Source organism: Anastrepha obliqua, chromosome 3, assembly GCF_027943255.1.
Source record: "Anastrepha obliqua isolate idAnaObli1 chromosome 3, idAnaObli1_1.0, whole genome shotgun sequence".
Classification (NCBI taxonomy): domain Eukaryota; kingdom Metazoa; phylum Arthropoda; class Insecta; order Diptera; family Tephritidae; genus Anastrepha; species Anastrepha obliqua.
In genome coordinates, this window is record NC_072894.1 from 119,490,867 (window position 1) to 119,560,399 (window position 69,533).

The window sequence follows — 69,533 nt, forward strand, 5'->3', positions numbered from 1 at the left end:
ATATACGCGCTACGACGCTCATAATAGCAACCGCGTGTGCTGCATTGCGTCCGTATTTTTATATTCGTAAATATTTTCATTTTTAAATGTTTACCGCAATTATGGCGAAAAATAATGCAGAAAAGTGTCGTGAATATCGACAGAAAAAAACAACAATTGACACGGTATTTCAAAGATATGTTGACAACATCGAAACCAAAGCATTTGTATCATATTTTAGCTATCATAAGCCACTCATATCATTTGTTGAAATTGAAAACATTGAGGATGAATAAAATATGAACTTTATAGCAATATTATAATGAACCTATAATTATCCCGCTCCTAATGCTGCCTTCGTCTCATTATCTCTCAGTTTGTTTTACGGAAGGTTTCACTTCTATCGCGTCTAACCGTTAGACTGGTATTTTTTTTTCTATCATTTGAACTTTCGTGCCTATTGTCGAGTTGTCATGCACAACCCTATTCGGTTACAGCAACCTGACCTTATCCGTAAAATAATTTCATGGTTAGAAGTAATAACAGGCAGTAAGAAGTAATTTAGTTATATATATTTATTTAGAAAAAAATACATATAATTCCAAACCTGATTTTCTAAGACCTTACTGACTTAATGACATATTTACTTAACCGATGGGCTTCCGTATTTTTGCGTTGATTTCTCTTATAAGCACGATTTCCGACTCAGGTAGTTATTTCTTGTGACCTCAGCAACAAACTTTTTTCCTTTATTTTATAATGATAACATTTTGTTTAAGAGAATATGTACAAATTCTTTGACCCATATGAATTTTGTTTTCATATATCGAGCAGTACGCAAAAGTTTTAATCTGTGTATTTATATTCCCCGTATTTTTATAGAATTATGTACTGCTACTCCTGAAAACAGAATAAATATCAAATAGTTAAATTGATTAAATTGTTTGCATTAATATTAACGCCTTTTGAATCTTTTCATGCCCTTTAACCGATACCTTCAAATCGATAATTTATCCCGCCTTACTTTTATCGATACCATATGATCCAACACAGTTGTCACAGTATTGAAACATGCAACCCTGTCCGTCAACCAGTGTTTCAGTCTCGTTCTATTTTTGTTCCCTGCAAAGCAGTTGGAAACTTGAATTGGTATCGTGTATGGTCAATCGCTTCATTATTGTGTTTTGTTGGTCTAGTTTTCTTGTTGCTTCTTCGGTCTTTATATATGCGCTGAAGTGTTGAATAAATTGTGGAAAATATAAAAGCAAATTTAAACTGCTTACAATGAAATAGAACAAGGCGCTAAGAAACGCGACCATTGCAGAGCAATACACTAACAAAAGTTTACGTTATACGAAGTGTTAATTCCAATAATCATGCGTTGTTCATTCGCGAATATGTTGAATGGTTTGTTTATTTGCGCCCACGTTGAGTGCGTTTAACGAAAGTGTATGGTGGCTTAACACTGTGAATACAAAATACATATATATAAAAGAAATCGTTAACAGAATATAAAAATAATACCATAAAATACAAATTGAAGTAACAAAACGCAAGCACAGCCAGTGCAAAGTGTATTTATTGGGCGTGTGTGCTTTTTAAGAAGTGCAAATACATATTGAAATAAAAGTGAGGAGAGGAGTAAAAGTGCATCTGTGCGACGAACGTGAGTGCGTATACGCGCGAGTGAGTCGAGAATGTGCGATAATGACGAATCCTTTTCGCCACAACAAGAATCCAATTTGAATATTAATATGAACGACAGTGCTGAGCCCTGCGATCTAATAACCGCACACAACCAAAGCCAATTGGCGCAGGATGCAATTTCACTGTGCAGTTCAGAAGCATCTTTCGACCAGCAGCTGCACCAGACCACACAATCGCTGGCCATAGCGAGTTCGATGATGGCCGGTTTTGGTTATGACCCCAACAGCGTCGCCAACAATGGAGGCAGCATTGGCGCCGGCGCGGTCGGCAGTGGCAGCAATAGTATTGTGCGTTATAATAATTTAAATATTTTCGGTTCAAACGAGTCTGTGGGTGTAATGGCAACGCCTACGGTCACAACACCATCGCTGGCACCGCAAATTGCTGCCGCTGTGAATACGGTCAAGATCAATGTAGAGGAACTGTTGCGCGAAAATCGTGCGCTACGCGAAAAGCTCAAGGAAGTCACTGCCGATCGCGATCATTTGCTATGCGAAGTGTCAAATTTGCGATTAGAACTGGATATGTCCGAGTTGAAACAGCTGCCGGAACAAAGGTAAGTGCACTTCAGTCAATAATCTACTTTGGTGGGGGGTAGCAGGGTGTGTCATTGTGTGCACTTAGCACAGAATACGTGATGACTCAAACAACAGGCCGGTTTGGCACTTCCTTGCAGCAGGCAATTTGTGGTGACTGCGCAGGTTTTGTTGCCATCGACTACTTATTTGCGTGTGTGTACGTAATTATATATACTTTACGTGTGGACTTGTATGTTTGTACGAATGCTTGTTTGTTGGTCCTTAAAAAAGTCACCCCTACTGCGCGCGTGCCAATTGCATTGGTTGACGGACCGCTCGAAGGCTCAATTTGTGCTCGTATGGGTCTCAAGTGCGTCTGGTTTGAAGTTTTACACAGAACAGGAAACAAAAGTGTAAACCAGTTAAGTGTACTGAACGGAGCGACAAAAGCGACAATGCAAACAAACTTTGGACGTAGAGCATATGCATGAATGTACGGATGTATGCAGCAAAAAAAAATATTTTTCTTTATGCGTGCTGGCTTGTTTGTGGGTGTGATTTTTGGTTGAGCTGGTCGAATTTCTATTAGACTTTATTGCTGGTAGTAAACCAGTTTTGGTATCAATTAGAGCACTTTCAAGTGCTAAAACTGGCTAACAAGCAAATCGTGTGCATTTGTGGCTTCTACTACATATGTTTAACTTAAACTCATTCATAACTTTTATAAAGACGAAACATTCATGAAAAAGCAAAAGCGGATAACATTTTAAACACTTTCACACATACCATATGCTGCTATAATTATAATAGATTAAACTTAAATTTAAATTTTGCTGCAATCACCTAATTAAACATTAGCTAAAAATCTGATTAATTATAAAGTAAATTGATACTAATCGCCATATACATACATACATGAGTGCATTCACTTTGATCTCTGTCGTAAATCTTTTTATCTGTATGCATTGAGTCAGGCATTGACACTTTAATATTATCTAACATTAAATAGTCAGTCAAACATTAGATGCATATCGCTATACGACCGCTTATTATACGGCATTTCGCTATAACGGCTTTTTTTTATTTATGACACTTTTTTCAATTTACGATCTGAAATTTTTCACGATGCGGCCAATACAAATTACGGTGGAATTTTTTTTATTTGTGAATTATGCGTTACTGAACAAAATGCAGTGTGCACGGAGAGTCAACTTTCCTACACTTTTATAAAGCAGGGAATCCCAAAAGACCCAATCCCATGGCGGCCAGTTCAACATTCCCATGACAGCTGGTTCTGCGTTACCGGAATGACTCGGTACTGCCACCCCAGTAAACTAGCCCTGTTTTAAGCTATTTGCGCAAAAATAATGGATTTCTTTTTCCCCAAACTAAAATATTCTGAATCTCCCATGTATTGTTTTTCATTTTTCTACGAGGAGTACTAATTTTATTTATTTATATTACATCTCTAGCATCAAATGAGAGATTTTCTCTTTCCAGAAAATAACCTTTATATAGTATTTTTTAAGGCAAGTTTAGTTTTGTTTTCTTTTTTATAATACCTATTTTGATTTTGTTAGATATGTTATCTTTATTGTTTTTTATAAATGTTTTTATTTTATTTTATTTTGGTTTGCTTAATTTGGCAATAACTTTACCTATTTTAAATACGTTTGTTTTATTTAATGATTAATTAATATTTTTTATAAACATTATTTCATTTTACGAAGCCATAAGAAAATTAAAACTTTACTACAAAAATTTGAATTATCTAAATACTATAAATATATCGTATAATTTATTTAATTACAATATTTTATTTTATTTAAATTTACTGTTTTTTATTTTTTATTTCTTTAAACTTTTTTATTTAAATTAATTTTTTTTTATATATTTATTTATTTTTTTTTTATTTATGTACATCTTTTTAATTTTTCCTTTATGCATTCAGTTCACAACACAATTTGCCTAACTAAACTTCGACAGTTAATTCTACGTTAACATTATTTGTTTTTTGAAACAAAATATGTTCATGCGGCATTAATAAATTCTCACAGATTATATTATATGTATCTTAAGTTTTACAAAATTGAACGATACATGAAATATTAAAAAAATTTATTAATTTATTTAGCCCTCCGTTGGACACCTTTTTTAAAAGCTTCTGTCGGGCACCCGGGTTTGGCCTTCGTACTGTTTGAGGATCTATTTTAAAAGGATATAGCCATAAATAACATAAACACTTAAAAATTAAATTTTAGGAGCAACCTAGAATGTGTTAAATTCACGTCCAAAGTCGAAAAAGTATAGCCGTTGGGCTTAATAAAATATATTTTATTTTATTTTTCTTTTAAAAGCAAAATCGTGTGCATTTGTATACTACAGTGCACGCTCGATAACGCGTACTAATTAAAACCAAGAGAGTTCACAAAAGTGTTTACGTTTGCGAATGCCAAACAGCGATAAAGGCAATACATATTTACGCAATTAAATTCACATTTTATTATTATTATGATATGAAATGTAAATTTTTAACCCTTTTCAAACTTAAAACATTCAACCCCTTTCATAAAGAACCAAGAATTTCAGCTTTTCTTTTAATGTCAAGTACAAAGGTGGTTTCTTAGAACTCATTTTTATGCAGTAAGTCTAAGGAAAAACACCCCATGACAGGCCAAAATCGTGACTGAAAATGAGATCCCCCAAGTTCAGGATTATTTGAGCGCAATGCAAACTACTTGCAAACTTAGTAGTCAATGTCAACAAAAAAGATTTCATGTTTTGAAGTGTTCACGTTATCGAGCGTGCGCTGTATTCAAACTTTCATATGATATACATAAAATAATGGTTGTTGCTAAATTTTTATTTTGTATTAAGTACTAATTTTTTTTTAATTTTTTTTTTTTGTTTTTTGGGAACACGAATTTTTATGTTGTATTATATTTTTCCTTTATTTTATTTTAACTTGATTAAATTGTTTATATAGGGTCCGCCATATAACTTTACGTAATTAAAAATGCTATAAAAAGAAACTACTCAATATTTTTCCAAACTGTTTTTTTTATTTTGAAGTACAATCCTTCCGGTTAATGATGGAACACAACTTCATTCATATGGCTGCCTCGGCTAGGCATGCACCATCCCATACGATCGGTCCAATTTTTCAACACATTTTCGATTGTATGCGGCTGTATTTCAGCTATGACATCGCGTATGTTTATCTTCAGTGCATCAATTGTTGCTGGTTTGTTGGCATAACACTGGTCTTTGACGGCACCCCAAAGATAATAATCCAACGGCGTCAAATCGCAGCTCCGAGGCGGCCAAACGATATCAGAAGCACATACGCTTCATTCGGTGCTTTTCTTCTTCCCATTGCCGTACGTAATTTTCGTACACATTCTGCAACATTACCATGATTTTCAAAGTAATGTCGCAATATTTCCCAGCGTTCTTGGAGCGTATAAACAACCATTTTCGTTCAGCGGAAGAATAAAACTAATTTTCGGTCAAATCAGATGACAGCTAAGTGTTACCATTCTTCAAATAATACCTAGTTCAAATCCGTAACGATAGATGGCGGGCCCTATATAATTTTTTCATATATTTAAATTAAATTTGTTTATGTTCTATTTCCCTTTTATCTTGTTTTATTTAATTTAATTTTTTATTAATATACATTTTGCGTCTGTAATAAAATAGGTTCAATTTTGCTACATATTTTGTAATAAAATGTTTTTATTTAATTATTTTAAGTTCTATGAAAAATAATATCCATTTATTGTATTTAATTAAATTAAATTTTTTAACTTGATTTAAACAGTTTAATTTAATATGATTTTTATGTAGTCATATAATATTTCACTGGATGTTTTTATCGTCGTTGTTTTTGTTACTGTTGTTTTTGTTTAAATTGTTTTTGTTTTTTGATGTTGTATTTGACATTGCTGTAGTGTAGTAATTGAGATAGCATAAACATCCCCCCTTTTACATATGTTTGGAATATGCTGCTGAAGTGACAGTCCTTATATATATGTATATATATAATTGGTGCGTACACCCTTTTTGGGTGTTTGGCCGAGCTCCTCCTCCTATTTGTGGTGTGCGTCTTGATGTTGTTCCACAAATGGAGGTACCTACAGTTTCAAGCCGACTCCGAACGGCAGATATTTTTATGAGGAGCTTTTTCATGACAGAAATGCACTCGGAGGCTTGCCATTGCCTTCCGAGGGGCGACCGCTATTATAAAAATGTTTTTCTTAATCATGGTGTTTCATTTTTGTTTTAATTAATCTCACATTTGCAATCGAGTATTTTTAACATGTATTGTAGTAAATCACATCTGTTAAATGAGATTTTATTGAATTTCGAAAAAATGTAAAGTGAGTTTTCAGTCACTAAAATATTTTTTTATTTGCAACTCTTTATAATTATTAATATAGTAGATATAAAAGTATGATTAAAAATAAGTATAAATTATACTTCCATTAATTTAAATTAATTTCTTATTCTACTTCATATTTTTAAGATTTTAATTTTAATATTTTTTACATACTACTGTGTCCAAAAAATAAGGTGACATTGTATTTATTTTGAAAATTCTTTATTTATTCTTCCAAATCAATTTCATCCCCTTCAAAGTAATCCCCTCCCGACACAATGCACTTATGCCAACGTTTTTTCCAATTTTCGAAACACTGGTTGTAGTCACTTTCCGGGATGGCCTTCAGTTCCGTCTTCGTTGCGGCTTGAATCTCCTCTATCGTGTCAAAACGGTGTCCCCGGAGCGGTCTTTTGAGCCTGCTGAACAGCCAGAAGTCGCACGGTGCCAGATCAGGTGAATACGGTGGTTGCGGAACGATATGGGTTGAGTTTTTGATGAAATGATCACGAATTACGAGTCCAAAAAATTCAATGTTTTCGGTACCAGTCGAGATTTGACGCGCTTGAGGCCCAAAACATCCTTCAAAATGGTATTGACTGAGCCTTTCGATATGCCAACATCATCAGCAAGGTCTCTAATCGTTAATCGACGGTTTTTCAACACCAAATCTTTGATTTGTTGGACGTGAGCTTCGTCAGTTGAGGTTGATGGTCGCCCAGGACGCTCTTCGTCTTCGACACGTTCACGACCGGCTTGGAACTCACTATACCACTTGTAAACATTTTTTTTAGACATAGCCTCATCACCAAAGGCTTTCTGCACCATCCTCAACGTATCCGAAAATTGATTCCGCAAACAAAATTTAATGCAAATTCTTTGCTCAACAAATTTCGACATTGCAAAAAACGAGAAACTCACTTTTAGCAGCTCACAAAACGACGCGTATCTCAAACAGTAAATGAATATTTCACATGAAATTTGACATAGATGTCACTCACAGTACTACCAACCTAAAAAAAAAAAGAATTCTCCTAATCCTTCAAAGCGCGCAGTTTAAAATCAAATGTCACCTTATTTTTTGGACACAGTAGTATGTATATACTCTAAATATTTTCAACCAATTTATTACGAGATTTTTTTATTACTTTTTTTGATAAATAATATGCAATCAACTGTTTAATTAAATTCATCCATCTAAATTCATAAATGCTGTATGCACACACTAACAGACATATGGTATGCGCCTGTTTTATAAACTTTATAGTCGTTATTGGTAGTATTCCACATACTCTCTCAATTTTCATATCTTTGAAAAATTCCGCAAACAAAATTATCAAAAATAACTCCCCTGTAGCAGTATTGGCAAAGCTAATCGCACATGTAAATACCTGCATACATACACACACACACAACATGAAAGTGGCAAAAATAAAAAAATGCCGCAGCGAATGGCAAATAAGTTCATTATTGTAACAAACAGTCAATCGCCGTTGTTTTGTACGCCAGCTATGCGACCATCAAGAGCGCACTAACACCAGCACCACCCTTGAAAAAATCACATATGTGTGTGTGTGCTTGGCCATCGTAAACAGACATGACTCAAGCACTGAGATAAGATAAATTTTCTAGTGCAGTTCTTGGCTTTTTCTACTATTTTTTCTAAGCTTTTCCCCTTCATTATTCTGCTTCAGGTCTTATCAAACGTTTCATTTGCTTTGACTAGTATAAGTAGTTATATACTTTATTTTTGTGTATGCATGTATGTGTGTGTTTGTGTTTTTCACTGCTCAATTTTTTCTGCTTTACTTTTTGTATGACTATGCATGATTGTAATTTGTGTTCGTTTGTGTGCAAACCATGTCGGGGAAGATAACAACACAACTGTTTTGGTAGGTTCTTTATTTTGGACACGATTTTAATCACTCGCCAAGCGCCGCGCTAACACCGACGCCGCCGCACGACTTTTTCACACTCAGCTAGATATAGTTAAGGCCCTGAGATAACTTTGCGCTGTGTGTGTGTGTGTGTGTGGAAGTAGTAGCTCGCGCATTGTTGTTGATATTTTCCAGTTCATTGTGCGCAGCAAATTAGCATGCAAAGCAGTGGTTATAGCAGTAGCTGCAGCGTCGCATTGAGCTTTGCGAGAGATAAGGTTTTAATTTCCTTAAGCGCACATAGTTCGTACCCTTTTGACCTTAGCGCTTAATTTTATAGCCTCCATTGCATTACTGCCAGTTAATAAATAAACAACTGTCGGCGCACGCTGCTTTGTTCCGCACATGCACACGCACTCGTTCAAGTCTCTTGCCTAGTTCCAACGGTGCAGCGGTCACCTCGCTCACATTTCAAATTCTTTTCCACATTTTTTTTGTTTTGTTTTTTCACTTTTGCTTCATGTGGCGAAAGCAGATTTGCCCTGTGGTTGGGCTTTGGCTTGTCTTTAAATAAACAACATTCAACTTTTTTTAGCGTCCTTCTTGTTATCTTCTGCTTGTTTTTGGTATTGTTTGGAAAGTAGAAGACATAATTTTATGCGAATTAGACACTGAAAGCGTAAATCGCAATTCTTCGCCTTCCTCATTCAGCGGCGGCTTGCAGCAACAAAAAACGCAAATTAGCCCGCATGACATTGTGGCGCACAGAAAGAACACCATAAACTGCATTAGGCCCCGCACTCCCTGCCGCTGGTCTCTAACCATGCTTGTATGCCACTTTACAGGCCCCACCGTGCGCTCCACATATTCTTTCGCTTGCACCTGAGGCATTCACCGCGCTGTGATCCACATATGTATGTATGTATGAGTGTTTATATTTAGTTTGCTTAGAAAGGAAAAAAAAAACATTGGATGGGTTAAGAAAATTATGGCATGCCATAGCAGCGTCGTCGGCTGGGGCAGCATTGTTAGCAATCTTATTAATGCGCGCCTGAACTTTTAAAGTGCGCTAAATTTAGCACTGGTTGGGGGGAACAAGAAAATATACATACATACATTTCTTAAACAAGCGCAAGTTTAGTTTTGCTTTTGGTTCGCAAATGCGTTGCGTTTTTATGTTTTAGTGTTTTGTTTTTGTGCTCTTACACGCATTTATCCATACTCTTTATATTTTATTTGTGTTGTTCTTTTGCGTACTGCATTGTTGCTATGATTTCTTTTCTGTTATTCAACCACTCAGCCTTTCTCTCTGTGTGTGCTTTCATTTTCCAACGAAGCTATTGAAAGAATTTTAATTTTTTTATTGCACTTGGGTTACGCACACATACATACGTGCTTAGCGTGTTACAACGGCGTGCAAAATAATAGCCGCGGCAGTGATACCAGCTGTACTGACGGTTGCTGTTGTTGTTAACTATACATACATATATGGGGCATGCTGCTGGAGTGGCTGGCAGCCCTTGGTCAGATGTAACGTAAAACCGTCTATCATCAGAATGCTATTCTTATGGTGACTATCCGTCCTTCTTCCGTCAAACTTCTGTACTTGTGTAAGTTTTCACATTAGATATTTAAAAATGTACGGCGGTAGAACTTAACTGATCAAAATATAAGCAGCTATCGGTAATAATTACCATTTCTATTGAACATATGATTTTTTCAATGCCATTTTCGGTAGTTTGTGCAGTGATTGATCAACGAATAATAAAAGATTGAAGTTGCTAAAATTGATCATTTGATTTATGATAATTGATTTTTGATATTTTTTGTTTATTGCTAATGGAGTTATGTAATGTTACCAGATTAAAAAAAAAAATTGTATCGCCCCTCCTATGGAGCGTAATAGTTGACGACCTGCTTCACTTGCTGATAAACAAGGGAATCCGCCGTCAGGGATACGCAGATGTAATTATAACGCGAAGCAAGTTCGAGAACACTCTTTGCGACATATTGTAAAGAGCTTTAAATCTGACGAAGAGATGATGTTCTGAGGTGGATCTGGATATAAATCCGTCCAAAACAGCTATTATTTCTTTCATCAGGAATGAGAGAGATCAGCATGGACGGGGTTGCTATTGGTTTGATAAGCGGAGTTAAGTATCCCGGCCTTGTCCTGGATCCAGGCTTAGCTGGAAGAAGCATGCTGACCCCACCTTTTCCAAAGCAACAAAGTCTCGCATGATCTACAAACGTGTAGCAGGAAAATCCTTGAGCTGTAGCCCAAGAATCTTGAGATGGATTCAAATCGTGATAATAAGACCAATGATAACATATGGAGAGGTCGCTTGGGCATCGAGAGCCACTCTCTCGATAGTGCGGGCAGCATTAAGAATGCGTGTGAATTACGAAACCGATGCAGACCTGCCCTACAGCTGTCATGGAGGTGATATTTGAGCTGACACCGCTTCATATAATTATTCAGTAATCAGCCAAGCGTACCCTGTTGAATATTACCAGGGAAGGCTGCGGGAGAGGACAAGTGATGTCAACTAAAAACATGGAATTGTTGAGGCTGCAGCTCCCACTTACTTAAAGATGTTATTACTAAAGTCATCAAATTCGAAAAGAGGTTCAAGAGTGTACCCTGTACTGGTACACAGATGGCTTGAAGACCCCAGAAGTCGTAGGTGGTCCCAGAATCAAGCGTTATGTGCCGCTTGGTTTCCAAGCACCTTCCAAGCGGAGATGTATACCATCTGCCTATGTGCAGAGATAAACTTAGAAGAATTTTGCGAAATGAGCGACTCGCTATTCTGAGCGACAGTGAGTCAGCACTCAAGTCTCTATCATCCTTCGAGATTAAGTCCTCACTGGTCCTTGAGTATATCGAAAAACTGAATCTACTAGGAACCCACAATCACATGCGGCTAATTTGAGTCCCAGGACACAGGAGTATAACTAGGAACGAAATAGGTAACGCATTGGCGAGAGAGGCTGCAGCCTCGCCATTAATAGGACCCGAGCCCTTCCTTGCTATGGGGCAATATTCCATCAAGTAGAAGCTTAGGAGCGAAGAGCTTAGGCTAAGAGAGGTTTGCTGGCATCGAACTAAGCGAAACCTTATTGGGAAGGTAAAACCCTCACAGCCCTCCCCAATGATAAACTGAGAATGCTCGCGGATATTCTCGCAGACCACTGCAGACTACGTAGTAATCTGCACATGATCGATGTCCTGCGACCAATCCCAGGAGACTCCAATGCATCTTTTCTTTGAATATAGCGCTATAGCACGGAGAAGGTTGAGACATCCTGGCCAAATGCAGCCAGAAAAAAGGCGCATACGCCCAATCAAACCCAGCTCTATCCTGAGTTTAATAAGGGAACTGGGCAGAGGGCTTAAAAGTCCATGAGATCGAAGTGCAAACCTTGAGGAAAATCTCGCTATATATTCAAAGCATCTACAGACTAATTTTGATCTCCACATCAGAGGCCTAGCAGCTTAAATTTATGCTTAACGAGAGTTTGCAGAATAAACGCACTGGAGTTTACTTCCAATGCCAATGGTGAGTTGTGCCCTTTTTTAAGCTGGATAAAGAAGCGAATAGGTCAAGTGATGCACGAGGACAAGATAAAATAAATCTGGTCATCAAGTAAACTGTCGGCACACTCGCGCATGCGTCACAGTTTACAGTTATAATTTTGAAGTAGTAAATTGTCCAGGCGGTGCCTACTAATGGTAACAGAGGCAGAGGGCCTTTGCGTTGGAAGCTCACTTTGTGTGCTCACAAATAAGAAATGTGTGTAATATTTTATTTGCAAAGTATGCTTTTTTAGTTGGCAAAACTGTACATATGCACTTGTGCTTGTAGGCAATGCCTGTGTGTGGCACTTGCTTGTTATACACATTCGTACATTACACATTTGCACTCAAAAATTATTTTTTACATGCTTTCTGATTGTAAATACATATCGTACATACATATATTCTTGTATGTACATATGTATGAAATCTATAGCATTTATTTATACCTGCATATTCGAAATGCACATGGCATCAAAAGTATTCAGAACTTGAAAAACTTGCCATGTTTCGGTTGTGTTCCAAAGAATTTCTTACTACACTATTTTCAAACGAAATTTACTGCTTTAACTTTTAACAAAGAATTTGTACTTTTTGTGCAAGTAAGTGAAATATCAGCATTTTTGAAATTCCATATTTTATTTACGAATTTTGCGTATATTCCTTCATATTCAGGGGAACGGAATCTAAATAAAATATTTACAACAATGCCCTATCCAATAAACACACATATATACATATGTATATAAAATTAGCGCTTACACCCTCTTTGGGTGTTTGGCCGAGCTCCTCCTTCTATTTGTGGCGTGTGGCTTGATGTTGTTTCACAAATAGAAAGACCTACAGTTTTTCTTCATTTTGGTGTTTCACGGAGATTCGAACCTACGTTCTCCGAATTTGGATTGGTAGGCACACACCATTCCATTCGGCTACGGCGGCCAATGGAAATACAATTAAAAAAAGCTTGACATTTTAATATATTGTTTGTTTGTTGTTGTTGTACTCGTTATTGTTGTTATATTTTTATTATCGTTGCATTTTTTATTGTTGTACTTGTTGTTGTTGTTATTGTACTACTGTACTCGTTCTTGTTGTTCTTGTTCTTATTGTTTGTCTATCTCAGGGATGGCCAACTTGATTAGACCCAAGATCTACTGTTCACTGACGACACCCTGTGGGATCTACCAATTACATACTTCTTGAAAACCTTAATAAAACAGCATAGTTCAGTACACAATTATGTAGTCTTTTAATTTTATTATGAAGAAAAACATAAAAATTACTCTAAAAAACTACTTATTTAGTTGAGCATTCGTGTGAGCATTGGGTCTGAGCATCTTCTACTAGATTAGCAAAATCAGGTTTGTAGTTGGAAATTGCCAACCTTAAAGAGTCCAATGTATGAGCGTCTGTCAAGCGAGAAACAAAACAAAATGCAGTTGTTCAACACATTTCTTCAAATTTGGATATTTTTCGTTGGAAACCACTGCCCAGAAATCTAGACCTGAGGATGATCTTGCTTTTAGAAATATGTCGCAGCGCAGAGTTATAATTTCGTTTTGAAGTATCATGTTTACATTGTTTTATGACATTTACCTAAACCAAATTATATAAAACAATTCTCACTGCACTCAACAAAATTACTTTCACAAGCCAAGCGACGCTACAAATGAATAAACTCGCAATTTATTTCAGTGATGTGTAAACAAAACTGTCGGCGGCACTATCGAACACTATCAGTAGAGCAGAACTATCAATAGTAGGTCGGCTCGATAGTGCTCAACCATCGATAGTGTCGATAGTTTACCACCTTTAATGCGTGCAGCAGTGTTGCGCAGTCTGTTCCACGTATGTACAGGGTTGGCCATATTAAACTGACCCATTGAGTAACCCTATAACTTTTTACTGTAATTTCAGATCAGCTAATGACATACCGCGTTGGTAGCGTCAGTCGAAGGAGATTTATACCATGAAACAGTACACCCCAATAGAACGCGCTGAAATTGTTCAGCTGTACATTCAAAATTCCTTCTCGATTGTAAAAACGCAACGTGCGTGGAGAAAAAAAAATAAAGTGAAAAGTGCGCCGTCAAAGAACCTTGATTGCGCAAAGAACCAAATGCACAAAAGATTTTTGTCTTCCGGCACTGTGGCTAATACCCGACGTCCAAATAAAAAGCGGCCAAGACGATCTAACGAAAATATCGCGGCCGTACGAGCCAGTATCGAGTCATCGCCGCGAACGTCAGGCAATCGTCGTTCTGCTCAGTTGGACATCCCTCGGACCACTCTACGACGTATCATTCGTTTGGATTTGGGGATATTCCCGCACAAAATACAACTAAATCAACAACTGTTGCCGGCCGATAAGCCTCGTCGCTTGGAATATGCCAATTTTGTCGTCCGAATGGCCCAAACTGATGAGGATTTTTGGCATCAAATCATTATGAGTGATGAGACCCATTTCTCCATGAACGGAACCGTAAATAAGCAAAATTGCCGTTTCTACGCCACTGAAAACCCTCAAATTATTGAAGAGGTACCTCTCCACGACCAAAAAGTTACAGTCTGGTGTGGCATTTGCGCTGATATGGTCATTGGGCCGTTCTTCTTTGAAAATGGTCAACACCAACCATTGACCGTCAATCAAGAGCGTTATCGGGCCATGATAACCGATTTTGTGATGCCGATTATTCGTGAAAATGGTATGGAGCACTTCTGGTTTCAGCAAGATGGCGCACCACCACACACAGCACGAGCCACCGTCAACTTATTGAAGACTTTGTTCCCTGGCCGTTTGATATCAAAAAGCGGCGATTTTGACTGGCCGCCACGATCACCGGATTTGACGCCACCGGACTTTTTTCTTTGGGGCTATTTGAAATCTAAGGTTTACGTCAACAAGCCAAAGACACTAGGCGCACTTAAGGCCAATATCCGACGGGAAATAGCCGCCATATCGGCCGAGACGCTGGCCAAAACTATGGAAAACGCCGAAAAACGGGCACATTACGCTATACGAGCTAAGGGCGACCACTTGCGCGATATCATATTCAAAAGGTGATGTAAACGAATCTCCTTGAACTAAATTAAATGTTTTTCACAATGAAGCACAAAAAAATGTTTCTTTTTCCATATTTTTTTAATAATCACATGGGTCAGTTTAATATGGCCAACCCTGTATATTGTATTTATATTTTTTTGACTTGCCACAATCGACTGGACTAATAGTCGCGATCGACCGTTTGGCCACCCCTGGTCTATCTCATCTAAGGTTAGGCCTAGGAAACATGCTGTTTCTACGGGTAGTGCCCAAAGGGGTCTTAGGTGAGTGGGTTCAGAGGGCATGTAAATAGATTAGCCACATCGTACAGGTTACCTTCACATGCCGCCTTACCTATCATCTTTCTAGCCGCTTGTGTGACACTTTGAACTTCTTAGGTGGTGCTGCAACTTCTTTTCTGGCACTTTATTGAGTCTTCCTTCGATTTACATTCATAGTGAAGAAATCAAATTGCGTTTCCAGTAACACCTGATGCATAAATTCATCACTGTTTTCAAATTCAAAAACTCACGTGAACACTCGACGAGCTGTTGCTTCTGATTTGGGAGCATACTCGGCACCCGTATTTCGCTCACTTTAATATGTTTCATTTCAAACCTGCATCTTCCAAAATTTGTAACTTTTTTAAATCTTAACTTCAATCTGCTGGCCTCATCGCTGGTCGTCTCTACTTGACTACCTACTTGGTTTGAATAGACTATTCCACTTATAGATCCTTGTTTTTCATGATCAAGAATCTCAGTAAACAGATGCTTCTACTTGTACTCCATATTGGTGTATAGTATATCTGATTTTTCTTAGTGAAGAATTGTATCATGGTTCCACTGGCTCTTGTCGCTTCTGTGACCAATCCCTGGAGTCTCCAATACACCATCTCCTTTAATTCAGCGCTGTAGGGCGAAGAAGGTTGAAGCTCTCAGCCATTTGCAGCCTGAAGAAAGGCACATACGCTCAGTTCAACTCAGTTATATCTTAAGTTGAATAAGGGAGCTGGGTTTGGATGAGGTGCTGTGATGAGCAGAGGGCACAAAGGGTCATGAGGTCGAAGTGCAAACCTCCACTAAATCTTAATGTTATCATGGTTGATATTTTCTCCTTTATTTATAAGGTGATATCTGAAAGGTCATTGAACTGATTTCAGTGAAATTTATTCTTAGTACTTACAGATTTTTTGGGTGCAAAATATTGATAAGTAAAAAACAAAAGCCTCCTACTATTTCCTCCCTTGCGCGAAATGTTCCACCTATTTGACCTACCTTTGACAAACTTTTCTTTGACTTGCGTGTAAAATTTAAACAATTTTTGATTTTTGTAAAAATCCACCAAGATTTGCCAAACTTTTTTTAAGTCAAATACCAAAAAGTGCTGTCAATGAAATTTTCAAAATTGCCGATTCCGAATGTTATCCAAAACGTAATATTTTAATTGGATTTTAATAAGCTGCTCTAGTTTAATTTATTGCAATCATAAACATTTTTTTCTTCAAATGAAATTTTTTTAAAAATTATGTTATATCTTCTTCAGCATATTAAATAGCAGAAAATTTATTACGATTTTTTTTATGTCTGATGCTTGTTTGTACCAAAAAAAATTTTTAGCAGCCACAATTTTAAAACCCCACATTTTCATACCTTTGCCAACGTGCTTTGCCTTCGCGAATTTAAAAATAATTTAGATGAATCGGTAAAAAATGAAAGAGAGAGTGAATTTAAAAATAAATGTGTGCAAAATTTGAGTTGTTAATTTTATTTGTACTTTGCAATATTTTTCTGCAAACCAATTGCAGAAAACGAATCCTATAAATATACAAAAAAAAAGTGCAAAATTGAGTCACAGAAAATGAATGCCGCAAAAAGCGCAACGATTTTAATCTCACACAGCGATTAATCACATAAAAATGCGCAAAATAAGCAGAAAAATTGAAAATATTGAATTTTTTATTGATTCGCCGTAAAGCTAAAATTATTTCAAGGTAATATTTGTTTGTTTGTATACCTATTTTCGAAATACCGCTCAAAACCAAACATGCAAGCGGGTATCAATCGATTATTATGCTAAAAGCGTAAGGAATGGAAAAATCGTTAATTAAAATTAATATTAAACGCTGAACAAATTGGGAAATCTACTTTTTTATTTTTTTTTTTTTTACATTTAAATGAAAGCGCTCAAAATGTTGTACTTCCGGGCAAAAGGCAAACACTCGCACGCACACGTGCACACACTTCCCCTTACAGAAAAGAAACCAGACCTCGGCATTGCATTGCGGCATTGCCCTAAGTATTGCCCACTTAGGCGATCATAATAATACTGAGTACTTACATGCATACATATGCACATATATGCAGATGTTATAAGAAGCACGTACCTACTTTAGTCCTATAAACAAAAATAACAAAAAAAATTAATTAAAAATAAATTACTGCTACGGAGGTTTGATTTCCGATTGCATTTCATCAAAATTGGATAACTATTATTATAAATTATAATTTATTTATTTTAATTTCAATTTACTTTATTCTCATTAGTGCTGGGTCTGAATATTAGGATGGTTCAAAATGTAATGGAGCAAATTTATTTCAAGTGGGATTTTTCCAAACTCCGAAAATACCTAGTTTTGAATAGATTTTTATACCCTAATGGTAGTGGTATACGTCTTAGCTCCATCACTCTATTGCTTTTCAAATTATAATACAGGGTTGCCAATATTCGATGGACCCATGTGTTTTTTTTTTACAATAAATCAAAGAAAAACACAATTTTTTTGATGTTGACGATAATAATAATTTTATTTGGTTCATGTAGATTTGTTGACATCACTTTTTGAATATGATATCTCTCAAATGGCCGCCTTGAGCCTTTACGGCATATTGTGCCCGTTTTGCAGCATTTTCTATAGTTTTAGCTAACATTTCGGCTGAAATAGCGGCTATTTCCTCACGGATGTTGTTCTTGAGTTCTTCGATGGTCTTTGGCTTATTAATATAAACCTTTGATTTTAAATATCCCCACAAGAAGAAGTCAGGTGACGTTAAATCGGGCGAACGCGGTGGCCAGTCAAAATCGCCATTTTTCGACATCAAACGACGAGGAAACAATTTCTTCAAAAAATCGATTGTGGTGCGAGCTGTGTGTGGTGGAGCGCCGTCTTGTTGAAACCAGAACTGCCTCATACGCTTTCGACGAATAATTGGCATCACAAAAGTGGTTATCATATCGCGATAACGCTCCTGATTGATGGTAACAGCTTGACCATATTCATTTTCGAAGAAAAACGGTCCAATAATCGTTTTCGCACTAACGCCGCACCAAACAGTGACTTTTTCATCGTAAAGAGGTACCTCTTGAATTTGCTTGTTTACCGTCCCATTTAATAAGAAATGAGCCTCATCGGACATGATGATTTTGTTCCAAAATTGCTCGTCATCTTCAGCCATATACGCACGTTGAGTTTTCACAATTGACTTCTTTTGTTGAATGTACATTTCAACAATTTGGGAGCGCTCGCGTGGCGTGTATTGTTCCATGGCAAAAATCTGCTTGGACTGACGCTTCCAACGCGGTATGTCATTAAGCGATCTGACGTCTCTGTCAAAAGATACAGGGTTGCCAGATGGGTCCGTCGAATATTGGCAACCCGGTGCATACTTGTCGAAATTAATAGAATAGAATCCTTATTGAAGATTAGATAGTGAAAAGAACCAGCCCAACAAATATGCATATACAGGGTTTGATTGAAAAGTAATGAGCCTTATTTTTAAGCACTTTTATTCAACCTTTTGGCTTATACAACTAATATTCTTCAAAATAGGACCCTTGAGCGTCAATACACCGCTGGTAGCGGTCCTTCCACTGCAGGAAACATTTTTTAAACTCATCCGCCGGAATCGCGTTCAATTCGCCTGTCACAGTTTTCTGGATCGCCTTGATGAAGTCGAAACGCCTCCCCTTCAGCTTTCTTTTCAGGCGCGGGAACAAGAAGAAGCCCGGAAGGGACAGGTCTGGGCTGTAGGGAGGGTAGGAAAGCACCGGAACCCCCATCTTGGCCAATGCAGAGGTGCAGAGGAAGGCGGTTTGCGCCGGCGCATTGTCTTGATGAAGGGCTCCCGGCCTTCCTTGAACGACTTGTGCCACCGTTTTACCTGGGCACTGGACAGAGATTGGTCCCCGTAAGCCTCCTTGAGTAGCCCAATGGTTTCGGTACTCGTTTTGTTTAGCTTTACGCAAAATTTGATCGAGTAACGTTGCTCCAACCATCGCTGCATTTTCACCACTGCAAAATCCTAACACACTTTTAAAACAGCTTTCACGCGCGGAGCGATGTTGACTGCACCGCTGTTGCCAGCGAACTGGGACCGGTTTCTAGTGGAAGGGGAAGGTCCAACGATCATTTTCCCCCACCAGCCGATTCGGTTGATCGCTTGGCAGACGCTCCGCGCGGGAAGGCTCATTACTTTTCAATCAAACCCTGTACATATTTTCTATCAGCGGCAGATGCCTAAAATAATTTTGAGAACCCACTTGTTTTTATTTTACTTATTTAAATATTGAAGCGTTAGAGCGGTATTTTTTTCGGAATCGCGTAATGTAATTAACGTTACTATAACTCTGTAATTCTGTTACTGTAACTCTAAAAGTTATGGGCATCCCATTATGAGACTTGCAGGGATTGTTGAGCATCACCATCATCGGTTCTTGTTTCTCCCATTGGAGCATAGGGCCTCAATAAAACACCTCCTTGTCGTTCTGTTTTTTGCAATAAGGTTAATTTCGTTCCAAATCTTTTCTGATGCTTTGATTTCTTCTGGGCCGATCTCCTCCACAATATTTTTCGACGGTCAATCTGCTAATAGCGGTCGCCGCTCGGTAGGTAATGGCAAGCCTCCGAGTGTATTTCTGGCGTGAAAAAGCTGCAAGTGCAAATTAAACTTTGATCTTCTTTACTCTTTCCTCAACTTCCATGTGAAAGTAAACATAAAACACATTTTTTGACTTTCGAGAATTTTGTTTTTGTCGCTAAGCCCACCTTAATGTGCACGCATGCATATGTACTTACATTTACCACTCACACGCTTCGCTGTAACTAAGTAAGCTCACACAAAATGCATAGTTATCTGTCAATAATTCCATTTGTGGATCAACTCTGCCTTTGACACATTAAAGTGCAAACTTATTCATTAATAAATAATTATTAAACAAAAGTTAATTGCTTCTCACTTCGAGTATTTTTTAGTTCCTTTTTTGATGTGCGCTTGGCGCAAAAATTATGAATTAAATATGTATTCATATTTATTGTACGTGTGTATGTATATACGAGTGTGCACATACGAGTATAATAGAATTGTGTCCTTGAAGTGTGACTGGCCATACAAAGTTGTACAAGTTGTGGAAGCGAAACCGATGTTGCTCTTCTTCTTCCTCCTCATTTGTGGCTGTGCTCGCGGTTATATTTCTACTTATTGCTTCATTACGGTTGATTTAAATATTTGTTTTGGTATATCTTCACTAATTGCTTCGCTTCCCCCATTCATGCTAATTTACGTAAATGCTTTTTAATAAAGTTGGCGTCATGCGGACTTCCAAAAAAGTTCATTGTGGTTCAGAAATGGTTGAGAATTTCGTAAATTGTGGTAAACTGATAAGTGCTTAACACCACTTTAAAAAACAATAATTATTACAATTGTTAGCCTGTTATGTAATGAACTTTATCTAGTTTTTTTTTCCTTTTCATTGGGGATGCAATAAATATAACTTCTTAAAAAAATAGTATTAAATGTACAAGCATATGCACACAGTAGCGAACATAAGTGGGGCATGATAATTTTTTTTTTAATTTTTTAATTACAATTTTTTTTTTTTTTGATATTTTTTCAACAGCGACGTCTACATATCAGTAGTGAATATTTCCTAGACGGTAACTCTTTTATGTCAATATTGACATTTGTACAATTTTACACGATTGAAACTTATTATGAAAATAATCGATCTTTAAAGACAACATATCGCAAAAGTTGTGTTTTTTTTTGGTGGAAAGAATCGTCCGAATGAGTCGGCAATTCAAAGTTTGGTGAACAAATTTCAAGAAACTGTTTCTGTCGAGTATGGATGGCTGACTGGCAGACCAAAAACTGGAGAATATTGCTGCTGTAGGGTAAAATGTTGGTGAATAACCTTCAGCATCGATATCTCGACGTTATCAATAATTTGGCATTCATAAATCGACTGTTTGGCGGGTTTTATTGTACAGGGTGGCTGATGAAAGCCGCTACCAAAAAAAATTGAATAACTTTTTTTCTTTTTAAGTTATCTGTTCCATTTTTGTTTTAATTTGCAGATTGATCTTTAAAATTTATTAAAATGGATAACTGGGGCACGCAAACAAGAATGGAGTCCGTAGTTTTGGTACAGAGAGAGTACAGGCGGATGTTTGGCGGCGATCCCCCGAGCAGATGGACCATAATGAGACTGGTGAATAATTTTGCTGAGCAAGGAACAGTCGCAAGAAGGCCTTATCATCGAAACCCACCAGTTCGGACGGAGGAAACGATCGCTGCTGTAGCTGCAGCTATACAAAGCAATCCAAGGGTTTCAACAAGAAGCTTATCTGCTCAACTTGGTGTCAGCCGACAGTCTTTGCAAACAATAATGCACAAAGATTTAGACTTATTTCCCTACAAAATTCAAGTGGTTAACAAACTGAATGCAGCAGACTTGCCGATTCGCTTGGAATTTTGCCAGAAGATCCTGCAAATGGTGGAAGTGGACCAAAACATGTTAAACTGCCTTTTCATGTCTGATGAGGCCCATTTCGATTTAAAACGGCAATGTGAACAAACAAAATTGTCGAATATGGAGTACTTCTAACCCACAGATACTCCACGAGACGGAATTGCATCCTCTTCGCGTGACAGTGTGGTGTGCGGTTTCTTCACGCTGTATTGTCGGGCCTTATTTTTTTTGAAGAAAATGGTCACACCGTTACGGTTACTGCAGACCGTTATTTGAAAATGCTGAAAGAATTTTTCTATCCAGAACTACGCCGAAAGAGAATTCCTTTCAACTCTGTGTGGTTTCAACAAGATGGGGCAACGTCTCACATAGCCCAGACTGTTATGACAGAGTTGCGACAAAAATTTCCCAATAAACTGATTTCAAGAAACTCCGAATTTCGTTGGCCCCCCAGGTCGCCTGACCTTACTGCACCTGACTTTTTCTTGTGGGGTTTATGTAAACAAGAAGTTTATAAAACAAAGCCAACAAATTTGGATGAACTAAAACAATCCATTCGGGCAACAATTACGGCTATTCCTGTCGCAACTCTCAAAGCAGCAATGAACAACTTTTTACTAAGATGCCGCACTTGTGTCAACGAGCATGGGGGGCATTTAAATTCAATTATTTTTAAAACTAGTTAAGCTACATTTAATAAAATTTAATGACCTTCAACTTGAAAAAAACAATAAATGAATTCCATACACTAAAAAAAAAGTTATTTGAGTTTCTTAATGTAGCAAAATTCATCAGCCACCCTGTACCTGTAGACCCGCTCATGGTGGGCATTTAAATGATGTCATTTTTTCACATATAATTGTTAAAGGCCGTATAAAATAGTGAAATCTGAAAGAATCTATATTTTTACAACAACAACATCTAGGCGCGTCTTTCAAAAGATCCGTTATTTCCAATGTTTTAAGAGTTACAATTTTATTATTATTATTTTTTTTTAAATACCGTTCATTCTGTAACAAAAACCATATAAAAACTTTCTATAAAATTTAGAAAAATTCAACAAATTTTCATCTGAATTTTAAACTTTTTAATCTGAATTTAAAAAAAAACTCGATAATGCAGTTTTATTTAAAACCTATGGAATTGAATAAGTGCAAGTTTTAAGCGGCTAAAATTCGTTTGGATTTGAAATTTTTTTAATATAAAATAAATTTATTGAAGAAGAAAAGAAGTTAAAAAGAGTTAACCCAAGCTTTTATAAATTGCACTTGTTATATGAAAAACCACGCAGAAGTCGTTAGAAGCAACAAATTATTAAAGTAGCGGTATTTGTTACACTAAAATTCAATGGGCTAAAAAACTACATATTCCGAAATTTTTCAAAACTTCAGATTAAAATTTAGTTGAAAATTTGTAGAATTTTTGAAAATTGTGACGAAAATTTTTTGAATTTTTCCAAATTTTATATAAAGTTGGAAAGTTTAAGTTATGTATATCGTTTTAGTTAAAGAATAAAGACTATTAAAAAAAATTTTTTTTTTTAATTCTAACTCGAAAAATATTGTAAAGATTAAAAAAATCATCATGCACTCAGTTGTGCTCGCTACTGTATGTACATAAGTGTTGTGGTAAGCACCAATCATCTCTACTCGTTGTTGCTATCAATACAATGGGCAAAAATTGGGATATGAACTCCCATCATTGATCCGAAATTGCTAAGAAATTTGTATGGAGCTCGCTGGGGGTTTAGATATTTATATGTAGAAATCGATACAGCTGGCCCCAGCCTCACATCACCATGGGTTCCGAGGAGTGCACAATACCATCACAGCACTCACCGCCATATACACCCAGGTAAACCGCGGGCTTAACCAAAACCGACTCTGCGAGAGGACTGTTCTAGTAGCGCTGAACCTGAAGAAGGCTTTCGACGCAGTCAGCCACTCCACGCTACCAGATGAGATTTTACAGTCGACACTCCCGCCAGGGCTGAAGAGGTGGTCCGCGAACTATCCGAGTGGTCGGCACTCGACAGTAATTTTTTGAGACCAAATTTCTAAACAGAGGAATATAAAGCGAGGTTTACCGCAGGGTGGTGTCCTTTCACCCTTTCTTTTCAACTTCTACAGATCGAAGCTGCTCCAGCAACCAGAGGGAATCTCGCTGGTCTCCTACGCGGGATTCACGCTAAAGCTCTTTGCTTGCGATACGGATGGTCGGACTCTGATAACAGTATTCGGGAGTCGTCTGAAATGCAAAAATAAAATTGATTTATTTTTATTGAAAAATTAGTTCGTGATTAATCGAAGGATTTAAAAATTATATTTAGAAATGTTTATAGTTAAAAATAATATTTAACAAAATCAGGATCTGACAAATATGAAATCTGTCATTTAAAAAAGAGGTGATTTTTTAGCAGGTTAAACAAATTCTTCAATTAAAAAATTGCAGGAATTACTAGACTTTTATGTATTGAAAAAGTATACAAATTTTATGGCTATCAGTTCATTATCGGCGGTTTCGTTTCTCCCATAAAAGGCTGCATTTTCCTTGCCCTCTGCTTTTTTCGTGCTCGATTCTAAAATAAGTGTAATCCGGTGAGAAAATTCCGAGCTCGATAGTAAAAATGACATGCAAGGGAGGTAAAGGGAGCAAATTTTCTCGCTTGAGCAGCTTTCTCAGGGGTGTTGGTTGCCCTGAAAATCAGCTGGTTATTTAAAACGTTTTTAATAAGAAATGCGTGTGCCCGACAAAGATAGATGCATACTCACTTTGTGCTCTTTGCTGAGTAGGCGAAAAACATGGTTGAGTGCAACACTGAATAATTCGTACAGCGTGGAAGGGCAACATTTTTTCGTAGAAACGAAAGCATTATAAGTATTTTAGTATATAACATATAGATATATAATTTTAATTTATAAATTTTCATACTCTACTCTGTAAGATTGTAATATCATAGACTGAATAAATTGAAATTTGAGAATTGAAAAATATTTTTAGGACTGCCAGTCAGTATCCCACGCTGAAGCATATTACATTTAGCTGTTGCGGCCGTCATATTTAAATGTAATAATTATTACAGTGTGAATTCATTTTGAAATGCTTATCGCTTGCCTTAACTCAATGGATTTCCGCTGCATTTCCATTGCATTGACCCAGAGAGTGTATCGAGGCCACCGGGTCCCCTAATCATTAAACAATTAAATTAAATTTCAGTGAACGCGGAATGCCTTCGTGTGGATGAATGCAAGTTTAAACTTAACGATGCACTTATCGCCCTTTCAAAATAATAAAATGCGACGCATTTTAGAGCAAATGTGAAACAGCCTCCACTGCTGCCTGCGCCCACAACAGAGCGCGCAGCATATCAATGAACCAGGCAATACAATACGCCCACAACTAAAACAGCATTTGTTTGATATGAACCTCTCCTTTATTTTTTTTTTATTTGTACAGTCAGCAGAAATTCAGAGCAAAACAAAAACGAAATTGAAATTTTGAAGAAGATTTGATGCACCGTTTGTGGAGAAAAAATTGGAACGCTTTGCTTTTGATTTGAGCTTAGCTACTTACGTTGTAATATTTTTTCTTCTTACGTTTGTTTATTAAATTTTTCTACGTTTGTGTTTGTACATTGAGCTGCCATGCTATTTTGCCCTCAAAGTGAGTCAAAGTGATGTGAAGCTGTTTAAAATGAGGAGAAAAAAAACACCCACATACACACATACGCAATACGCACTGAAGCGCCAACTGCAAGAATAATAATAACAACAACAAGCTACTATTAACAACGTACCATATCTACCAACAAATCTACAGAGTACGTAGGCATATGATATGAAAGGCAACAACGATTCTGCATTGCCTTGGTTGATTTAGACACGAACAGGCCGCGCTTCGCCGCGTCGCGTCGCTCTGCGTCGAGTGCAGTGCATCAACGCACTCAAATACGAAAACAATTTTCATACGAGTACTAAAAATAAAGTCAACCGAAGCGTAAGTGATGGTGTTGGTGGTGGTGGCGGTGGTGGTGCTGTTACTGGCGTTGATGTTTTGTTGTTAATGTAGGCAATGTTGATGGTCCAGCGTGTTGGCGGGGACGAAGCGTTGGAGTCTGAAAAGACCCACTCGTTCGTGATGGGTAGCCTTTATTGCCTGCCTGCCTGCCTTGGTTGCATGGCCTAGTACTATGGATACGCTATAAATTGCGTACTACGAGAAAATTCACACACACGACATTATTTTACACCATCATTCGTCGAGATCGCGTTAGCACAGCGCCTCCCTCGCTGTCGTCGCCTGCCGTTTATGCTGTGCTGCTGTTGCCTTTGTCATTGTCGTCATTTTCGTCGTCATCAGCGCCCCGTTAGCTAGCTAAGAGCGTGTTCCAGCCACTTCACTCTACATACGTGCATACACACTCGACCGGGTATGACGAGATGCGAGCAAAAATTTTGTGGCGAGGCACAGTGTGCAATTCCCGCGGAAGCATGTTTTAAAGATATTGATTAAAAACCATGTGAAAATGTTAAAAAACAGATCTGGAATTTTAAGATAATCATTAGAGTGAAGGCAGAAATAAGGCAAAGAAGCGGGCAGACTCTGTAGAAAAATTAACCAACTGGTGAATATCCAGTCACCAAAATTTTTTGAATTCACAACATGTCACATCATTTGCCATCCTAATTCGAAGCAACAACGGACTGCATTGGATTAGGTTGTGGTCATAGGCATGAGGTATTGGTTGCAGTTTATTTTGCTGGGGCGATGACTTCGACATATAGAAGTTAGATGGCAAGACTGAGAAGACACCGCCCTGCGGAAGACCTCCTCTGCTTTTAGTTTTGATCTTAAATATGACTAACGAATGTCGACCTCTTAAATAGTGGACCACCTTTTCCGTCCCGGCGAGGGAGTCGTCTGTGGAATGTCATCTAATAGTGTGGAGTGGCCGACTGTATCGAAAGCCTTATGCAGGGCCAGCGCTACTAGGACAGTCCTCTCGCCCAGGCGGTTTTGGTTGGGCCCGCGGTTTACCTGGTTGTTTATGGCGTTGAATGCTGTGGCCGTACTGTGCACTCTTCGGAATCCAAGCCTGATATGTGGCTGGGGTCAGATGTTTCGTGTAGAGTGGGAAAGGTGGTGAAAGGACACCCTTTGGTAGGCAGGTTGCGCAGATTTCTAAGCCACTCTCTCGGTTTTCCACTTGTCAGGAATTATGAGAGTGCCCATAGACAATTTGAATACCCTTGTGAGATATCCTTGTTGTTGTTGTTGTTGTTGTTGTTTTGGTGTTGTGGTTACAATAAACATTCCCTAGGGCCCTGACCGGAAGTGTGGATCAAAATCACCTTTTCTCCATTTTCACCAATTTTATCGAGAACATTCCAAGTACTTGATCTCAAAGTATTTGAAACTATCAAAGAGATTAGAATCATAGTCATAAGGGGCTTGACAGAAAATTTGTGTACGCTTATATAACTTTTTTCGTATATCACACACACACAATTTCAATTTTTGTCGACCTCCCTTGTAAACAAACCACTGTCATATCCCTTATTACGTCAGGAAATCAGCTGATTACTTAAAATTCGCTTAGAGCCGATTAACGGTTTGGTGTTGGCCACACTTTGATTGATGCTCGCAATACGTTAATGTAAATGGCTTAAAAAGCTTTAGACATTCTGAAAAAATTTACTGAGTCTTGTGATTTGGAAGGGAATCTTGAGAAGCCAATAGTTTGATTTTAAACTTTATTACTCGGAATCAGCTTATACGCCTGCTTTTAATTTCAGATAATGCTCAAAAGAAACTAAGCTTTAAAGCTTACCTTTGTTTGTGTGATTGGTCCTGTTTGCCATATTTTATTTGTGGCCAGCACTTTCGAAAGTAATAAAGGCAAGGCATATTAAGTTGCGAAAGTTTGTCAGTGCACATGCTGAGTCTGGGATAGTAAGCACTGAAAATGTACATCGATTTTCATTAGACACTGTTTGTTTAACTATTTAGTTATTGAAAAATCATCAACAGTGAAATTGACAAAAAGTATTCCCTAATTACCTGCTCAATTCTTTATTTGTTAATTTTTTTCGACTATTACCCTAATTTGCTCGCAAGATATTTGATGGGATTGGCGACCTGAAATTTTGTATAGGCACTTCTAGAATAAATATAATATGATTACAAATGAAAAAAAGTCAAGTCAAAGCGAAAACGTTGTGGTTGAAAGCGGCTTTACTGGTTGCTGTCACATTTCTTTTTATGGTAGGCGAAGAATTTACTTTGTCCATGGAATCCAAAATCTGTTCTCTCTTCAAAGGACAAAATAATTCTTTCGTGGCATATTCTAGTCCTCCGACTTACTTCTAATAAAGATTTCGAGGTAACAAAACGACCTTTACATTTTTCTTGTACTTTCATAAAGTGCAATTGGCAAACGGCAAGAGATCGAACTGGTTCGCACCTACTCCAAATCCAATCCAAATCCTATCTAATATGAGTGTAGCTTTTAAATACTTCTGGGTATCTCCCTATGTGAAATGCAACACAGTGCGCGCACAGTTAATGTTGGAGGTTGGAGGTGGTGCTTCTTCTGTCACTGTAGCGGATGCCAGCTTATTCAACGATGATGGAATTGCCGTTGCTGCTGTTACTGCGCAGCAGTTTGGTGGTGGCAGTTTGCATTTTCCATCATTTTGCAGCTTTTCAGCTGTTGTTTTCCGCATGTCGGCTCTGCTCCAACTACTCCGTTTGGAGTGCTGCAATGCTTTAGCCGGGATACTTACACACTCTCGGCGTACACAAGTCATAATCGGAATCGTACACTTGCAATGCAATGCAATGCTAGCCATGCCAGCACCACCAATTCCATCTCGCAAATCTTCACCGACCTCTTCCCAACTCATTTTCTGCACGCTCTTCATCATTGCGTTCATCTTAGAGTTCTACATACATATCTACATATCAGCAACATATGCCAGTTGTTGGCGTGCATTTATTTAGAAGTGCTTATGTAGGTAGGTGCATATGTACACGCATTCCATGAGTTCTGCTTCTGTTCCTTTGTTTGTTGTGCTTTGTTTTTGGTTTGCTTTTATATTTGTATCGCTCTTTGTTGTTATGTATTTGCGTCTTAAAGCGACTTGAGCATTAAGTGCACTTTGGCGTTATTTGTAAAAATGCTCTCGTTGCTCCATTTCGACAATTCCTTCATTTGCTATCGCCGTACCGCCATCATCATTATCGCTATCACAAACTAGCTTCATCATCATCATCATCATCCTTATCATCATCTTCAGCACCAGCAGCAGCATCACAACCATCACTCACAATGCTTTTTGTTAAGAAGTGATTGCTTGCCGCTAGCAGCATTTTCGTTGTCGTCAGCCGCCTGTTGGTCGTCGCCTTTTGTCTTTCCCGCCTCCACCTCCACCGCCGTCACTAACTTTTGCTATTATCATCATTATCATCAGCAGTTCCATAGACCCACAGTTTTACAGTGCACACTTGCGGCCACATCTGTATGTAGGTTCAATGACATTTTCTCGTGTATTTTATTCAAAATAAGAAAAAGATTAAATAATAATAATAAAAATATATGCATGTAAGTATCACAAAAAGTGCTGAAATGAAACTGTTACAAAAGCCTTCACAAAGCATTCACCAGCAATGCTAAAAGTAAATGTACACACGAGTATGAATCAGTGTTTGGCCACATGTTCGTCATCTTGCTCGTATTTCACGCTCTCATTTTCTAAGCATTGTCATGCAGATTTTTTTAAATACAATTTCTTGTTACTGTTGTATGGAAAGTCACAAATTAATTGCTTAACCGTGCCTGCCTGCCTGCCTGCTCGCCGTCTGCCCACTGTCCAAAATTGTAATATGCGAAATTCTTAATTGAATTGTTTGTGTGTTAAATGTGTTGTTTTGACATTTTATTGAACAAGCAATTGTGTTTGAGAATTGGACTATGAGAACATGACATGTTAGACCTGCCATATGTGCACTAAGTGTATGCATACATACATATGTGTATATCGTTAAACGCCGAGAGAAGTCTCGAACGTCTGTCAGATGAAATGCTTCCCTAGTATTTACATACATACAAGGTGGCGCAAAATCAATCACGCTCTAGGAAGATTTATAATTTTTGCAAATGGTGTCGTACGTCAATCTATGATATTTGACACTTGTGAAGTAGACAGCTCCAGATTACAGAGAGACATGCAATGGAGCACTTAAAAGTCAAAATAAAGATTTCAATCATTCAAAATTATTATTATTTTTTTTTTTGTAAAACTTGTAACTATGTAATAGTTTTTTTTGTTTTTTGTTAATCTAAAACGGCTGTAGAGTAATAACAAGTTTCTACACTTTCGAGCTTAACTCTTAATCCGTAATTAAAACCCATGCGAAATTTCTCTCCCGAAATCCGAGATAATAAATAATCTTATAATATAAAATATTTTCTGTTTTCTGTATTATCGATAATTATTATTAATGTAAGGAGTAACGTTTATGGGGACAGATACCCGTAAAATTTCGAAACAAAAAAATGTTTGTTCTTTTCATAAAATGTTAATATAATCCTTTAAGAATATGTCAAACAATTTTTAGAACGTAAATTTAAGTATTTCTTTTATTATAGATCGTCAACCGTGACGACTCTATTCTTTGTGTTCGAGCGCTGGGAGAGGAGACTTTAGACGCGTTTTTCTCAAAACTATATTTTTCGAAGTGGCGTACATGGTAACTCGAAAAGTTATTAAACGATCTCCCTGAAATTTTGCACACATCTTTTTTATTATATTACTTTCTATCTGTTTCAAGTTTTCGAAAAAATAATTTTTTCGAAGCAAAAATAGTAGGAAAATTCGCCCCAAAACTCATTGTTTTTTTTTTTAACATTTTATTACGCGAATTTTTTTTCATTTTTTTTAATTCATATAGAAATTATGACATTAATAAAGAAAAAAATTTTGGTTTTTTTGTGTTCAGGTCAGTCACGACGATGTTTCAATGCCCGCCGATTGAGAAGCCCCGCTGCGACCTTCCTTGAAGAATTGAGTGTACACCCGCCATTTTAAATAATTAAAATAAAGAAAAAATTTATATTATTTTAATGTATAAATAAACTGTATGCCAATTTTGAAAAAAAATATATTGACTTCTTCATTTTAAATAATTTTAATGAAAATCGGGGAAAATATGGCCGTTCACAGGTATCTGTCCCCTTAAGTAAAAAGTAAATAAAATGGACCTCGGCAAAGAAAGGAAGTTTGTAGACTTAATTCTAATAAAATTTGTGTGAGATATTAATTCTGCATTAATATTACAGAAAAAGCATGTGTCCATAGGCGAAGAGTATGTATCCTTAAAGAAGCTTGCAAGATAATTAAAAACCGTCCGCAAAAAATATCGGAAGCATGCATTTTTTCAGATAGTCAAAAATCGTCAGACAATGCAAAGAACATGCAAAGAAGAAGAACTGAATACTTAAGCGCACGCGATAGACATCACTCTCATCTGGGTATCTGGACATAGAAATATAGAAGAAAATGAGAAAGCTGATGAACTGGTAAACGGAGCATCCTATAATGAGTCCGAAGCTGTAGAAATAAGCTGTCGCCAAGGGGTCCCCAAAAGTTGGCAGATGAACTAACACAGATACCTGCAAAATAAGTAAACAAACGTGGCCCAATTTCAACAAATCCAGAACTGAAGAGCTTACGAACGCCACGAGCAGACATATTCAGAATTACGTTAACAATAACCGGCCACTGGCCTTTGGAAGACCATGCCAGGAAGATAGGGTGGCCGTACAACTATAGATGTAGAAGCTGCATTCCAGAAGAATCGAAAGAAACAGTTTTTCACTATCTGTGTGAGTGCACAATTCTAGGTGCTATACGGCATATAGCATTCTCGGTGGGCAACTTGAAAGAAATTGCCGAAAAGAAAATTTACGACATAGGCAGATTCATAGTCAAATCAAGATGGTTCGACTAATAAAAAGTGGTGTATCAAAGTGGCGAAATTTTGTGCTACTTGGGTGTGGGCTGTGTCACTCAGACAACACCTCCACCTACCAACCAACCATAGTCGCTTTGTTCTGTTATATCTTATTATAAAATGTAATATCGAATTTAGCATTGCTGCCATAATTTTTTGCAGCCTCAGTAGATGTCGGAATTTCCATATCGTTAATAATTTAACAAACTGATGCGATTCACAAAATATTAATGCATTTATTCAATAGACAATTCAAGGGATCTTAACTCCACGAGTTGTAAATCAAGAAGAAGGAGAGATTAAACATAGAATAGAGATAACAATGCAAAATGTAATGACAATAGTAATGCTAACTGAAATAGTAATAGATGATAAGCATAGCATTTTTAATGACCAAATATAACTTCAACAGAAACCAAAAACAATAAAATATTCCATCAAACCAATTTCTATTAAGAAAAACCTTTGAAACGAAGACAGCTGCTTATCAATTTTGCAGCTAATCTGCCATTTGTGAGTTGGTAGATTAAGTTTTGTGGATTTATTGCTTATCACTCCAAATGTGAAAAGGTTGGATGTGCCTTCTATGTTTTCCTTTGCCTACCAGCAAGAGAAATATCTATTACAGTTAGCTTATAAATTTCAATTGAAATAGAATTTTCAGTGTAAGTATTAAAAAATCAAACAAATTAAACAAAAATTTAATAAAATATTAAAAAAATTAAAAAAGTAAAACATTAATTAAAACTTAACCGTAACTTGAATTGTTTAATTAACTAAAAAACGTAAATTAAAAAAATTGTATTTAAAATAAATTAAAAAAACGCAAAAAAATTAAAAAAAATTTTTAAAGAGTAAAAAAAAATTATAGTTCTAAGTAATTCTCGAATTCTAAACGATATGTTTACCATAAATGTTAGATGGAGTCATCCTTTACCACAACTTTCCCAACGGGAAGCATTGAAGCTCTGTAGAACGCTTTCTAAGCGGGTGCATGGCTCTGGGTAGAAGAAGGTTCTATATTTTAGGAAACAAAAAATGGTAGGTATTGATAAAAATATTTAGGGATTTTTCATCTAACACGATTTTTTAAAGTTGTAGAACAAATCCCAAAATTGACCATGTGTCTCATGTTTTTTCACACTATTTTTTTGTGTTTGTACACGCTTTTCTGAGGAACTTAGCTACCGTGTAAAAAAGAGTTGTATGTAAAGTACATACTTATATATTACTTTGCTATAATTCTGCTATTAGCCAATAATACATAATTTTCAAAATTTATAGTTTTATATCTTGCTGCGTATACAATTTTACAAGTCTTTCTTTCGTCACTTCCTGTTTCTCAGTTCCGCCCTTTTTAATCAAATTTCCTTCCTTCTTTGATTTCTCTTCGCTTTGAGCTGAGATAAAAATTAAAAGCACGCTCTTCCAAATATGTACTTCTGCTTTCGAGTTGGCAATGCCACGCAGAGAAGCAGGTTGATACCCCTCTTTTAACACCCATGCAAGTTTATATTGAGAAATCTTGCCTGCTTTTTTGCAAAAGCATTGAACTTGCAAGCATACAATTTTTGTGACTTAATTATTTTTTTATTATTATTGAATGCTTTTGTGAGTTAAAGTAATAAAAGTTTGGAAATGTGCATTCAACTTTACGAAGATAAAAAGTGCACAGCATAGGCGATTTCCTTGCAACCCCTATAAGAAGTTCGAGTCAGCGAGAGTGGGGAGTGCATAAATCAAGAGAGCGCTAACTGTATTATAGTTGGCATGCTCTCAAATGTTTGCTGCTCAAACGTTATTAATATTTTATCAAAAAAAAAAAAAGAACAGTACAATAAAAACAAACTATAACTAACACCTACATGCATTTTTCTCTACCATTTACCTTACGTACCTTGAAATGTAATTCGACTTTAATGGCTTTAGTTGTTTTGTAATCAAATTTTATTCAACGCAAAATTCTATAATTACCTACAATACTCTTTTTGCGCATATACTCATGTCGGTGATGGAAGTTGTGGCGATGGTGGTGGGGGTTGTTTGACGCTGCTCTTCTACATATAATATATAAAATACGCTCTGCTTTACACCTCAGACCAACCCTGCGCAAAACAACCCTTAGTTGCGATGAGCTGACTGCGCTCAGTTGCTGTGCTGTGCTGTGTTGTTGTTCGTTCGTTCGTTGTCGCATATCCGCTGATGGAAAATTCAAAGGGGGCCATATGAAAACAACAACCACTCTTCCAGCCACCAACAGTAGTGGCTAGCAGGCGAACCCTTGTGTTTGTGTGTTTTGCTTACGAGCCGCGCCACATTCTCACTCAGCATTTCAGTTAGTCCATAATTTTCGGTAGAACATGACGACAACCACGAATGAACGGTGCGAATTATTTTTGATATTTTATTCGATTGAAAATTTATTTTTCTAAATCAACAATTTTTTACATAACTGCGCGAAAAAAAGTGCAGTAGAGTGTTGATAATAATAGTTGTGCGCAAAAGTGTTTTGAGACTTTTTCAAAGTAAAGTGAATGCTGCACATGAATAAAGCAAAGTAAAGTCGAGTAAAAGCGAAGAAGTGTACATTTTGTGCTATTAAACAACTTTTCCAGACTTGCTGTCTGCGCTTTTGATAGGCAGCGCACCGCTGTGTATGTATACGATGATTCGGCAAGAAGGCACCACACACACATACGCGCACATATGTACTCGTACGTAGTTTACAAGCAAGCAAGAGGTGGGCAGAGGTGTGTGCTGAATGAGAAAAAAGTGTAGGGAATCTAGAATATTGCAATTTTTGCCGATCAGAAATAAAATCTGTGTGTTTAAAAAATACCAAAAAACAAAAACAAACAAAAAAACTACAATTCTAAGGATTGCATACTTGCAAGCAACCCCGCCCATGCATAAACCGAACATCCAATTACATACCTACGCACGACATCAAAGTAATGGTCTCGAAAAGTGCGAAAAAAGAACCGACTAACCCACTAAAACACTAAAACGCCGTCCGTTGTAATTCATTATGAATCCAAGTCCAAATCCGCATCCGTTTCAAAAGTTAGCCTTACACACACACATACTATGCATATGTATGCAAGTACTATAGTATGTGCAGTATATGAAGTGGAACTGCGTGCAGTGTAGAGCAGTTCAACCGATTTCAACCGTTTCACCAGCAACAACTGTAATATACTCACTATATCGCCATTCTACAATACAATTGGAGCAACCTTGACTGATTCTTATTCGTATAGATATTCATAGTTATTCGCAAATATACATGCATACATACATACAAACTTATAGTTTATACGATTAATGCAAAAACAAAAAAACATTCGAACTCGCTGCATATACATAATTAAAAGATACATACATGCACATAAATATATATTTTTTATAAAAATATACTTTCGCGAAAAAATCACAAAATCGTTGGAAAATCTACAAATTCGCCGTATAAACTGAATTCATCTGGCGCAGCTGTGGTGTCTGTAGCAGCCGGCATTATGCTTACCTCGAATGACATTTACTGGTAAGTCCCGTTATCCTTTCTGGCATTTACCGATTGATTGATTTCTCTAACTACACAGTTTTCCCTTTCTTGACTTGTCTTTATTTAATTTTCAAATTTTTGGGAGCTTAAAGCTGACACGATTGGAGTGACATTGCGTGGGTGCGCACAAAAAAAATTGATTGTAAAATAAAAATAATGCTTTGACACACGCAACAAAACGGTGACACCGCCTCTGCGTTGTTCTTTTTGTTTTTTTTTTGTTATTTTTTTTTTTTGTTATTTTTTTTTTTCATATATTCTCGGTTTTCTAGCATTCCACATTTCTGTCTACATATCCTACGGGCCTTCGCTCTTTTCTCATTACCCATTGCTCATTTTTTCGCCCCTCTGTATTTTATTCTTTCGCCGAACGTGATGATATAACAAGTCAGTGCCGCCCCAGACTACTCGCACAGCAAAAAAAAAAAAACAAGAAATCGAGAAAAACAACACATTACCACTGCCACCTCTGCGCGACCAGCCACTTCCTCTTCTAGCACTAAAATCGATAAAGCGCAGCCTTCACTAGGATGATGATGAGCTGAGCTGAGCTGAAATGGTTGCTGGTCGGTTAGTTGTTGAGCAGCTTGACAACCACGCTTGGGTTGGTGCGTTCCTTTTCATAACCATCCTGTTGCTAATAACAACGTCATTGCCATCATTCCCAACATTTACTATTTTAAAAAGTCGTATTGTACGCATCAACTGGGGCTGCGGAAACAGGAGCTTTTGTGCCTATGTTTGTTAAAGTCTTATACTTGTAAATACTTGTCTAGATGTATGTGGCAAAGGATTTTGTATAATTATTTGTAGCAAATACGGGAGCAATATGGCTAGTGGGCAGATAAGCTGACTGACGCCAGACGTGAAGACATACTGTGGAATATTAAATTGATAGATTGACGTAGGGGTATACATATAGTAGATGGCGAGGAAGCCTTTCTATTTTTAAATTTTTTCCGCTTTTTTTATAGCCAGCCAGTTGGTGTTGTTCTCTTGGTTAGAATGTTATTTCAGGCTTTCCATCGATTGTCCTGTCTATTATGTCATTGCTGTTTGTTTTTTTTTTGTACCACTATTCTAACCTAACCTAACGGATTTTTCGCAAAACCCATCTACGAAGATGTTTACTAAAACGAGGGGTGAGTTTCAGCGCACTAGACAGGCTAGTTTACTGAGGCGACAGCTCTTGGTCGGAAGAAATCCGAGTAATTCCGGTACGTACTATAGAACCGGCAGCCATGAAAAAACCCACTTACCTAACACACCTCTCACCCTGGTCCAAACCTGTCGAAAAAGCACTTTTTCTGGGCCTATCCGTTAGATGAATTGGACGATGTAGATCGGTGACTACAACTTACTGGCAGAGCTTAGTGAACTGCTACAATCGGGTGCACTAACGAGTTTTTAATTCCAAAATAGTTGGTCGTTGTCAAAATAGCAAATCAATTATGTGCTAAATTTCATAACCCGATTGGGAATTGCGGGTAAATTATAGCGATAAATAAATTGCGGCTCTTAGTAGGCTATAAAATAATTTTTCTTGCTGTAGCCGCATAAACATTTCCCATATATGTACGGGGAAAGATGCTGGAGTAACAGTCCTTGGCCGGATATATGTAAATCCGGTTCGCTCCGGTAACGTAGAACCGACTGTCGTGGCAACGATACAAAGGTACTCGTATCCAAATATCATAAATATTCAGAATGGGCATAGGTTCCCAATATTTGACAAATAAGATGAGAGAATGCGGAGCAATTAGAAGAAGAAACAGACTAGTTGTTAGAAGGAGAAGTTTCTGTTAAAAATTAGCCTCTGTTGAGCAGAAAATTGGAAGGCTTCGCTGATTGCAGATCGCTTAACTTTTCTGAAATGATGGATACATTTTAATAGAATATCTCAACACACAACGTAATTGAGTCACCGTCTGGATATGAATATGGAGCATACTTCATTCAAGAATAATAGAATACGAAGATTGCGCCGATAGAGATACAAAAAAAAAATTCATAATATCAAAAGTTGTATTACTGGCGAGTGGTGAAATTCGCATACGCTGGATGTTTAAACAAAAGTGTAAAATGTGAACAGAATTTATTCTATAAGTATCGTTCTGGTACTTCAGTACTTCAAAGGTATATGTACATTTACAAACTATATTCCTCTTTGCTCTAATAGGCTTTGAATCGCATAATTGACTTTCTTGTCTTAACCTTTGTTTGAGCAGCAAAAAATTGAAGAATTTATCAAGGCTATTCAATGATTTAGCGGCGACTAGTAAAATTTTGACAAAAGACAAAAATTAGCCCAATTCTAGCATGCAAGAGCGCCGTTCGTCTGGCGCAAACGTCCATATGAATTGCAAATGAGTCGGAACATAATTGGAGCCTTTATAGGAATTACTTATATGTATATGTATATTATAAAAAAAACTGTGAATTTATAAAGGGTGTTTTTTTAAGAGGAGCACAACTTTAAATAAAAAACCAAAATATAAAATATTTAATTTAATTTATGCAATTATTTTTATCTGGAAGTTCATTGTATACATTAGGCCGGGTCGATTTCTGGGGAGGCAAAAAAATCGCCCATTGCTCTGTGAAAATCATATTCTAGGGATTAAAATAAGAAACTTTGCCGAAGGAACCATAACTCTAAAACGAATTCTGATGTCCCCCAATTTGAGTCGAACTTTTTAGTTTCTTTTTTATAACTCACTTAAATTAATTTTTTCATTTACATATGTTCTGACTAAATGAATTTCTTAAGAGAAAAAATAGATATTATTATAAATAAATAATAAATATTATTATAAATAAATAAAAATAAAGAAAAAACATAGCCATTTAGTGGATTTTTTCATGTAAAGGCCAAAAATGGTGATATTTTGAAATGATTGTATGGGGAACCCCCCAGGGGAGTTCCAGGGGGTGTGCCACTGGCATGGGTGGATCGGCCGTCCAAAGTTAGTGGGGGTCGGTCATACATTTGGACTCAATTGGAGCACTCTAAATGGGTCAAAGTGGGATTTTTCAAAATTTGCCCCTACCCAAAAGTTCGACCGACCCAAATTGGGGGACATCAGAATTCGTTTTAGAGGTATGGTTCCTTCGGCAAAGTTTCTTATTTTGATCCCTAGAATACGATTTTCACAGAGCAATGAGCGATTTTTAAATCGACCCGCCCTAGTATACATACTATTAATGTAATATGATTTCGAACACATGTCCACCTCTAACTCTCCTGAGGAGCTGGAGTCTAACATATCAGTTCATTTTTTAACGCCCCGGTATTTAAGCTTTTTTTAGTTCCGAAAAACCCAGCAACAATCCTGGTATTTTCTGGATTTGTAATATAATTTCTTATGATGTGAAATGGAGACAGAAAAATCCCATTTCATAGTAAGAAAATTAACGTTGGCTTGAAATGTTTAGCAATTATGTATATGTTTCAACGTTTTTGTTTTCTTTTTAATATAAAAAGCAAAATACACATGGGTATTTATGCCTCTGTTGTAAAAAGTTGCACTGCCTTACTTAATTTTGTATTTTAATACAAATGAATATTAATAATTAAATAATTAATATTACTTTCCGCTTATTCCGCTTAAATTGTAAGAGATAAAAAATATTGAAACGACTTTCATCCATAAAATACATTTTATTACTTTTTCGATTTTTTACTAATAATGAAATAATTTTCGCCTTAAATGAAAAAGTATATTTACGACCTATTTATTTATTATTTATTAAATTGTTAAGGGACTTTTCACACAATATTGAAGAAATTTGTTGTTATTGTAGCAGCATAAACATTCCCAACATATACGGGGAAAGATGCTGCAGTTACAATCCTTGGCCGGATATAAATCCGAGTCGTTCCGGCAACATAGAACCGACTGCGGTGGGAACGGATGCAATTTTATCGAGTTAAGTTGTTGCACAATAATAAATATCTAAATCTCGATATTGATCCGAGATCCCGAAAATACTGGCATCGAGAAAATCAAAAATGATGTTACAATGTTTTCATTACATTTCCTTTTACCTCGTGTTTCATGGTTTTAATGTTTTCACCTGCTGTATGGGCTCCATCCGGTTCCAACCACATTTTTTCTGGATCAATTTTTTCTATGTTTTGAAACAAAAGCTCGTTGACTATAGTTCGATAACGTGTTCCATGCGTTTTACGAATTGATGATCCTTTTTCAAAGTAAATTTTAATATGCAATTTCAAAATGTTGACTCGTGAATCTTTCCATAAAAAATTGATAAACTGTAAAAAATAGAAATTGATGTGACAGCTGACCGCAGCTTTCACAGTTACTTCTATGTGACGTTCTATCACTAAGAAAAAAGAGGTTGTCTGTAAAGTCGGTTTACTGACGATAGTTTAACGTGATAACGTCATAAGAAAATACTGATTGAATGGTTGCATTTTTCAAAAGAAAATTTTAATTTTATTTGTTTGATAGATATTTTGTATGGATATAGAGAATGAGTTAACATTAACATAACATAACATAACATAACATGCTGTTCAAGCAAGGTAACGACGCATTTTTTGGTGCGTGCAGCCGGCTACATAGAATTATTAGACGTTATCACGTCAAAAAATAATAATAACATTAAAACAACAGGTATTATTAACAAACTTGGTTTTATTTTAAATTCTTCAAGTAAATCAAACTAATAATAATCAATAAGAAGGCATATGCAAATACAAATACGTGAATTTATATATGTACATATGCGCATATACATACACATATACGCTCACTTAAGTAGGAGAGAGCAAGATGTCGAACGTTGCCGTTCGTTTGCTTTGTTTGCTTTGTCGTTCGCTCCGCGCTTTCGCTTGCAGTTCATTCAAGGTAACGGCAATGAGCAAGGTAACGACAAATGAGCAAGGTAACGGCAATGAGCAAGGTAACACTAATGAGCAAGGTAACGACACATTTTTTCGTGCGTGCAGCCTGTTAAATCGAATTATAAGACGTTATCACGTCAAAAAAAACCATTACAATAAAAATTTGACATATTTTTCTAAGTCCCGATAATAAAATAAAATTGAATTAAAAAAATTAAAAAAGGCTACTACAGACTCAGTATATTGATATGATTTTGTTGTTGTTATTGTAGCAGTTCACCAAGCCCTGCCGGCACTATGCAGTCACCGGCCGTCGATTTGTATGTATTAGTATTCTGCGATATTTAGTCCATCTCCTCGCACGCACACACACACCCGTACATACATACGTGTGTATGTATGTATGTGAATAAGTTCAACAATGGAAAACGCCTTGAACTATTGGCACGTGTCACATTCAAAGAACAGAAAAGTTCGTCATTATTCAATTCGTCCTTTGCTTTGACTTCACTTTTCTACATTCTTTTTTCTATTAATTCGTAGTTTTTGTTGTTGTTTTATTGTTGCCTCTTTTTATTTGCTCCAAACTGATTTTGTGAAAATACCAAAGTTCATGTGTAATAGTTTTCATCAGCCTTCAAATACAATTGAGTTTTCCCTTCCACCTCTCATTCGTGTGGAATTTATTTGACATTGCCATTGCCCGCAATTGAGTCACATTTTTTCTAGTTCGCAGCACAATCGATTGAGAAAATTGGCTGTGGTTATCATTTGAATCACTAATGAAAATTTCCCCAAAAAGAAGCAACAACAGTCGGTACAAGTCAGTTCCAAAAATACGAACATATAAACGTTACATATACAACATACATCTGCAAGTCTCTTGTGAACATTTTTTGTTTTTTAAACTTTCCTAAAGTATAATAAAAGTTTATACAAAATTCCTTTTCTTAATCATTTCATGCACATGAATAATTGCTCACTTTATCACTCCGCTTTTTTGGGTACATGTATATGTATGTATGTGCCCATAAGTAATCTCACATTTTCCACATTTTCACGCTGCTTCCGTCAACAATTAGTGACTAACAGCAACTGTTAAAACAGATGTTGCGATGAACAGATAAATAACTGTGACGGCAAAAACAAAGTTATTTACTTTTGAGAATTTATACACTTACAAAAGCTTGTGTAAACATATTCATATGCTTATTTATAAATATTCATGCGTACATAATATATATTTATAGGCAAAACAATCTTTTGGACATATCTGAAATGCCAGTAAAGCGATAAGTTACTGGGTTTTAAAAGTTGTTGTTGAACTATCATTGCTTAATCAGATTCTCCACTCTCAGCACAAGCACGCCTCTTGATGAGATACTTTTAAGACCAACGGTATAACATATATAGAGTTCATAAACCACCAAATCAACAATGGGGCTTCGAGGCAATATTAAAATGATAAATTTTAATTTTTTTCTTAAATACGATAATTTCCTAATTTATAACAATAATTCATAATAATATAATACATTTTATGCATTTTTTTATTAAATGAATTTTTGTTTTTTAAATATTTGTTTTTTTTTTATAAAGATTTTTTTACTTAATATTTTCTTTTTATAAATTTAAGTGAATTTGCTTATTTTGTAATAATACCTATCATAATTTTTTTTACGCATTTATTTTAATAAATGAATTTTTTTAAATGTTTTTTATTATCAAAGTTTTTATATAATTTTTTTATTAACAACTTTTTAAAAATAATTATTGTTTTTTTTAATATAAATGAATTTTTGCTTTTTAAAAATTTGGTTTTTTTATAAAGATTTTTTTACTTAATATTTTTTTTTTAATATATAAATTTAAGGAATTTGCTTATTTTGTAATAATACCTATAATGATTTTTTTTACGCATTTATTTTATTAAATGAATTTTTTTAAATGTTTTTTATTATAAAAATTTTTATATAATTTTTTATTAACAACTTTTTAAAAATAATTATTGTTTTTTTTATATAAATGAATTTTTGTTTTTTAAATATTTGTTTTTTTTTATAAAAATTTTTTTACTTAATATATTTTTCTTTTATAAATTTAAGGAATTTGCTAATTTGTAATAATTTACAATAATAATTTTTTTACGCATTTATTTTAATAAATGAATTTTTAAATAATGTTTTTTATTATCAAAATTTTTATATAATTTTTTTATTAACAACTTTTTAAAAATAATTATTGTTTTTTTTTTATATAAATGAATTTTTGCTTTTTAAATAATTTTTTATAAATACATTTTTGCTTTTTAAATATATATTTTTTTAATAAATGGATTTACTTTTTAAATAATTTTTGTTTAATAAATTAAATTTGGTTTTTAAATAAATGAACTTTGTTTTTTATTTTAATAATTTGTTTTTTAATGAATTAGTCTTTTTTTAAGAATTTTTTTTTCTAAAAAAATTAATTTTGTTTTTTTAAATTAATTAATAATTTTTAATAAATAATGTTTTTAATAAATAATTTTTTTTTTATAATTTTTTTTAATAAATTGATTTTTTTTTTATTTTTTTTTTAATGAATTAGCCTTTGTTTAAATATTTTTGTTTTTCTAAAAAAATAAATTTTATTTTTTAAAGTTTTAATATAATTTTTTTAATAAACAAATTTTTTTTAATAATTTTTTTTTTCAAATAATTATTTTTTTAAGAATTTGTTTTTAATTTTCTATATATATTTTATTTAGCCACTATAATAGAAGTTACAATAAGAAAATTAATTAATATTTACTTCACGAAATTTCTTGATTTTTACCTGCAAAAGAGATATTAGATATAGATCAAGTTTGGCTATCAATCAACCGGGAACTCTCGCGATATAATACATACGTTCCTTACGTTCTGAGTGCTTGAAGACCCGAATCAAGTTCTATGCACATTGTGAGCTTATTACTGATCGTTAGAGAGTGGACTTTGAATGTTTTTTTTAATATTTATTTTGATCATGCTGTGATCTCAGCCAAGGTCTAATATTCACAAAAATAATCGGCTGTCTACGTTGTTGTTGCAGCAGTTCACAAAACGCTGCCAAGTGCATCGGTCTTTGTTGTCATCTAGTCATCTAGTGATAAGTTCCACAGGATGGATCAAAAGGGAAGGGGGTATTAGATAATTGGGTTTAAGCGGCATGTGAAAAGGTGGCTAGCGTCGTGCAGCGTACCTTTATATGCCGGACCTATGTTAAGTATGTTAGGGTCAATTCTGCTTAGTTGGGAGTTTAGGATATTTCTAAAATATCCAGATCGTAATTATGTCAGATTAGCGCCGGTCTCACAAGGCAGTAACGGTTGCACTCTAATAACGTCGATAGTCTATGTCCGTACTTACTGAATTATGAGTTTATTCACTTTTTATTATTATTTTTACATGGCACTAATTTTTTTATTTTGTATAGTTCAAATGCTACCATTTAGGTCAAATATGCACTGTTGCACTGCTGTTTTTTTGCTTTTTTCCTCTATCGGAGAAACCCTTGTCTCTATTGACAACAAATTGGAACAGTCGATTTTCGCAAGCCCGTCTTGAGGTGAATGCAGAATCTACCAACGGAGCTGCTAGCGAGTCACTATCGATGTGTCTCACGTATATCTGATGGAACACAATTCTTACATTTTTGGCCAAAGCTGGCCGCTTGTGGGCGATTGCTTTCTTCACACGGTCCGATTGTTGACATCACAAGTTCGAATTAAGAGTTTAGATATGAGGAAGCAGCTCATAGTAGATGATTCCCTAATAATCCACCAAACACACAGCAAAGCCTTTCTGGTCATCAGTCCAGACTTTTTTATTACAGAGAATTTCTAGAGAAGATCTGGTTTTGAAGGTATACACCATGGCTAGCCCATTTTTAGAGGAATCAGCCGGTTCGAAGACGTGCAAATAGTTTCCTATCTGGCAAATGCCAGTTGAAAATATACTCATCTCCGAAGTCCTTATTTTACCAACTGTCCCAATATTTTAAATAATTTGGATTGAAATATTTGCGTAATAGCCTAGTGCTTTCACTATAGACTGCCTATATTCCTCGATACTCACACCTTCTTAAATAAGGAAGCTTAAATTGGCTTAATGTTGTAAAACGAAGTTTAATTAACGCCTACGTAGTTATGGAAATGTAAATTTTAAGACATTTCAATCTGTTTTACGGTAAGGGTCAGTATTTTCAGTGCTAGTTTTTCCGTGAATGTTTCTAATGTAACATTGTTGTAATCTATGTCATATGGAATATATATGGCATATAACATTCCAGTAAATTTTCCTTTATCGTCATTCTAACCTTCTATTTAGCCAATTTTTGCTGTGATACTATTCTCATCTAATGAATCAAAAACCGACTCACATGTTTTGCTTGGAAGTGACTGGATTATTCTGATTTATATTACTCACAGGTGTACTTATTACAATTTACGTCAAAAATGGGCGGCTAGACTCATCTGCCAAACAGCGGGTTAAACAACTATTTAAACGTACATACGTATATATATATTATATCTTAATTCGTATGTACCACTGGTATTTGTTTACAACAGCCGCCTAGAAGTATGCAATTATTTTATTGAGTGGCACAGCAAACACAGCAGTCATCATTTTCCTTTTTGCTGTGCTTTCCGGCGCACGGCTGATCGTTAGCATCCGCTGTTATTTTGAATGTTGCCGTTAACAGAAAAGCTGTTAAAATAACATTATCTACTTAGTCACTGTTATTAATTAAAATTTGTTGCTGTTGACAGTGCTGTAAATTGGATATCTGTTATGTGCTGTGAACGGTGCACTTCTGTTGATGTTGTTGCGCCGCTACTGCACTGCCCAAAACAAAAAGTGGAAAAATGAAAGTTGAGTTCAGTCGCCCCATTCAATAAAACCAAATATGTGTTGAAACATATGTGTGTGTGTGTGTGTATTGTAGTTCGCATGGGCTTTGTACGAAATTCATGTGTGTTCGTATGGGTATTTGTATATATATATGTATGTAATTTAGTATGCGTACCAAATCGTTAACCACTCACCAAAAAGTTGCTAAACATTTTAAGAAATAACGGGCCGTGATTATTTGCTTTGTTTGGCACAAATGCATAGCCGCAGCAAATTATGTTTGATATGAAGAGTGCGGCTAAGCCACAGGAGGGTGAGCGGAGCCACAAAATGTGCCTTCACACATGCGCAATTCTTCTAAGTGCGAAAGCTTCTGTCGACCACAAAAGCACACTGACTTGCTATCTTTTCTGCTATTTTTAAGACGTTTTTATAGGCAATTTTTTCTAGTGCATCTTGAATTCGCAATTTTATTTCACTACGACTCCCTTTTTCGCATTTCGTGTTTTGTTTATGTGATTCAAAAACCAAACAAAAAATAGTGTTGCGAATAACCTGTTTAACGCTCAGGACTGTTATTCGCCTGAATGGACAAGCTCGTTTGACTGATACGTAACAAAAATTGCAAAATTCGTAAAAGAAGTAAAGCAAAGAGTACGAACGCGTAATGATAAAATTACCGCCGACAGCTGATAGTCGACAGACAAATCAGACAAATTACGCTTGTGTTGCGCGTCTCTTTGTCGGGTGACTGGTGTTTGACCTCCTCGTTCGCAGTTTTTTCGTGCCTTTTATTTTTCTTTGTTATTTGTGATTGTTCACTATCTACAATAACAATAAAGCAAAACAACAGCTGCTTTATTGCGATTTTTTATTGTTGCTTTTGTCGTGCTAATTTCGCGTATGCAATCCTCCATCCAGCGCCGTTGCCTCCAACGCCACAATATCACATATTAATTGACCCATTTTCGCTGGACCAACAACACGCCACATATGAAGTTTGCAAAATTTGCACTCTATGAATCCAATAAAAACGAAAGAAACAAAAAAAAAACAAAACAGAAAATTAATATTGCAACAGCAGCAAACAGCAAGCAACAAACACCGGCTTGGCAATTAATAATTTGCTTGCAGCTTTTTGCTTACTTGTCTCTTTTTTTATATAATTTCTATCGATTCGAATGTACTACAAGCGAGCATCGGAAACTGGTATCAGCGGTGAGCAGCAGCAGCCGCTAGCGGTCAGTAAGTTGTGTGAGCAGGCGCTTTCGGATTTTTTAGTTATTTTGCTCAGCTGAGTTCAACTCAACCCAACCAACCACTTCCACTTCTTGCTTGCAATCATCATTTTTTATTTTATTTCTTTTCTTAGCAAGAATTTCTTGACTACGCTTAGCCCGTGCATTTGCATGAGCCCACATATGTACATACGTATATACACACATGCACACATGCACTTTTGTATGTATGTATGTATATAAACGTGTAGAACTCGCGCGTTTGCCATCTGCTTTTGATTTTTACTGCAAACCTACAAACCCATTGGCCTATTGCCTGTCTGTCCGTGTGTCCGTCTGTAACGAGAATTGCATATTTGCCGTGGAAAATTTTTCTATGCATTCCTCTTCTCCAGTTTGGCAAGTATAGCAGCTACTGGGAATTGTTCAGTGCAGCCGAACTAGTTAAAATGGGTTGGGTGTGGGTGGGAGCTCAAACTTGTTAAAGTCATCGAATTTGTTATTCTGTGTGTGTGCGCCATGTTGGTGTGCAACTTTGCTTAATCGATTATATTTTCTAATACGAAGCAAAAATTTGTAGTAAGAATTTTACATGAGAATAAGTCGCTTATAAAATATTTCCACATTTTGGTACAATAGAATTCACAAATGAAATTTTGTGAAAAATAAAAAAAAAAATATTTTCTATGGAACCTTTGTAAAATAGTTCGATATAGTGAAAACACGTCGATTATTTTTAAAGGTGGTTAAAAAAAATTTCGATGAATGACTTCTAAATTATATAACCCTCCAAAAGCATGAAACGAATTGTAATATATAAAAGTAAATTATTCTGATGTAACTTAAAAAATAATTTTTTTGGACGCCAAAAATTAAAATAAATGTTTTTTTTTATGTTTGTTTTTGAAATCAATAAAATAAATAAAATCTTCTTTAAAAAAAGCTTAAAAATATTGGAATGATGCACTATTAAGTGCGAATAACCTGGTACCACACAACTGCAGCCAGAATCCAACCCAGCTCTATCCTGAGCTTAATAAGGGAACTGGGTCCGGTCGAAGTGCAAATCTCGTAGAAAATATAATATAATCTAACCTGGTACAAATACAACACAACAATAAAATGTATGGCATAATTTACAAATGTCATGATGCCAGAATATTTAATCCTAATTGTGAATAACCCTATTTAAATTTTCTTTTTGTTGGAAAAAATAGTGTCTTCATTCTAACACGGCTATTTATCGAACCCCCCTCATAGAATATAAATATGCTAATTGAGACTTGAATAACTTCTCGATTTATCTCTAAAAGTTATAAGCTAGTCATAAAGTCATAGTTGTCGTTGTTGTTCTTGTTGTTGTTGTTGTACAATGGTCAATTACTAAACTTGTTGATTGAGGCGACAGTTATTGTTCCAGCGGCCCTACCCGCCCACTTAGTGCTGTGCTAATGGGCCATCGGCAAACCCCACCAAAACTGGTATTGTTCTCTTTACCAGAAAGAGGAAGCTTGATAGATCCGTTCTGTCTAAGCTAAAAGGAGTCACAATCCAGCTATCCAAAGAAATCAAATATCTTGGAGTAATCCTCGATAGTAAACTTCTTTGGAAGTCACACGTTGAAACAAAGACATCCAAAGCACTGACAACTTTTTGGCGGTGCAGTGGTGTCTTTGGGAAGACGTGGGTCTTTCTTCTAGCAAGATCCTGTGGATCTACACGGCTATGATAAGACCTATTATCACTTATGCATCAGTGGTCTGGATGAGAAGACTCTCTCTCGTGAAAGTCCGGAGAACCTTATCGAGACTACAACGCACTGTGGCCATCTGTTGCACCGGAGCTTTTCCGACTATTTCAGGCCCGGCATTAGATGCTCTGGTTGGACAACAGAGGAGGCATGGACTCCAACGATTCTCTCCATACCCCTTGACTCCATTCCATCAAGAGTCGTACTTGAACAGAGTTGCAGTGTAATATTGCCAGAGGCTCAGTTGTGGTCAAACTCTGAAAATGAACCCGGAAAACACTGTTTTCGCATTGTTACGAATGGCTCCAGGACCGATCACGGTTCCGGCTCTGGGGTCTACGTGGAATCTAGCGGGACAAAACTGCACTTTGCTCTTGGAATGCGCGCATCTGTGAAGATGCGGAAGAAGCGATGAACTTCCTTGTGGGAAACTGATGGAGAGGCAGATCTATATGTGTCTGCAACGACAGCAAAGCTGTGCTCATGGTCTTAGACAGCCCCCAACCACTTCAAGGGTAGTCGAGTCCTGTAAATCCTGGCTGAACTATGTCGGTAGACATAATAGCCTAATGCTAACTTGGGTCCCGGGACACGTGGGTAACGAGGGCTCTGACTCCTTAGCTAGGATGGGCTCTGAGACCAATTTCTTTAGCCGGGAGCCCGTTCTGCCACTCCCTTCTGCAGCCATCAAAGCCACTCTCGTTCTGTCATTAAGCAGAAGGGACTGCAGGCAGCTGGTTGGACTGATGACGGGCCATTTTCTGTGGGCGAAGCACATGGAAAACGTAGGCATCTCAGACAGTGTACTCTGCCCAGTTTGTGGAGAAGAGGATGAGACCGCGGACCACTTTCTGTGCGTCTGCCCCGCTTTCGCTCGAATCAGGCTTGAGGTCTTTGGCACTGATGTCTTGAGAAGCGACTACCTTGGCTTCATGAAACCACAAGGTCTACTCAAATTTTTTCGGAGATCGGGTAGATTTAAAGAAAATTAAAAGGGAATCCGAGTCCCGACAAAAACAAAAAAGACCGTTTTTAGATTGGCGACCACTGTTATAAGCTATCGATCGTAGTAAATAATGAGCGGTGGAAAAAATGTCCAGACTTTCATTCGAAAAATTTCCAATTCACTTCGTCGTATTTCTTATGCTTTTTCGAGCTTTTTTTCAATACTCGACTTCAGAGCATCTATCCAAATATAAAGCGATATTCCTATTATATAAACTATATTTCAAAGAACGAACTTTTTATAAATAACAAAGACTTCCGGTGTAATCTTTTTGAAGTCGATAGACAGCCAGTAGACTAGTCACACATTTCTCACTATGTAATAAGTATGGCTTTGTATAAATGACATTAAATACATTTAATTATTGCATCATTTTCCCTAGTATGTTTTGTACTCTGGTTACAAAATGAGTTTCAAACAAGAAGCTGTGATTGACCGGCAAGCTTAGTAAAATTTTTACCAAAGCTGGAAATATAATATTAAATATTAAATATATTATACTCGTAATATTGGCATAAACAATTTCCATGAAGTAGGAAAACGCTCCCAACAATTAGGTATTCATGAATCGACTGTTTGGTGGGTTTTTCCTGTGGACATTCCCATTTAAAAGAAGTAATTTTTCACATATAATTGTTACAAAATTTATGACATTAATACAATTATGAATTGAAAATAGCAATAAAGCTAAAAAATAAATTAAAGAAAAAAATAATAATAATAAAAAATTGTTAAGATCCGTATTTTGAATAAAAATAGGCACGTCTTTTGAAAGATGTTTTTTTTTTGTGAAATTTGCTCTTCATTTCTCATCTTCATATAAGTATCTACTCTCTTAACAAACAAAGCTATTAACTAATCATCTGCAAAAGTTGAGCTGAATTCAAAGATTAGTTGCTAGAAAGCTATTGTTAAATCACTTCATTTCGCTTATTCTCAAATGTTTATATTTTTTTGTAATATTTGTGTTGTATTTGTTGTGAATAGTCATTATATTTTTTCGCTTATGATTTTGTTCACACAATTAAAGTAATTTTCCTTTTCGAGTGGAGATGAGAGCGAAAGTGAAGGTCGCTTGACTGCAGAATTGCTATCACCACTCGTTAAAAATGTGTTGTAGCATTTTGTTTGTAGTAGTTGTATCCCTGTAGGGAAATCTACTAGTGGCTAATCTGAATTTAGAACCATGTCTAGGCATGGCAAACCTGTTTACGGAGAGCTCGATGTTGGACGAAAGAGTTACTGGGGGAATATTCTGCGAGAAGCTCTCCCCATCAAGCTCAAATTCAGGCTTCCGGACCACTGTAGTGTTTTCCAAGCGGAGATAGCCGCAATTAAGGAAGCAGTGGATTTGTTGCTTACTTCTGTAATTACTGTAAAGCACATAAATATCTACTCCGACAGCCAAGCTGGAATTAGAGCCTTTGGCTCGTTGTTTCTGCGTTCGAAATTAGTCGGGAGGAATGCCTTACCTCTCTCTCGATTGCATCCGAATACTTCGATTAGGCTCATTTGAGTTCTCTCGGTCACAGCGGTATAGAGGGAAACTGCTGGGCTGTTAAGCTGCTAGACGGAAGACCCGTCAAATCAGCGAACGCTGGGCTAGTGCGCAAACGTGCAAAGTCGCGAGAATCTTCTGGCCACAGGTAGATCGGGGGACGATCGAGGGAACATCCAAGGCTAACAAAGCCGCAACTCTCAAATTCGGTAGGTATCCTTACCGGACGTTGTCCGTTAGGTGCCCATGCGGTGAGACTTGGAATTGCTCAAAGTAGTAAGTAGTCTGGAGGATGAGGTGGAATCATCTCAGCACTTTTTCCTCATCTGCCCTGCTCTCGCAGGGCAAAAGGCTCTCACTTTCTTCCTACACCTGATGATATTGCGGATATCACACACCTGGTGAAATTCATCAGTAGCTTGAAGCGGCTAATTCGAACTTAATTAGCCTCTGTTGGTCGTCATCCTCTAGTCCAAAGCCCCTTCTTCCTTTTGCACCTGTTTTGTTATTTCCTTTAAATTTACTATTTTACAGTGTGTCCAAAATTTACATATACACACTTTAATACCTTATCCTTTCTAATTAATATTTTCTTTTATTTTTTTTTTTTTTCTTTCTAGGTACGATCTTGATTGTCGGATGAAACATTTACAACTGGACATTTTTTCACTTACAAAGCAATTTTTTCTTTAAAATGCTTCTTATTGGTTTGGAAACTAGAGCTTTTCAGTAACATGTTTAAACATTTTTATTCAATAATCTTTTATTTTTTCAGTTACATTTGAAGAAAACTTAAAAAACGCAGTAACTCTGCACAACAAAACAATTGCAACTTTGTTTGCTTTCCTATGTAGCGGTAAAATATTTCTGCTGCTTTCCGTTTATGTTAATTTTGATAGAGATTTTGATTATAATTTGTGTGCAATATTTTTTTAAGAGAACCCTTTTTATTTGAGAAATTGTAATTAAGTAAGCAGTAGCCTCAAATAAATTTGACGACGCGTTGCGCAAACGAGTTATTACTGATTATAATAACGGAGCTTCTCAAGAAGGCATTTCTATAAAATATTATAACATTCATAAATCGTCAATTTCACGAATTATTTTCAGCTTTATAAAAAATAAAACCGTCAATAGTACAGTGGGCGGCCAAAGAAACAACTGACCAAAAAACTGGCAGTGCGTTTGTAAGAGAGCTAAAGAAATCCATTTACAATTTCGCAATTGTTAAAAGAGCTGAGGCTGCAAATTCACTCACTAACTGTGACTCAACGCCTGGTGCTTCCGCCCATTTGCGTAATTATCAATTTGCAAAGAAGCCTCCAATAAGTAAATGTAACCAACAAAAATGGTTTCAGTTCGCTAAAAATCATATAAGCCGGGAGGAAAACTGTGCTTTTCAGCGTCAGACAGTCAAACTTAGTGGCAATGTATGATCCGAGAATGGTTTTCCACTACTCGTATGCGGCCGCTTCATCGTATCAATGGTACTCGTATAATGGATAAATATGTTTATAAAGATATTAATGACATGTCGCACATGTCGAATGAGAAATGTCGCCAAAGAGGGCTTTCCAGCGAGACAATGACCCACAGCATATGGCAAAGCTCCTAAAATCGTTGTTCCAGAGAAATAAAACGGGCAGTCTAAACACTTTAGTCCCACAGAAAAAACATGGGAAATTATAAAAAAGAAGATTGATCGCTGAAATATGCAAACGCTGAGCAATTTTTCCATTGAGCCCACGAAAAGCAGAAAACTGGAATCCAGACCATCGTTAACAATTTTAGAGCGTCAATGCCGCGGTGGCGCAAGGCAATTAATATATTTACGAAGAAATACAAGGTGGCACAAAATTAATCACCCCTCCGAAGACTTAGTATAGTTTTTACAAATGGCGTCGTACGTCAATCATATTTGACCTTTGTGAACTAGACAGCTGCAGCATACAAACTGCCAAGCAGTGGACTGTTCCCACGACAGTCAATTCTACGTATCCGAAACGACCCGGATTTGTATCCAGCAAAGGACTGTCACCTCAGCAGGACTCCCCGTATATGTATGGGGAATGTTTATGCTTCTAGAACAACAAGCAATGGAGCACGTAAATGTTAAAATAAAGATTTCAATCACAAAAAATTTATTTAGTAAGGGTATTCAAAAGTTATTATTGATGACTAATTTTGCGCCACCTTGTATTCAGTTTTTTTTTTTTATTATATTTAAAATAATGTGCTGCTCTATACAATTTGCAATTGTTTTGTCTGCTAGAATAAAAGTGTTTACATTTAAGATATGAATTTTTAAATTTGAATTAACCTTTTTTGTTAACATAAATAAATTTCCATTGTTAAAAAAAAAAAAGCTTAAAGTCACGGACTTATTTCAGTTGCAAATATTACACTGTATTTAAAATTATGGCTAATATTAGACTAGATTTTAAAAACGTAAAGTTATTTTAAAGTGTGAAAAGGTAGTGCAAATGAGAGAGTTTCAGTTACACAACTCACCTTTACTCGCATCAGAGAAAAGTTTAAAAGAGACACGACTGTTCAAGACGCATACAAGCAACGTTCTTGGAGATCACGAATAAGACCGAACACAACTACGGGACTTAGATAGTATATGACAAACATTGAACGATATGCATCGGGAGTCTCTTACCTTACCACCTTCCTAAACTCTCGATCCCCGAATGGCGTCATCAAAGTCCAATCACCTCAAGGATGATATATTATTAGGTTTGACCTTCAGCTATGGTGAAAAACGAAATTAAGCGAGTAACTTCGGCTACCACGTCACCGTATACTCGGCAATCAAATTCTATTCGCTCTTTTCACAGGTATTCACACACTCGTCCAATCAATTGTTGCTCAGAAGGGAACGAAGTAACGTTGGCGAATCTGCATTGATTTTTTTCGTATATCACCAACAAAATCTAAGTTTTTTTCCTAAACACACCGCTTTCATGATACCATGAGCCAATCAGCAGATTCTTTCAAATTCGCTGAAAGCCGTTTAAGGGTGTGATATTAGCCACACCTTCTAAATTTTTTTCACCATGTATACACGTCCAATTACAGACGAAGAGCTTCAGCTATGTATCTCGTACGACCCGTGCTATCTTCGTACAATTGCGTTAAGGATATTGTAGTAGGTTAAACTCCTCATCAACATCATTGTTGACGTGACGATCCGGGTTTAACCTTGCCCTCCCTCAAAAACTTCGACCAAGAATCTCTTTACTTTGCAAACGTCCGCCAGTTTTTCAACCCAAAGATCTTGGCGTCGTCATAAACTGTATTAATCAAGGTTTTCCTTAAGCGACCCCTTTTATAAGGCACATACAGCTGACTATTATACATATTTTTAGCAATTTCGTTTGGGCTCATCCTCAGAATATGTTCAGCCCACCTAAGACGCTGAAGCTTAGTCTAATATTGCGGCGAGGAATTTTTCACTCAAATATGTTAAGCTTTTCTTCACCCGCCTTACGCGTCTCCCAGGTTTCAGAATCATAAGTAACGTAAGGTCTAATTATTGTTTTATAGAATTTCAGAGTCATTCGCTTAGAAAAAAACGAAGAACTTAGCGCCTTGTATAGCGAAAAGAAGACCACGTTTCCCGCCTGGAGTCTCGCACTCACTTCTTGTTTGGCGGTTGCATCCGCAGAGATGATAGATCGAAGATATTTGAACGATGTCAAATCGTCGATCAATGCGGCACATTCACATTTCAACTACTGGATACGCAAATAAAATTAAACAAAATAGAGCAATTCTGAGCAAATTTAAAATATAACCTGTTTCGGGTGTTCTTTTCGCAGGTCTGATTCAAAAGAATAGAGTTTGAGTTCTTACGCTCTGAAGACTGTCACGATCAAAACGGCGCTTTAGTGCTACTTGAGGAGTGCCAGACTGGCACTTCAACCATTTCACCTAGTGCAGGTTTTCCCTGCAGGGACACATAAATACACTGGCTTAGTGCTCTATCACATCCATATGTATCTATTGGTTATTGGTCGTTAAAAATTTATTGTATTGCGTTGAAATTCATGGTGTAATGGTGTAACTGGTGTCTAATGACCGACCAAAGGTGTTGCCAGCAAGCAATAAAAGTAAACGTAAAGTTCACTAACACCAAACAGCAGCTACTGTGCCTGCAGCGCATTGACGGGTGGCGCTGAAAAAAAGGCAAAACTAAATTTAAAAATACCTACGAAAAACAAAACTAATTATCTACAAATATTACAAAACATTGCACGCTTTTTACTTTTTAATAACCGTTTGAAAAAGAAAGTACTTTTGGTGTACAAAAACTTCGTACTTCAGCGAGCAACCAGGCGTTTGTTTGCCGAGTATGTGATGAAAGATGCAGAGGTGGAGGTTGTGTATGCATAGGCCAGAGCCACCTTTACAAAACAGTGATTCCCATTCAAATGTCGCTGACTTTTGGCTAAATGTTGCTGACATTTTTTTCCTATTACTATTTCAAATATTCCACTACGAAATAAACAAACAACTGATGGAGATGGAGATGAAGTGCAGATAAAGGTAGTCGCACATACTTACCTATATGGTGGTGGTTATGGTAGTGGTGTGAAGTAACGTCGGCGCAAATCCATGGCTTTTGTCGCGGCCATTGTTGCGTCGTTGTTGTGTCATGTTGCCATTTACCGCCAACTCCTCCATGGTATGATTGCCACTTCTTCATGGGATGAGTGCGATGCGACGAGTGTGCGTATACCTTTTTAGGCAACTACAAAAGCAACGAACAAAGAAGCATTGCTTTTGTAATGAAAGAGTTAACAAGCAAACTCTTACAAAGCAAAAAAAACTCATACGAAAAAAAAAATACGCAATGACGGCCTTTCTAGCATGCCATGATTTATCTGACCATTGAAATTGATAATTAACAAACAAAGTGACTGACTGACAGTCCGATTGTCTAATTGCTCAACTAACACAGAAACACAGTAGTGCTTTTGTACGAAAATGTAGAGCAGTTCCAGTACTTTTTGAAAGATTTTTAATTATTTTTCCTAAAATTAGTAATCTTGGACCAACCAATTTCCTTTCCTTTGGCATAAATAAATTGACAGTAGTTGAAAAGACGTTCCTACGACAGTCGGTTCTACGTTACTGGGACGGCCTGGATTTACATAAATGCGGCAAAGGACTGTCACTCCAGCAGCGTTCCCGGTACATTTACGGGTAATGTCTATGCTCACCCAACAACAGTATATAAATAAACCCAAGTTAGCAAACATCGAGAAGGTTAAAACTAAATTTTAGTTTTTCAGATTATTTTTGCCAATAAAGATAGTTAGATTATTTAGTAATTTTCTATCAAAATACCGAAAATTAACTAGTTACAGTGAATCTCCGGAGGCGCTCGAAAAAAAGTTATTTTGCGATGTAAATCATAACTCCGAAGAAAATCATCTGAAACACAAAAATCACAAATCATTTGTTAAAGGAAGAGTTGTTTCTCAAAGGGTCTCGGATCTTTTTGTAGTTTTTCAGTTTTTCATAGCACTTGGAAGCCCAAAATCAAATTTTTGAAAACCACAAAAGCTCCCATTGATATCTGGTGAATTATGGGCCCAAGTGCAAAATTTAAAAACAATGGCGATCCAGCCGATCTTGAGTTATGGCGTTCATGAAATTAAATTCAGTTTCAGATGAACGCCTTAAGCCACCGAGTAGATATAGAAACCCGGCCTTGGTGTAAAGGGCGCGAAAATACTCATTACTTAGTCATTTTTGCTCCGATCGTCTTGAAATAAAAAAAATTAAATAATAATAATAAAAACTAAAAACAAATAAAAAAGTAAAGAAAAAAATTTAAAAAATATATAAAAAAGAATAAAAAAATTAATAAATGGAATTAAAAGAATATTAAAAACAAAACGAAAAGAAATAAGAATTAGAAAAAAAATCTACAAATAAAAGAATAAATAAAGAAATCAGTAAATAAAAAAAAATGAATGAAAATGTATAAAATAATTTGTATGCATAAATAAAAAATTAAAAGAATAAAAAAATAAAGCAATAAAAACAATAAATAAATAAATAAAAGAAAAAAGAATAAAGAATAAAAAAGAATTAAAATAAGATAAGAAAAAATTAAATATATAAGAATAAGAAAAAAAGCCTTAAAATAATAAATAAAGACATTAATAAATAAAAATATAAGTAAAAAACATTAATAAGTAAAAAACCAAAAGAATAAAATAAAACAATAAATAAATAAAAATAAAAGAATAAACAAAAGATTAAAAAAGCAGAAATAAATGAAAATAAAAAAATATATAAAAAATAAAAGGAAAAATAAAAAAAGAATTAAAAAAAATGTATAAAAAAAATAAAAGATTTCAAAAATAAAGCAATAAAAAATATAAAAGTATAAGAATAAGAAAAAAAAATACATAGAATTGAAAGAAAAAATAAAGAAATTAATAGATAAAAATAAAAGAATAAATTTAAAAAATAAATAAAAGAAAACAAGAATACAGGAAAATATAAAAAAAGAGAAAAAAATTAAACAATAAATAAGAAAATAAATAAATAAAGATAAAAGAAAAAAATAAACTTAAAACGATAAAATAAAAATAAATAAATACAAATAACACAATAAAAATAAATATATATTGTAAATAATAATAAAAGAATAAAAAATAAAAACAAAAGAATAATAAAAGAATAAAAAAATAAAAACAAAGAATAAAATATAACAAAAAATTTTTATAATTAAGAAAAAGTCTAAACACCCTACTAATTTTGATCAACTATATGGGAATACCGATGTCAATAAATATTTTAGAGTTCCTTGGAATCTATAATCCATAGAATTTTACCTCCAAATCCCCTAGTGCGGCAAGAAAAAAACAAAATGTACACCAAAAACGTATTCTGAAAGCCAAATGACGGAGGTTTTGTCTTTTTATTACAAAAACGTAGTGATGCTCCAATGAAATCGACTAACCTAAGCTCGTCATCTTACCGAAGTTTTGTACTGGCGAGGCTGAATTTTTTTACCAACACCTCTAAGGTTTTTTTTTCGTTACAATTTTACTTCAAATTATTTTTATATGAACCAATGCGATACAGTAAGACAATTTTCCATACAAAACGATCCTCCTCACAGTTGTATGTGTAAGTGCAATATTAGCTTGAATAAACCCTTCAGCTGACTATCATATAAGCACTCATATTATCATCATCACTATCCTCATCCAACTACAAATTTTCGTTCTAGCCATGGGAGAGTTCTGATAGTTTCCCCTTGTCGATGTGATATTCTTTCTTTCTATTACCAATAGCAATTTCATATAACTGAAAAATATATCTACTATGCTCTAAAGGCAAGGCAACTAATAATTTTTATTCTTACAATGTAATAACTGCTGACAACTAAACTCCTCATTGTCGTCATCACAAACTTCTCAGCACTAATAATCATATTTCATTTTTGTTCTCAACAAGTAATCAGCACTGATGGGCCCAACTACTTATCATTCGTCATCAAAATGTAATCAGCACAAACTCCTCAATAACTCCTCATTTTCGTTAAAAAGTAATCAGACGACTGAGGAGTTTCGTTAAAATGTTTTACATATTTATAAATTATAAAATTTATATATATTTTTTTCATTAAAAAACTGTTACACACCAATTCGGTGTTTCATCCACGGAAATTCGAACTCACGAATTTTCAAGTTTTAGCCAAGCATCTACTCATTCGGCTATGGCGACCATAGAACAAATTCAGCCAAATTTCAGACTACAACTTTTTTCAGAGCAGCCACATTATAAGCATACAAATGAGTTGCCTTGGCGTTTAAAGTACAGTAGATATATGTTTTACTTTTATGAAATTGCTATAGGTAAAAGAGAGATAGAATTCATACCGAACATGGGAAAAGAATATCAAATGCAATATTTGATTTCCCCATTAAAAAATGTTGTATATGCTATGCTGATAATGCGCATGTATTAGAGACTAATAAAATACTTGTAAATGTGTTGGGATTTTTGCCGAATGTGCTCAGCACTGTCTTGTAGGGAAGCTTCCTTCCGCACTCACCTTTACCCCCACGTTTTTTTTTTTGCCTTTTGTGACCCCCAATAAAATTAGCTCCTTAAAATTTCCGTAAAATAAAAAGAAAAATTCATCCTCTAAATGCCTTTTTTAATGAATTTTCTTTACGCATGTTTTGAAAAAGTGCAAATATGCCCATTTAGGTAAGAGGTAAAAGGTTAACATGTGCTACGAAAACAGGTATTTAAAGTATTTTTATATATGACATTTTTTGATAAACTATTCCCCCTTTCGTCCAAAATGACGGGATTCGTTAAAATATTTAAATAGGTTAGAGATATAAAGTGGATACTTGGGAAATATTTGCTTTTCTGGACAACATGGTTGGTCTTTGTCGCTTTTAATAGGAGCACTCCGTATTATTATTATCTTGCTTTATTTATTATTATTATTATTTGTAAAGTTTTACATAGACTAAATCCACTGTGCGGTTACATATACAGCTACACATATTAGTTCGGTTGATTGTTGTACGCACGCGCGATTTATTGAAATTCATAGCTCACGGTTGTGTGGCAGTCCGTCAGCTCTTCCACTGAGCTAACTAAACAAGCAACCATCTCCGTGGGGATACTGCAGTACTATTGCGCTTATTGCTGTGCACTTACATACATACATCTGTACTACTTAGTTAAATTAAATAGACATACAAATGTGCGTTTGTGCTCATAAATTTTAGTTGGTGTGTTGATGTTTCGTATGATGAAACGCGCGTGAGACAAGTCGGTTTGATGAAAACTTTTTGATCACTGAACGAATTGACTTAATGCCCCATGTGAGAAGAAGCAACTGGATGGTAGGATGGAAAATTTTTTATTTACCTAAAAGCGCACAAATCAGCATGAGTTGTTCTGTGTATGTGTGTATTACCTTAGTGGGCTTTTGGGAGCATTGCTGATGACAGACTTTCCGGCAGCACAGCTAACACGCTTGGTATGTAGAAATAATCAATTAAAATTTTTGTAAATTAGGTGCAAGTGAAAAATTAAATATCATTTCGTACCTGTGAGCATCACAGGTGCCTTGTGCCCTCTTATGGCCTGTATACATGCACACTCATGCACTTGAAAGCCAATGCCAGACGCATATGTTACAACAACAAGTGAGACGCTGTTTATTTTGTACTGCAAGTAAAAATTCGGTATGCCACTTTTATTTTTATTATTTTTTCTTATGCTTTTCCCATTTTTCACTTGTTGTTTGTTATTTGTTTGAGCAGCAATTGGTTAAGGCTAGTGGCGGCTGGCTGCTCATTCACATGCACGAGTACAAACTTATGCTTGCATGCAATGGTAATACCTGCACTCTTCTCTTTGTATAAAATCGCATTAACTAACTTTCACTCAACCTTAAATACATTTGCACATAAATCCTCCTCTAACCCAGCACCTACTGTTGCCCATCATAAAAGTACCGACTGACTATCATAAAACAAAACGCACGCAAATAGAAAATATATACACAATTCGTATTTGTCTTGTATAATTTTTAAAATTTTTTTTTCTTTTGTTGTTTGGATTTTTTTTATTGGAATTTGAGTGCAATAAACGACAAGCAACATTCGTAAATTTTTATATCAAAACGTTGCAATAATAAAAACTAATAAAAAATAAAAGTTCACACCTAAATATGCGAGGGCGGATCAATAAGTCCTTAAGTAATTAAAGAAAGAATATTATTCGGTAAACAAAATGTAATATTTTATTTTGCAACATAGTTTCTTTTTCGCTCGCTACACTTCATCCAACGTCTCGCCACTTCTTATGCTCTCCAAATAATAGTTCTTTCATGGATGAGCTCTGCATTCGACCCGATTCTCTTACTAAGCCATTTGTTCTTATTTGGAGAGAAAAAATAGTTGCACTTAGTTTAATCCGGCGAATATGCTGAATGAAGGAACAATTCACGCAATTTTGCAATGCAACTACTCCGAATTTTTTTCCTCCCACATATCTAAGTAGCTTTCTATAATCGTACAACAGCTTTACATGGTCGTAGAGGCGCGGGTAATCGTTTTACCTTTTTCAAGGTCATTAATGAGTGTGAACGACGTGTCTGTGACGGACCACCCTGTCTTCGATTCTGCGCGAAAAATTCTGGATATCGCATGTGTCTTGTTCTTTGGCGTGTTGTGTGGGCGTTTGTTATCAATTGTGAGGAAATCTATTGTTTCATATCGAAATATTTCTAAAATGTTTATAGCACTGATCCATTTGATAAGCACAGATCATCCTCGAGTTCGTGGCGGGAATTTTATCGATGAATTCTCATCTCAATTGAGCGAACAGAACGATCAGCGTCAATGACATAAATGGCTTGTTTCCAAAGTCAACGATTATCTCGCCAGCCTTTCTCGTTTTTTCACTGCGAGGAATCTCCAGCTTTCCCCCCACTAAATTCACGGGGCCCTATTTACCACCTGGACGACGGAGGCCAAACTGCATCTGAAGGCAAAAGTCGACAAAACACCATATCGACTGTTCACATTTGTAAACTATTGGGTATTACTCACTTTCTCGGTGCATTCAACCGCATTAGCACTAAGATCCAAAACCGCTAGAACGTTCTCAAATTGGTAACACATCTCTAACCGGTAACACTTTTAGCAAAGACAAAGAAATGTTGGCGACATTTAAAGCGATTGGCTGACCCAGCCATCTGGTATATATACATATATCTATATCTATACTAATATTATAAAAACTTTGTTTGTTTGTTTGTTTGTAACGAATAGGCTCAAAAACTACTGGACCGATTTTAAAAATTCTTTCACCATTCGAAAACTACATTAATCAAGAGTAACATGGATTACATTTTATTTTGGAAAAAAATAGGGTTCCGTAAGATATTTGGATTTTTCGGACACAAACTGAAAAAAATCTTATATATAAAATAAAGTCAACTTACACACATTGCTAAGTAGGTATTGAAGATGGTTTCCGTATAGTTTGAATACCTATTGGTAGATAGGGTCTCGAGATATAGGTCAAAACGTGGACCCGGGTAACCTTCGGACGTGTATGTACAATATGGGTATCAAATGGAAGCTGTTGGTGAATGCTTTAGTTCAGAGTATTTTTCATGCCGCTCCGTGACTAGGGTCTCGAGATAGAGACCAAAACGTGGACCCTAGAATGTGTTTGTACAATATGGATATCAAATTGAAGCTGTTGGTGAATGCTTTAGTACAGAGTATTTTTCATGCCGCTCCGTGACTGGGGTCTCGAGATATAGGTCAAAACGTGGACCCGGGTAACCTTTGGTTGTGTATGTACAATATGGCTATCAAATGAAAGCTGTTGATGAGTGCTTTAATACGGGGTAATTTTCATACCTATTGATGACTAGGGTCTGGAAATATATGCCAAAACGTGGACCCGCCGTGTCTTTGCACCGAATTAAACCAAACTTACACACATTGTTAAGGAGGTATTGAAGATGGTTTCCGTGTAGTTTGGATACCTATTGGTAGATAGGGTCTCGAGATATAGATCAAAACGTGGACCCGGGTAACCTTCGGACGTGTATGTACAATATGGGTATCAAATGGAAGCTGTTGGTGAATGCTTTAGTTCAGAGTATTTTTCATGCTGCTCCGTGACTAGGGTCTCGAGATAGAGACCAAAACGTGGAGCCTAGAATGTGTTTGTACAATATGGATATCAAATTGAAGGTGTTGGTGAATGCCTTAGTACAGAGTATTTTTCATGCCGCTCCGTGACTGGGGTCTCGAGATATAGGTCAAAACGTGGACCCGGGTAACTTTTGGTTGTGTATCTATACTTATATTATAAAGAGGAAAACTTTGTTTGTTTGTTTGTTTGTTTGTTTGTAACGAATAGGCTCAAAAACTAGTGGACCGATTTTAAGAAGGTATTGAAGATGGTTTCCGTATAGTTTGGATACCTATTGGTGGATAGGGCTCGAGATATAGGTCAAAACGTGGACCCGGGTAACCTTCGGATGTGTATGTACAATATGGGTATCAAATTGAAGCTGTTGGTGAATGCTTTAGTACAGAGTATTTTTCATGCCGCTCCGTGACTGGGGTCTCGAGATATAGGTCAAAACGTGGACCCGGGTAACCTTTGGTTGTGTATGTACAATATGGATATCAAATGAAAGCTGTTGATAAGTGCTTTAATACGGGTTAATTTTCATACCTATTGATGACTAGGGTCTGGAAATATATGCCAAAACGTGGACCCGCCGTGTCTTTGCACCGAATTAAACCAAACTTACACACATTGTTAAGGAGGTATTGAAGATGGTTTCCGTATAGGTTGAATACTTATTGGTAGATAGGGTCTCGAGATATAGGTCAAAACGTGGACCCGGGTAACCTTCGGATGTATATGTACAATATGGGTATCAAATGGAAGCTGTTGGTAAATGCTTTAGTTCAGAGTATTTCCATCCGCTCCGTGACTAGGGTTTCGAGATAGAGACCAAAACGTGGACCCTAGAATGTGTTTGTACAATATGGGTATCAAATGAAAGCTGTTGATAAGTGCTTTAATACGGGGTAAGTTTCATACCTATTGATGACTAGGGTCTCGAAATATATGCCAAAACGTGGACCCGCCGTGTCTTTGCACCGAATTAAACCAAACTTATGCACATTGTTAAGTAAGTATTGAAAATGGGTTTCGTAAAGTTTGGTTGTAATTCGGAGCAGTGGCAACGGGTACAGCGTTCTTTTGAGCCAGCCATAATGTCGCTTACTTTTTTAACGCTTGGGGCGGAACTGAACTGTCAAATTGACAGTGTGAGTTACAATGTGTCAATATTTCTTTCTGATTTGGATGCCATAAGGAAAAAACGTAAGTGCAACATGTAAAAATTGTTTGTGAATTTTTTTGGAGTAGATTTTGGAACAGTGAATAATTTATTACGAAATTTGACAATTTAATGTGAAATCCGAATGCAATTATGTGTTCGTGGAAAAAAAATTTTTTTTCTTTTTTTTTTTTTGAAAAATATAAATGGATAATGGTTAAAAAAGTTCCAATGCTTAATAAAACATATAAATTGAAACGAAAAATTCATGGATGATCAGGAAAAAAGACGATTGTTTCTTAGTTATTCATATGCGTTGATTTGAAATTTAAAAACAATCTTCTTTTTTCCTGATTTTCAATTTATATTTACTCAAAAACAAATAGAAAAACAAAAAATATTGTTTATGTCAAAGCGCTTGAATAGAGAATAAAGAAATAAATAATATGAAAACCATATATTTTCTGTTCTAAACCATATCTATTCTATTTTAGTGTGCCCAACGAAGGGGGCCGGGTTTGCTAGTGTACAATATGGGTATCAAATGAAAGCTGTTGATAAGTGCTTTAATACGGGGTAATTTTCATACCTATTGATGACTAGGGTCTCGAAATATATGCCAAAACGTGGACCCGCCGTGTCTTTGCACCGAATTACAACCACGAGTACAGCGTTCTTTTGAACCAGCCATAATGTCGTTTACTTTTTTAACGCTCGGGGCGGAACTGAACTGTCAAATTGACAGTGTGAGTTACAATGTGCCAATATTTCTTTCTGATTTGGATGCCATAAGGAAAAAACGTAAGTGCAACATGTAAAAATTGTTTGTAAATATTTTTGGAGTGGATTTTGGAACAGTGAATAATTTCTTACGAAATTTGAGAATTTAATGTGAAATCCGAATGAAATTATGTGTTCGTGGAAAAAACAATTTTTTTCGTTTTTTTTTTTTTGAAAACATAAATGGATAATGGTTAAAAAAGCTCCAATGCTTAATAAAACATATAAATTGAAACGAAAAATTCATGGATGATCAGGAAAAAAGACGATTGTTTCTTAGTTATTCATATGCGTTGATTTGAAATTTAAAAACAATCTTCTTTTTTCCTGATTTTCAATTTATATTTTATATTTACTCAAAAACAAATAGAAAAACAAAAAATATTGTTTATGACAAAGCGCTTGAATAAAGAATAAAGAAATAAATAATATGAAAACCATATATTTTCTGTTCTAAACCATATCTATTCTATTTTAGTGTGCCCAGCGAAGGGGGCCGGGTTTGCTAGTATATTTATATAATTATACACAAGCATTAAACGACACCTTCTTAAACTCCCAGCCGCCAAATGCCGTCCTTCGAGTCCACTTGAGTCCGAACTTGCGCGATCCAGCAGCATATTCTTCCAATCGATGGCAAAGAGTTCCTATAATATTTTTGGAGTATTGTTTGACTGATGATTTTTACGTCTGGCTATCCTATCAAACATGAATGTGCCAGTTCAGTTAAAATTTTTGTTGGTGCGCTCTTCTAAAAATTGCAAAACAACAAGCAAAATGTTAGATTTGAGTTAACAACACTCTCTGTTCTAACTTTGGGGGACTTACAGGTGCTCCCTCGTACCTGCTTGCATGCATACACCTTCGCGTTCGTGCGGAAAAGAATTCAATGTTTTATTTTATAATTTCAAACATTTGTTGTTTTGTGCCCTATCTTCTAAAAATTGTTGTTTGTACAATGTAATTATTGTAAAAAAAAAATTATTAATTGCAATTCTTATATGTTCAGAAGCTAAATTTGTAACTAATTAGGCAATCATTTGGACGCCTCTTATCTGCCATTCATACATCTGATTTGTCGCAACCGATAATAATCAGTTATCGATGCCGTTGACTCTAAACCTTTTGTTAATTTCAATTTTATGCGCAATATCGTTAGCTTCATTTATTAATTTATTATTATTGACGATATCGAACGCAAACGGTTTCTTAATATAAGTAACCTATATATATCCTGAGATGGTAATATTATTGAGGGAGCATTTAGTATTTAAAAAAATATTGGGTTATCAGAAAAATCGGTAACAAATTTGAAAGAGCTAAAGTTTTTTTTTTTGTTTTTAGTATTTTTATTAAACTTTGTTAAACCATGTTTCGGATAGGGAACATTTGCTATTTAAAAAATTATTGGGTTATCTGAAAAGTTCAGCAACAAATTTGAGTGAATAAAAATTTTTTTTTTTAGTATTTTTATTGAACTTTGCTTTCCTTCGTTCTCCGAAATCGTCTGCCAAACAAATGTTTAAGTACCACTCAGAATTGACTATTTTAAGCTTCTAGGTAGAGTTTCAGCTCACTGACAGGGCTGGTTTACTGGAGCGACAGCACTTGATTGCGAAAAACCCGAGTCATTTCGGCACTTAGAACCAGCCGTCATAGGAATAGCAGATTCTCTAGTAGTGCAGTTGTGGCATTACCAGATGTTCCATTTTTTTTTTTTTTTTTTTTTTTTTGCTTTGAGGTGTTTCTTCCGCGCACAACTGTGTTTTGACTTACCTCGTCCTGTCGATTGCAGCTTTGTTTCCAGCTCAGATGCATAGATCCAAGATTCGTCAGATGTTATGTTGTCATAGACGTGCTTTGAACCACCACAACTGAATTTCTTCAACATTTCTTTACACCAATCGACGCGAGCCCTTTTTGGGCAATTCTCAAACTATGCGGCATCCATCGAGAAAAAACTGCTTGACGACTAAATGTTCATGCAATATTAAATGTATGCAGGTCCCACTAATGCCAAAGGATGCCTCTATCTCGCGATGTCACATGAAAATTGTTAGTGGTTGGATATATCCTTTCATTTGATATCCTCATTAATGTGTGAGCTAAGTATTTAAAACCATATTTTGAAACTTTAAACCTTTGAGATAATAAAAATTAAATGGAAAAGACCGATTAAGCAGGCTTACTGTATAAAATCTATAGTTTCACGCGCATATAGTTTTTTTTCACAACTTTTACTGGCGCAGATGTTATCAGAGCTGAGTATCAGCCACTTGAATTGAATAACGTCACTCTTATTCAAACGAAAATAGCTTTTCCCAAAAATGTACGATTGTCCAATTTTTCAATTCGCAAAATATCGTCTCGAGCGCTCTGCCAGCTATAGAGTTTTTCAGTCTATCGCAATTTGTTATAAAACATTTTGGACAATCCAATGTCAGTGAATGATTGTGTATAAATCGTTTTTGTGGTTCTTCCCACATTCTATTATCAAACACAACATGAATTTATTTATCTACAGTTTCACCAAAAATAAGCATTCTCACGTTTTTATAAACTATTTACGCGCTTCAAACGCCTAGATAAAGTCTTATCTAAATAAATTTAAAAAATGTTTACATTTTCACATTCTTTAGAAACTTAATGCAATGCGGGGGCTTTTCGATAAGTTTGCAGAATTTGACTGTTTTATAAGCTTTCATATCACAAAATAAAACACACACACTCATAGACATATACGAGGTGTGTTTAAAAAGTATCGCGAGTTTTGAATTTTTGCAGGTTACGTACATATATTCGAATTTCGATTTTTTTGTGGCGATATGTTGGTACTCATGTCTCTCACTCATGCCGACGAGTTCGGCCATTTTGAATGTTCAGTTAATTGTCGACAGCTGCTTTGCTTGCACATGTTTTGGCTCGTCTACGATTTTTACCTACGGAGAAACTACTTTGGACCAAAGCAACGTTTATCGGTGGTACAAACTGTTCTCAGAAGGCCGAGAAGATGTGAACGACTAAAAGTGTGCCGGACGCCCGAGCACTTCAACAACAAACGAAAAAATTGATGAAGTGAAGGAAAAGCGTATTGGCCAATCGTCGAAACCGTTAGAGAAGTTGCTGACAACCTAGCCATATCGATTGGCCCGTGCCATTCGACTTTTTTAATGATTTGGGCATGAGACGGGTCGCTGCAAAATTCGTATCAAAACTCCTCAATTTCGACCAAAAGCAACATTGCATGAACATTTCTAATGAGATGTTGGACTCTGTCCGCGACGAGCCAAATTTGCTCCAGAGGGTCATAACTGGTGACGAATCGTGGGTTTATGGTTATGACGTGGAAACCAAAGCTCAATCATCTCAAAGGAAGCTGCCGCACGAACCAATACCGAAAAATGCTCGCCAAGTTCAGTCGAATGTAAAAGTTTTGCTTATGCTCGGAAATTTGTGGAAGAACAAAATAAATAATAACGCCCCTGCTCACATATCGTTGCTTGTGCGCGACTTTTTGGCCAAAAACAACACACTAATGATGCCACAGCCACAGTATTCCCCAGATCTGGCCCCCTGTGACTTTTTATTGTTCCCGAAACTGAAGAGGCCCATGAAAGGACGACGCTACGCTACGATTGACGAGATAAAGACGGCATGGAAGGAGGAGCTGAACAAGATAAAAAAAGTAATTTTTTTGAAGTGCTTCGAAGATTGTAAAAAACGTTGGCACAAGTGCATAATATCTCATGGGGATTACACTGAAGGGGACAAAATAGATATTAATGAATAAATAAATAATTTTTGAAAAAACACAAAATTCGCGATACTTTTTGAACACACCTCGTATGTAGACTTTTAACAAAATAACAGTCAATCCTCAAGATGTTTTCATCATTTTCGTTTGTTCGTCTGATAGTAAATTGGTCACCAATCGTAGAAGAGTGCTTATGCAATTTCCGCATATCTTGAAGATATTAGAAGTCGATTTTATATACAGAAGCAGCCACTGGTATGCAAAAATGATTCATTCTTTGTATAGACTTGGGTGTAGCGACCAATTTTCCGATCGTTCATCTTCAATAAAAATCTTCATTAATGCAACCATCCTGAATGCTCCCAAATCGAAGGAGTGTTGCATTTAAAGCAATTGGCTGGCCGGTCGGCTTTGAATTACTCTGTGCTTGTCTGGTCGCTTCAGACCTTACAGAATACTGTCATCAAAATATCCACGGAATGCCTCCTGATGTCTCCCCCGCAACATCTGCACAATTAGGCTGATATGCCTCCGGTTAAAGAGTATAATAAGATGTTCGGCAAGCAATTTCTGGCGGGTTACTACCGCAGGAACCACCCCTGCAGGGATTTCCTGGAGGCTGAGCCTCCTCGCAGCTAAGTCAGGAGGCTTCTCTTCAACTATACTGACGAGATCCAATATCGAACACAGCTACAACTGCTGGGCCAGACAATTTACAGATAGCCATTAAACACATTCATCGTGACTTTCTTACCACCTTTCTAAAGTCCCTACCGTTGACTCTTCCGAAAAATTGGACCTGGAGGGTGTTGTCCATTTTGGCTCTTCTATTTATCTTAAACACAAAAACAAAAAAATTATTAATCCGTAAGACTGTAGCTATGACGCGTACTAGAATTAAAAAAAAAAATAATAATTTCACAAAATGGCGCTGTTTTGGCACTTTAAAAATCAGGTTTTTTCAGTTTTTTAATCAAAGAAAAATACGAAATAATTGAAATAATTCTATGATTCTAGTACGGGCGATAGCCATTGATGTTGTGAACAACATATTAAAAATTCAGACAACTGGGTTGAGTTAGTTTTTTTTCTTCGGACAATACCAGGCCAGAAAAAGTATCACAGTTTTGAGAAATGGAGTTTAAAAGTTTTGAGAGTGGCCGCGTGACGAGTCTGATTCTCTCTGCTAAAACGGCTGTAGAATCGAAAATACTGGGAATACCTTTCCAAAAATTTTCAGTATATTCTTAAAAGCCTATACTTTTGAAAATTCTAGACCACCGGGACCCCTTCATTTCACGTAATGTGATTTATTGAAATCAAAAAATAAAATTGCACCTGATATGAAATGCACGGTGGGCTCTATTTTTGGCCCAAATTCATCGTTACTGTTCAAAAGCGATCGAATATTTTGTTTAAGGCTTTCGCTTTATAACTGTGTTTTTCTTTATACTAGTAACCACAAAAAAATA

General features: G+C 36.0%; 1 protein-coding gene across 1 annotated transcript; it reads left to right on the plus strand.

The window, feature by feature from the left end:
- Positions 1-1,115: 1,115 nt before the first annotated feature.
- LOC129242178 (uncharacterized) lies at positions 1,116-51,337 on the plus strand. Its single transcript, XM_054878741.1, has 2 exons — positions 1,116-2,242; positions 51,265-51,337. Exons 1-2 carry the CDS (start codon positions 1,677-1,679, stop codon positions 51,335-51,337), a joined length of 639 nt encoding a protein of 212 aa, XP_054734716.1. The 5' UTR covers positions 1,116-1,676.
- Positions 51,338-69,533: the final 18,196 nt, after the last annotated feature.

Excerpts from the sequence above, each read along its gene's own strand:
- LOC129242178 (XM_054878741.1), top strand. The coding sequence starts at position 1,677 with ATGTGCGATAATGACGAATCCTTTTCGCCACAACAAGAATCCAATTTG. Across the intron at positions 2,243-51,264 it reads AAACAGCTGCCGGAACAAAG|GTACGATCTTGATTGTCGGA; the intron begins GTAAGTGCACTT and ends TTTTCTTTCTAG.